This window comes from Nipponia nippon, unplaced genomic scaffold (assembly GCF_047370975.1).
Source record: "Nipponia nippon isolate SJK-2023a ecotype South Korea unplaced genomic scaffold, ASM4737097v1 scaffold_1, whole genome shotgun sequence".
NCBI classification, from domain to species: Eukaryota; Metazoa; Chordata; class Aves; order Pelecaniformes; family Threskiornithidae; genus Nipponia; species Nipponia nippon.
This window is the reverse complement of record NW_028262290.1, coordinates 161284826-161346522: the sequence shown is the minus strand read 5'-3', so window position 1 is coordinate 161346522 and position 61697 is coordinate 161284826. Positions and strand designations below refer to the sequence as shown.

The following is a 61697-nucleotide window of genomic DNA, read 5'->3' as shown; positions in this document are numbered from 1 at the left end:
AGTTAGGAAACACTGTGCATGTAAAGCTACCAGTGAATTCCTGAGGACCAGCTATATAATGCACAGCGTCGTTGCCTCCTTAGTGGTGGTGCAGAACTCCGTTATTACATTTCCATTATCACTTTCCTGTGTAGAAATAGTTGGCAACTGACCACTGGTAATTAAGAGTTTTCTCCTACTTTTGTGATAGCCCTGTATCCCTGAGAACAGGCTCCATAAAGGTTTTGTGGAAACTGTCCTTTTACTTTCTGGAGCTCTTCAGTTCCTGCTAACCTTGCAATGTTTGCACTATCCATAGTGTTTCTTTAGGACTCAAGGAGGCCCCGTATGTAGTGAAGTTATTTGAAAAGAAATGTACCAGAAAGAGCATCTCATCACGGCATCTTTTCCCTGAACCTGCCAGAGGTTATTGTGCTTGACAGGTGTGTCCTCTGCAGTGTCACTTTCCAAAGCCATTAGTGAGGTAAATGTTTTGTCTCAACTTGAAAAATCCCTGCAATTTACGTTATGCAAGAAGACATGCCAAAATAAGCTTTTCTAACTCATATTTAGAGTGAATGTTCCCCTAAGAATAGCCAGCCCAACAACAGTAGCAGCTTTAGGCAGAGGTCAGGATTATTACTAGAAGTGCAGAAGAGAAGAGGTCTATCATATTATGCTGAAACTGAGTAGAACAAATTTTTCAATATTTATGAAAAAAGTTATGAAGATGGACGAATCGTGTTTAAATACTATTGTTAACTACCGCCAGCTAATAGCAAGTCTGACTTAGACTTGCTTCAGCAGACTTTACAGGCTTACTTTATGAAGTTTCTCTGTCTCACCTGCCAAGGAAAGGTTCTGCCGATTGCTTCACAGAGATGAACAATAAAATGGGCCTGGCACATGCAGAGCTGTCCATCTCTTCTGCTCCTCAGAACATGGACTGCTTTCAGTATGAACACCCTAGACCCAATCCCAGAGCATCTGCTGATCAGATTCCAGCTATCAAGTCCCCTTCTGCTTTGGAGTTACCTTGGAGATACCTCAGAGAACTGAACAGATATATTGTAGTTACTGAGACCTAATTCAGCAAGCATATTGCTGTCCTGGCAGGTAGGATCACCATGTTTTGGACAGGTCTCACTCCAGTGAGCCTTCTCTGTAGTTTCCCAGTCTTCTTCCTTTTTACTGTTTAACATTAGCTTAATGTACTGTCTGCTAAGTCGGTGTGGTGGAAGTCCGTGCAACAACTGCCTTTGCAAGCCAAAACTTACATGCATCTTAACTAACTTGGCTCTCACATGTAGATAATAGTGTGGAAGGAAGAACTATTCGAGTTTCTGCCATCTCTCTCTTCTCTTTTCTTCTCATATCTGAATGAATCAGATGGTTTCTTCAGTTATTCCTAGGTTTGGATAACTCTTTTCAGAAGTTTTAGTAGCTTAACAGTTGCTGAGTTCACAAATTCATAGTTATTAATATTTTTAGTAGCACTATAAAAAAGTCATTGCCCAGCTTGCATTTCATCAACACCAAGAATGATACAGAAACATAACAGGAAATTAAGAATGGAGTATCAGTAATCCCATTAGCCAATTCACTTATCACAGTATCTCATCACAGATGCAAGATAAAGGTAAGAAAACGCCACAGATTGTGATGACTAACCAAATAACAGCATAACAATCCTTCCCCTTTGGTATCCCTAAGTGTCATCAATTTCTAGCAAGAGAAGGATAGCCTGAAATGAGAGATCAGAAGAACAAGAAATGGAACAATTAAAAGGTAAGACTGATAATTTGGAAGCAGCTGGTACAAAAGAAACCTTGAACAGGAGACAGTAGTTCAGGAAAAGAGAATGGAAATGGAGGAGGAGAAGAGATGAGCTTTGGATGAGAAAGGACTATCTGGTATGTCGAACACACACTTCAGGAATCACTGGCAATCACATATTGTCTGCTAAATCTAGGAAGGTTGAAAAGACCATCCATTATGCTTTCCCTCCCCACATAACAAACAGAAGATTTTTAGTTCCAGAAGTGAAAACTATATCATAAAAAAAGACTCCACCAGTATCTGAGAGGTCTATATTCCTAAGAAATACATAAGCAGTTCCCAGCAAATTGTTTGATTTGATCTGCACTGGAAGGTGAAATGTCCAATATTTCTGATACTTTGAACAGAAGGAAAATTGCTACTTCATCCTCAATCTGGCAACAAAATAGTCTCAGTTTTGGTTTAAACAGGCACATACTGTCCCAGTTTCTCTCAGGTTTTACTAAGTAAACCACAGCTTTCCAGTGCTCTGCTACCAAGTGGCAGTCGAAAATGATTAAGAATCAAATTCCACGTCTGTTGCAAATTAATGCAACGGGAGTATTGTCTGGTTTTGGGCTCCTCAAAACAAGAGACATATTGGAGGAAGGCCAGTGGAGAGCCATCAAGATGCTGGAGCATGTGACATATGAGGAAAAGCTGAAAGATTGGTTTGTTCAGTCTTAAGAAGAAAAGGTGAAAGTGTGGATCTTACTTTTGACTTCAACTTTGCAATGGGTGGTTGTAGAGAACTGAGATCCAAACTCAGATATACACAGTGATATGGATAGGAGTCAACAGGTACAAGTTCCAACAAGGGAAATTCTGATTAGACATTAGGAAAAAAATCCACAGTGAGGGTGGATAATCTTTGGAACAAATCGCCAAGAGATGTTGTGGTGTCTCCGTCCTTGGAGAAATTCAGAACTTGACTGGACAAGACACTGACCAGCCTGATCTAGCTCCAAACTTGAATCTGCCTTTGAAGATGGATCTGCCTTGAGTTGGGTGAGTTGGACTTCAGAGGTCCCTTCCAATCTAAATTACTCTATGATTACATGACAGTAGCCATACACTTTTCAAACACAATATTATGGCTAAACAGGACTTACCCACATTAATCAACAGGGAGTCTGAGTCTATACCAATCAGTATTATTTCAGGTATGCTATTCTAGTCTCTCTATACGATAGGGTGATAAATTAGCGCAAATTAACAAGAGATTTCTTATCTGTCCACCCCGGAAACCAAATGATGAGTCCTCTGTAACTTCTACAACATCATGTCAGATTTCTTTCTGAGAGTTTCTTCAGTACCCCCATCCATTATAAATATTTGGATAAAGATATTGAGTGGTTTCAGAGCTGAATGTGGCAGCACAAGTTTAGGCTCTTTGCCCTGCCAGTTCCAGAGAAAATAAGTGAAGGCACCAACTTAGTAAGTGGTTTTATTGATCTACAGAGACTTTTGAAAGAGCAGTAGAGATGTTTTGGCAACCCCTCAGGAAAATATAGCTGTTTAGGCAAATCTGTTGCAGTTATCTGCTTCATGGTTCTATGGAGCTAAGGCAAGACAGGCCAAGCTGGTTTTAATAACAGTCATTACCTTAATGCGGAGCCACTAGAGTTCTGGGTAGATTGAGGGCAATGCAGTTTCCTCCTCTCCAGGTTCCAGGGAAGATGGGCTTACGCAGGAGCAGTCAAAGGTTAGCGATTCATAGGTTAGACTTAAGACACCAGCCACCCTACCTTGCTGCCCAAACATTGGGTAGAATTTGTCCCCAAAGATAAATCAAAGTAGTCACTGGAAACATCAACTCTTATGTAAATTTTCTTTGATATAGTCATACCTTTCTTGAAATGAAGAGAGTAGAACTGGAGATAGTATTTTAATAGTGGTCCTACTATGCATTCTCTAAAGAATTTATCAGCAAATATTTCATATCACTACTTCAATTATCTATTTTTTGTGTGGCTATGGCTGGAGCAATAGCACAGACATAATGAGGCAAATAGAAAGTCATCCTTTTGTTCTTTACTTGATATGTTGTTTGCTGCTGCTACTAGTGAAGCTTGTAATGCTGCAGCCAGAAATCCATGTTTGTGTAAGAAGACAGATTCTTCAATATCTGTATACAGAAATTCACCAAAATACTTCTAGCTGCCGCTTCCTTCCCCACCCTTCTGAACAACATCTGTAGAAAATTTCTTCCCCTTTTCAATGAAACAACAGAAAGTTTTAATCCAAATATGACCAACAAGACCCCACCACAGCACCTTCAGAGAACAGCACTCAGTTCCTCCCCACATATAGGTAGTGCCCATCACTCATTTCTCAGGCTCTCTGACATCCCATTCAATATAAAACTTGTGCTTACGTCCATTACGTCCACCCTACTCGTCTTCAGCGTCATCCTATAAATTGTTTTGTCTGCCAGCTGTGCAAAAGGCAGAATATCTGATGGCTGCGAGAACATCAAATATAGTGGGTAACAGTTAAGGTCTCCTACTTCCCCTTGAGTAGGGGGCTCATCCCTTAACAAACAGCCAATAATCCTGATGGCAAACACCCAAAAAAATCCAGATAGGAAAGAGAGAGTATTAATGTACAAGCATGGATAAAGTCAGTGCAAGCTGCACTTTCTTACACACCTGGGAATCCACCAACAAAATACAAAGTCATAGGAAAAACTAGGGTTTTGTTAATTCTGCTGCTCATGTGACTAATTGGTATTTCTTTGAGAATACTATATCTAGAAGTATGTTTACATTATATGTTCTGACCAGTTTACGGCCTGGACTTTCAGCCTGAAACACACTTAAACTGATAAATGCTTAAAATGCTTAAACGGATATTCTACTTCAGCTGAATACCATCTCAAATTAAATAGAAGTTGTTTTTTAAAATCAAAATTTATCTCAGTGTTGTTTTGTTTCGTTATGTCGTATTGTTTCATTATGTGCATGGTGACATGTGTAGATATACCTGGCTGCCAAAAGAGAATCTTGTTGTTTGTTAAACTGGTATCGCCCAACTCAATTTTCTACATTTGCCCCACTTTGAGTCTGGGGCAAAGGTATTTTCTTCCTGTATGACTGCCCAATAAAACCCTACAATGGAGAAAGGCTCAGAGGAGATGGGCAAGGGTAATGTGCCCAAGAAGCTCAGGGAATAACGTAGGGTGTGACTGACCACAAACTGTTGCAAAGAAAGCCGACTTTATCTCAACACAAAGGGGACTGGGGTGTGGCATTTGTTTTAGATAAACAGCTATCAACAGTTAAGTGGATAAACAGACTATATAGAATCATAGAATCGTTAAGGTTGGAAAAGACCCTTAAGATCATCAAGTCCAACCGTTAATCTATCACTGCCAAGTCCATCACTAAACCATGTCCCTAAGCAGCACATTTGCCCATCTTTTAAATACCTCCGGGGATGGGGACTCAACTGCTTCCCTGGGCAGCCTGTGCCAGTGCTTGACAACCCTTTCCGTGAAGAAATTTGTCCCAATATCCAACCTAAACCTCCCCTGGCGCAGCTTGAGGCCATTTCCTCTCGTCCAAAACAACAGTCCTAATAACAGCTGAGTGGATCAGCTGGTGGTGTAAATGTTTCTCCCTGAGTTCATTAAAAGGGAATGTCTCCAAGTTAGTGAGAACAGCATGGGAGGAGTGTATACGTGGTTCAGCCCAACAGAGAGTGTAAAAACTGAACAACTAACAAAAGAATTTCAAAAAGAACAATGGGCTTGAGCTGCTTCAACCCACGTACTTCTTCCCAGTGACTGGGGGACGCCCAGCTTCATGATGGTGAACATATTATAGAGAGGGTAATGGAGATCACACTGGTATTGATTAAACTGTATATTGCAATTGCTATATTTTGCTAAGTGTAACCTTACATCTGCATTGTGATTTCATCATATTATTTATCATTCTGCTAAATCAAAAATCCCACATAACATCAAACATCTTCAAATAAGTAAACTTGATATTAAACATCACACCCTCCACACATGGAATATCTAAAAGAATCTGGACAGAGAGTATTGGACTCTGCCAACCAAGCATGGATCTTCTTTCTGCAATTACCCAGAGTCAAGAATACAAATGAGCAAACATTTAGAAAAAGGCTTTTCTATTTGTTAAAGACGGGGCAATGGTAAAGGACGAAATTATGATTTTAGAACCTTAATGATTATAGAGACAGTGACAACAGCCATCTTCATTTAAGGTCATAAATTTTGTATGTTTATCTATGTATACAGAAGCAGGTATTTTAATTGCAGTGCAATTAAATTAACTTCATAATGTTTCATAGCATGCCATGAATAATATATAAGAAGTAAAGTGAAATCTATCTCCATATTTCCTGGTTTGATGATGCTGATTAGTGGATTTGAATACTACATCCAGCTGTCATAAGGGAGAAAACAATGGCCTTGATTGGCAGAGGTTTTCATTTCCAAGTGCCACATCATCGCCCCACTCATGTCATAACAGTACACACTGTCCAACGAGCCATTTCTCACTGGAAAATGCAATGGTTTAAATCTGGCTTTGTGGCCACTGCTTAAACAGTGCCCATATTTCATAGATTAAAGCAAAATGGATCATTGTAAATGTCTGTGGAGTAATAAGCCATTTCCTCACAAGGCACTTCCTGGCTTTCTGAAGGTGATTCAGTAAACCTGCTCTACATTACCAAATGTCATAGAACCATAGAATCATAGAATCGTTAAGGTTGGAAAAGACCCTTAAGGTGATCAAGTCCAAATCTTAACCTATCGCTGCCAAGTCCACCAGTAAACTATGTCCCTAAGCACCACATCTACCCGTCTTTTAAATACCTCCAGGGATGGGGACTCAACCACTTCCCTGGGCAGCCTCTTCCAGTGCCTGACTGCCCTTTTGGTGAATAAATTTTTCCCAATATCCAACCTAAACCTCCCCTGGCACAACTTGAGGTCGTTTCCTCTGGTCCTATCACTTGTTACTCGGGAGAAGAGACCGACCCCCACCTCGCTACAGCCTCCTTTCAGGTAGTTGTAGAGAGCAATAAGGTCTCCCCTCAGCCTCCTCTTCTCCAGGCTGAACAACCCCATTCTGTCCTTCTTATAAGGCTTTTGTCTTATTCCATCTTTCTATGGTGTTGAAGAGCATAAAGATATTTACTGTTTATAATGCTGCTGGCCTTTTGCTGGTGCCAGTCCTACTAAACGCAAAGTTGAATTCCCAAGTCCTTTACCGCAGTAGAGAGAAAAGTCTCTGGCTGGCCTCAGACATCAGGAAGAGAAGTAGATCTCCAGAAATCTTATAAGATCTGCCCTTCCCAAACACTTAGCAACTGGATGATACGTGGTATATGTACCCCAATTAATAAACAAAGACAGTCGTACGGTTGCCCAGTGTTGTAAGTGAAGAGTGGAAACATGCTTGCGTGTTCCCATAAATTCCATTAGTTTTAAGATTTTTGGATGTAACCAAATCCAGCTATTAACGCTACCCCTTTAGTTTTTTCTTGAATTTTAGGCCAAAGAGTGTTTATGGGCCAAACACCTCACAAATAAAAGCTCTTAACATACCAAAGTAATGGTTGCTATAAAGCCTTTTTTGTGTGTGAAAAATGTTGGATTTTGCTACCTTAAAAAGTAATCTCTACTCGATGCACCAGTTCTGGTATTATGAACTGATGATTCTGTTTGCAAAGGAAAAGATCCTTTATGTCAAAAGTCAACCTCCCTCACTGAAAAAAGAAATTGAATCCAGTTTCAATAACTGAATAAGATGATGTATGAAACTTGTAGATAAATACAAGCCCTTCCTGCCTTTTCCCTCTTGCCTTTTCTCTTCCCACCTTTTTTTCATTTATGTGTTACAAGAAACTGCATGACAAAAACGTTATGGTTAAGATATGAGAATCAAACCAGCCTCTAAATATCTTGTGCTGTATGTGTTTTATGTATGTCTGGTACCCAGAAAATATTTGTATTCTTGTAAGTAAATAAGAATGAAAGTGCTTATAAAATAACATAAAAGTGTGGCCCCAGTTACAGGACATTTGATTTACTTGGAAAAAAACCCCCAAATTTATGCATTTATATGTGCAAACACTCTTGTGTGTTTATGATATGTTACAACAAGTGCCAGCCGCAGCAGAGATTGCTTGAATTTTCTCTTTTGGAGGATAATGAAGCTCATGTGTTGCAAGAAATATTTGGATGACTAACACAGGTGAGACATTGATGTTATTTCAGATTATTACTTCCTCTGGTCTTTATATTAATTTGACACAAAAATACTTGTAGCTGACAAAGTGCAGATGCTTAGAACACAACACATTTCAATAGCAGGAGAAGATCCCTTTGACCTTCCATCGCACGTTCCTATTTCCACAAATTCAAAGCTCTAGTTTGAGCTTTAAAAGATGAGGGTGAGATGAGTGATGAAACAAATCCTAGATTTTTTTCTATTCTGTTTGTTGAATTTGATAGACTTTTAAAGCATGTCTTCTGAGAGGCAATTTAGACACTTCTCTTAGCATCATCCAATTATGCATTGGCTGCAGCTCACTGTATCTATCAAAGTGTCACAGATGCTTTCATGTAGGCAATATATTGCTTTTTCAGACCCAAGAGAGGGGAAAAAATCAGGCACCCCAGCGTCTTCTCCTTAAGTAGGTGTTGAGCAAATTAGCCTCATTACAATTCAGCATGCATTAGTCCATTAAAGAGCTGGAGGAAGATTCCTTTGTGTAAATGACCAAATGGTTTCATTGTATATTTGCATTAGTCATTTCCTGTTGTTCTTGAAAGAAAGTTCTTGATACCTGATATATAAAAGATCTTAATTTCCACATGAGCATAATTTAAAAAAAAAAAAAGTAACCATTCCCATACATTTAAAAAGGTAATTAATTATTTTTTAATATCATCAAATTAAATTACTTTTTGGCTCAAAGAACACAGCAATTTATCCATTTGCAAATACCCACATAGTTATCCTATGATTAATGTGGCTCCTTGTATACAAAACTTCTCTTCCTTCCCCAAATCATTTCTGCTGCTGTTCCCAGATTTAATGGCAGACCATGCAAAAGAACGGGTATTTGGGCTGGCAATCTGAGGATTTAGACATCTCACCTGGAATGAACATGCTCAGTTCAAATCAGCAGAATTAGAGCTCTTCAACTGTCTTGAGATACCAGGTTTAAAAGCCTTGTGGTAGTGAACTGGTGCCTTGGCTAAGAAGTTTGCCTGTTCTCACACTCCTTCTGTTGTGTAAAAGAAGTTTAAAGATCGAGTGAAAGTGTCTAAAAATTGGGAAAAAAATACTGTATGCTCAGTTCTTTTCTACCACACATTACAAGAGCCAGAGAGACCAACATCAGACAGCAAACTGCAAAATAAGAGGCAGAGATGCTGAAGAAAGACCTCACAGAAACATGTAATAGATGCAGAATTATGTTATCAAGATTACAAAGGAAAAAGTGAAAATTCCTGCAGAAAACTGTTGAAGCTAGTAGGCATTGACAAATTCCCCTGTTCCAGATAAGTGGAAAGAGTAAAGGATGTAGGTCGAAGTGCAGAGCTGGCCTAATGATCCGTTAGGGATTGTTCGGCTTAGATCTTTCAACTATTTTGCACACAGAAGAGGACCTCATTTTCTAAGGAGTATTTGACACTCTTTTTTTTCAGCTATTGCAATCTGATGAATAATACAGTCTCTAAATCACCATCCTCTGCCAAACAGAATCTTTAGTCAATCATCTTATTATGTATTAAATAGCTTATCCACTTGTACTCTGTGTGTAGGTCCTTAAAACTGGCTGCTTCGGAAGGCTATAGTTCATTCTTTCCAGCCTGGACCTTCATTCCAGGGCATAATATCTTCAACTAACTAAAGTTGCCTCTGATTTACATCAGACAATCAGGTTTTTGTGTTTTGCTTCTTCATAAAAAATAGAAATATAATGCATAAAAAACGTTTCTCAAGGAGTAAATATCCAGTGTCTGATACAGCTAGGGAAATCTCTGGATATACTTAATGCTGCTTGATGAAATAGTATTAGGAATATTAATTTTCTAACTTGATTTACTTCACTACCCTAATTCTCTTAGTATTATTTTGATAGACCACTGAGGAGAGAGAAAAGAGCAATCCATATTTTTCCATTTGAGTAGATGATAAGCAAATTTTCCTGATTGAAATGTGCATTGGACCATTTAGAAAGCCGAAGATTACTGTATGTAACAGAATGATTTTAATACACAGTTACAAAGAAAGCAATTTCCTGTTACTCTGTAATACCAATTATCCATTCAAAAGAGTCTGAATTTTACATCATCATGATTTTTTTTTTTATAATTTCATTCTCTGATAAAAGGAAATGAGATTCCTTTATACTAGGTCTTTATTTTGACAAAGATGCCAATTAACTACTTTATACCATTTAGACTTCACTATTATGTGGATCAGAAAATGGCTTCAGCTATTCTTTTAAAATAAAGCAGCAATGTAATATATTATAAAAGCTATTCTAATCTCCGTGCAGTAAAAGGCCTTCATAAATCACTAAAAGCTCTCTGCAGCATCATTTCCTCAGTTTCAGACTGGGCTACGAATCCCACGTATCTTAATACTCGTCCCATAAACAGCAATTTATGAGGGTTTCCCCTCTTGACCAGAAGCTCTCAGTCTCCATTGTATTATAAAAGTGTTATTAAAAAAACACTGAAAAGGTTCTAGTTTTGTAAAGTCACAGGAACATTGTACAGATGAACATAGCTCCTGAGCTAACAAACAGTTACGTGTTTTGGAGGTGTTTCCATACCATAATTTCATTGACAGAATAAAGCCAACAACACATCCCCAAAAAATGGAAATTTTATGATATAAATCTCATCACGGTGATTTCTTTATAGGAAAGAGAAAACATAAGATGGCTGATATGGTTCTTAATTTATCTGTTTAAAGCCGTATCAGTTAAGTAATTCTAAATTAACTGAAACTGTTATACTGAAATAGTACATACACAGCAGTTGCAAAATTATTTTTTTCCAGTCTGTGTTGGTTGGCATTAGAAACCACAGTACTTGCAGTTGAAAAGCTATCATTTATTATTTTAGTTTTAGGTATGCTGCTCAGAGTATGCAGGGTTTCTCTTGATGAATGGCTATATAATTCTGCACTGAATATCTGAAATCTGTCAAAGAATTTTAACATGAAATATTGTTAGCAACAGTGAAGAAAAGGTATCACAACACTGACATTTTTCCCTTCCCAGATGAAGAATTCAGGTCTATTTTACACATCGGATATTAACACTTTCTATTCAGTTTTTGTCTCCTCTATCCCACATTCTGCAGTTGAAATGGGTCTGACTGGCGCATCTTTATGAAATGGAAAACTAGGATCAGTTGCAAAATGAAAACCCGCACTGTATCCTTAAAAGAAGATGATTGTGAAATGCAAAAGGAATTTACAGTTAAGATTTCCAAATCACATCTAACTTCTCAGAAAGGACCAGAAATTAGTCCTTATTAAATCTGGTGATGTTGTGAGATTCCAGAAATATATGCAAAAACCATTGCACTTGTGCAACTCATCTCCTTTCTCCCAATTAAAGCTGCCATTTTATTCGCTATTGTGTCCCTGTTACTATAGCAATGAAATCTGTGTAAAAACCTGGATAGATACTCACTGTTTGCTGCACCTGATATATAATTTTTCACAATCTACCTTCCATTCATTATTTCTTGAATTGCTATAGAATAGCATAATTTATCATAACAGGTAGGTATGTACACACATACCAATTACAGCATCGTCAGGAAACATGCAGAAATAAGTTGGTGGCTATTTTTAAAAGAACTAAGAAATGAAATTATTTTGTACTATTTTTAAGTAACCATTCCCTACCCCAAAGTTATTGCTACAATGTGAGGGTAAAACGGAAAGGCAATTTGAATCTCACTTTAAGCTGACTGTTCAGCTTTATTGTAGATTAAAGTAATATACATTTAATGAATATTCTTTTCTAGTAGCAAACATACATCACATGAATATGTTACACTTGTCTTATAGTATTAATTTTTCTTAAGTTCAAAGATCCATTAACATCAAATATTTGCCCACTTGCATTAAGCCATTTCTGTATCATTTGCAAAAGCAGATATCACTCAGCTTTTTAAATAGCTCTATACATTTTCCCTCTAAACACCTAGATCTTTTATAGACTGTTTCCATATGTTTTCTTTACAAATGGGGAATGTTTTTTGGCTCTTCTTTATTTAGCAAGGTTCAGATTTTTGTCACGGCAGCATTTACATTTCTACTTTTTCAAATTTCTTTTAGCTTGAGGTTTATTTCCCTCCAGCTGCTTTTATTGACTTGAATTTGCTGAGGTTGGAGGTTCTTCACTTTTCCTGCTGATGGAGGAGAGGGGACTCAAACAGCCTTGCTGTGAGTACAATGGGCGAAATGAGGATTTAGTTTTGGACAGGGAAGCAAAAGGCACTGCCAAAGGTGCCTCAGCCTTCCCTGTCCAGCAAGGAATCTCTGTTTTCTCCCCATGCATTTAAAAGGAGGTGGGACATGTCTAAATTCATGTTTACGCTCGGGGGATATTTCATCAGCCCAGTCAATGGAGCCTAGACAGCTGCTTCTCTCACCTTCAACTAAACGTGCATTTTGTTTGGCTACTGCAATTCAACATTTCTGCATTTTTCATGTCTTTGCTGCCCTTTGCAGGCTGCACGGGGAGCTGTGACCAAAGCCATTTCACAGCACAGATGATGCGAGACACCTGCTTTCCCATCATTGAGATGAGAATGATTTCTCAGCCATTGGGGTAAAACTGGTTGACTGCTAGAACTGATTTAATTATCTCTTTGCCATGAGCAGTCAGTGGGCTTGGATAACTCAGTACACACAAGGAATATACCTTGAATGCAACCCGTAAAAGAAAGTGCCCTGTGAAAACACCCTGGAATATTTTTAATTACTGAGAGCTAAGCTTACCTCTGATTCAGTCTGGGCCAGAGCTGACAAGTAACTTGTGCACCTCAAGGTTAGCACAAGAACCCGGGAAAGTCTGAGATAAACATGAGATTCTATTTCTGCTTTCTTCACCCATAGATGACAATAATTTCTTCTTGCCTCTATAAACTGCAGGTTATCTTTCCCCCAAAGCAAAGGAGAATAGCTGATAGGCAGGAAGCCAAGCCTAGCTGTTGTTTCAAGGCTGCTTTTCATCTACAACTTTGGGTGAAATGCAAGTAAATTAGCACGGGAGATGGATATGAAAGCTGTGTACGTAACTGATGTTAGAGATACTTTATAGGGGCATTCTTAAAAGTGCTTTGAAGCTTGAGTCACATTGATTGCAATGTCATTCAGACACTGGAGATGCTATTGGGCATCCATATGTTTCTTTGGGGGGCATAGATATCTTTTAAAATCTACCCTTATTATTTTTCTATTCCTTCCATATGAATGCAAGTTGCAGATATTTATACAAAGGAGATGAACTTTACCCATCTTCATGGATACTTAAGTGAAGCTTCAAACACCTCAACTTCATAAAACTATCAGATGATTTTAAAGCTATATAAGGCCTATGACAGACAGGGAGCTTACAGGGAAGAAGAGATAATATGAATTGAATTTGTGTCATGAAGTCTAAGATTCATGTGACTGATCGGAACATGCTACTTTCTGTAAGCGATGTTACTTTAAAGTGTGACAGTGGTGACAATTGTGAAGCCAGATGGATTAATAAATCTTTTATCTGTTTTAACCTGCTGTGAGATTTCCTAATTTCATTTGCGGATAGTCATCTTGATCATTACAGGTGTGCTTCTTCCCATGAAATTAAACCTTCTGTGCAGTGCCCTGTCCAAAGCATCCAAGACAGAGTTTAACAAGCAACGCTCTCATTAAATTTGAGCCTAACCAACCAAAGCTTTTGCCAAAAGACAGCAATGTTCCACCAACACATCCAAATTAGGGACCTGGTTTGTACCATCATGACTTCTTTCCCCCATTTCTCGGAGTCCTACATACTTTGAAAGAAAATAACTTTAAAGACAGAAAGAAATCGGCAACCAATTCAAATTCAACAGAAACTAAAAGAGCATTTGTCTCAGTATATTGCAAGACTACTTTCCTTGAAAGTTTCTCTTCCACTTCAACCAAAGCTGGCAAGGACAAAATACAGATGGGGTAAAAAATTGTTTTATTGATCCTGATTGTATTTAGTATAGGGAAGGATCCGGCATCCAGATCTTCTGGGTCAAAACAGTGCTCACATTTTTAATGCATTCTCATGCTGCGGAGGTACCATCTCATATTCCATCCAGAGGTCAGCTGGCTTTCCTTCCTTTGATTCATCCCATTTTAACTAGGTGAAATATTAGATGTCCTGAAAGTGAAATATAATCTGAAATGAATGTATATTGGCCTTAACTTCTCTCTTTAGTGTCTGATGATGAAATTTTTTTGTTATACAGGCAATACTTAATGCAAGGAAGACTTATTTTTAAGTTCAGCAGCCCGGCTAATTCAGAAATATAACACTCAGAATACTTTGGATCAGACTGATTATAAATGAGATCACACACTCTGTCCCTAAGCAAGACCACATGGAGACATGAGTACACTCAGTAAGAGAAATCTTGGTTCTTGGGCAGGAGAGGCAGGATCCTCTAAAATTGTGCGGGTACCTCCTTGGAGAGGAGGACTCCTGTTTTCTCTCCCTGTTTTTGATGTATAAGAAAATTTAGTTTTATGGACAGAAATTTACCATGCCATTTAGCTTCAGAGCCAGAGAATGAGCCCTGTCCCATTTCTCTAGTAGTGCAGACATAGCTGCAAAGATGGAGTCTCTTTCCCATCCTGTCCAACAGTGGCTTCAGCCATGGAGGAGCTGCAGGTTTCAGGAGTGAGTGAACTCTTCCAGGCTCCTCATCTACTCCTTGTGTATATCATCACATATATATAATTAATCTGAATCATATATATGCACTGGCATTTTATTTATATACATGTGCATATACATACACATATATATACATGTATACGCACGCAGATACAGAGAGGTAACAGTCATCAGTTTTCCTGCCTTCTACCCAGCTTCAGTCATAGTCTTTCAGTATAATTTATAGCTTCAGCATCATACATTTTCTGATTTTACTAAAGCAGAGAACTGAAACTGAAACATTCAAATAAAATATAAAGGCCAATACCTTTTATAAAAAACTGTTATAGTACAGACAGCTCTCACTGTGAGACTGACAAACATTTGCCCCCATGTTTTCCCTCCACTTTGTTGTGCTGTGAAAGACACTCAGAAATCCAGGGATGGAACAATATCTTAAAGAAATGCACAGCTTGGAGCCTCCCCAGCTTTGCTTACTGAGGTTACAGCCTTTCCCAGGAGACCTTGTATAATCACATCAGTTACTTTGATGGCTAAATAGACGCCTCCCTCAACACCCTCCATGTACAAATAACACAGTCCCTGAAGGAAGAGTATTGCCAGAGTGGTGAGGGATTGCTGAAAGGGGAAATAGAGATGATAAAGGCAGTGAGGAGGTTTTTCCAGCTATTTCTTGGGAGATAACTGGGCTGAGATACTCTTCTCTTGCACAGAAATAAGTGACTCCTTGAACCTTCACTCAGACGGGATGGAAAATCATGTAAGTCCTGTGGTTTATTGCACTTTCTCATCTTAGAAAAAAGGTAGCTTGTGGGAGGGTCTTCTATAGGATTCAGTGACCTTTTATTTGCCTAAAAACATTAAAGAACCTGAGCAGAAACTTTTTTTCTAGGTGAGTGGCATGTAGAAGAAAATGACAGTGAGAAGGAGGAGTGAATATTTATTCCCTCCAGTGCAATGTGTTTGCACAGGAGTTTCGCCTATGATTTTGACTTGTTATTTTGCTGAAGTGAGTTTACTAGGGTCAAAAATAACAAACAGAAGAGTGAATAGGTATATAAGGAAGTTTTTCTTCTGTGCATAAAAATGGCAGAGATATATATTTTATACACAAAGTTCAGATTCTTTAGTTATAATTTTTATTTCAAAGACAGAAAAATTTCAATAACCTTACGTTTTATAACATTACTCTCTTACATAAGTTTATGCTTAACAATATTGTTCTAACATTCTTTTTTGAGACTTAAGAAGAACGGATCTTATTTTAAATGCATTTTTTTTTTTAAACAAAGGCTTAATTAAATCTGTTTTATTTGTGGAATATGTTGAACTGTGGTGAATGTTTTTATCAAGATAAACTGTGGGGCAGATAAACTAGTAAGTGAACATTGGTGGGGAAGTAAATTAATGAATGATGCAATAGAGAGGAGTACATAAATTTGGGTGTTTGGTGGTGAATTGGCAATAGAAAAGAAGACAATCTTTTGAAACTCAGAGAAACTGATCTCTTTGTTTTGATAAAGCAGAAGAGATTAAACACTTCAGGTTTGCATTTGAAGCAGCTGCAATAGCTTTTATCTGCTAGGAGTGGCATATGTGTGTTCAGTGCACCACAGAGACAACAGGTAAACCTCTAGAGAAATGATTTTAAGTGGAATAGAGCTGTGCATTATACAAAGTTGTTTTATTAGGATGATAAGGATGATGTACTGTGGAGCTAACCAGTACAGAGACCTAGCAGAACCAGTTGCTCAGGAGGTTCTTGCCATGGTACTGGTAGTTTCTTTACCATTTTTCATAGGTTTTGATTTTTTGTTGCATTACATTTTGATTTTCTTTTTAATTGACTTGACCAGAGATGATTTTCCTTTTCACTGGAGAAAAGTTCTTTGAAATTTGGATTTCTTTCTCTAGGATGAAAAGGGCAAATGTTGAAGTTAATCATGAAAAGTGAGGAGGAACCTAATACTGACATTAGGTATGTCATTATTAAATAACATTATTAAATGACATACCTAATGCAAATGGGTCATTCAGAACTGACTTTTGATTAGATACATTTTAATGTATTTAGAAAAATATCTCTGGGAAGAAAACTGTGGCAGACAAAAGACCATGCAATTTGAAAATTTCATACAACTTGTGGAATCAACAGACTTCTGGCAATCAAAGTTAAAATTTATAGAATCATAGAATCATAGAATCGTCAAGGTTGGAAAAGACCCTTAAGATCATCAAGTCCACCCGTCAACCTGTCACTGCCAAGTTCATCTATACCATGTCTTCAAGCACCGTATCTATCCGTTCTATAAATACCTCCAGGGATGGAGACTCAACCCCTTCCCTGGGCAGCCTGTTCCAATGCTTGACCACTCTCTCCATGAAGAAGTTTTTCATAATATCTAACCTAAACCTCCCCTGGCGCAGCTTGAGATCGTTTCCTCTCGTTCTATTACTCGTTACTAGGGAGAAGAGACCGACCTCCACCTCGCTACAGCCTCCTTTCAGGCAGCTGTAGAGAGCAATAAGGCTTCCCCTCATCCTCTTTTTCTCCAGGCTAAACAACCCCAGCTCCCTCAGCTGCTCCTCATAAGACTTGTGCTCCAGACCCTTCACCAGCTTCGTTGACCTCCTCTGGACGCGCTCCAGCACCTCGATGACCTTCTTGTAGTGAGGGGCCCAAAACTGAACACAGCACTTGAGGTGCGGCTTCACCAGTGCCGAGTACAGGGGCACTATTACCTTCCTGGTCCTGCTGGCCACACTATTCTTGATACAGGCCAGGATGCCATTGGCCCTCTTGTCCACCTGAGCACACTGCTGGCTCATGTTCAGGAGGCTGTCAACCAACACCCCCAGGTCCTTTTCTGCCAGGCAGCTCTCCAGCCACTCCTCCCCCAGCCTGTAGCGTTGCATGGGGTTGTTGTGACCCAAGTGCAGGACCCGGTCCTGAGCCTTGTTGAATCTCATGCAGTTGGCCCTGGCCCATCGGTCCAGCCTGTCCAGGTCCCTCTATAGGGCCTTCCTACCCTCCAGCAGATCGACACTTCCACCCAACTTGGTGTCATCTGCAAACTTACTGAGGGTGCACTCGATCCCCTCATCCAGATCATCAATGAAGATATTGAACAGGACTGGCCCCAGTACTGAGCCCTGGGGAACACCACTCGTGACCGGCCGCCAACTGGATTTGACTCCATTCACCACTACTCTCTGGGCTCGGCTGTCCAGCCAGTTTTTAACCCAGCGTAGAGTTCACCCATCCAAGCTGTGTGCAGCCAGCTTCTCCAGGAGAATGCTGTGGGAGACAGTGTCAAAGGACTTACTAAAGTCCAAGTAGACAACATCCACAGCCTTCCCCTCATCCACTAAGTGGGTCACCTTGTCATAGAAGGAGACCAGGTTAGTGAAACAGGATCTCCCTTTCATAAACCCATGCTGGCTGGGCCTGATCCCTCGGTTGTCCCGCACTTGCTGCATAATGGCACTCAAGATGACCTGCTCCATGACCTTTCCCAGCACCGAGGTCAGGCTGACAGGCCTGTAGTTCCCGGGATCCTCCTTCCGACCCTTCTTGCAGAGGGGCGTCACGTTTGCTAGCTTCCAGTCATCCGGGACCTCCCTGGTTGACGAGGACTGCTGATAAATAATGGAGAGTGGCTTGGCCAGCTCCTCTGCCAGCTCCCTCATTATCCTCGGGTGGATCCCATCTGGGCCCATGGACTTGTGCGCATCCAGGTGGAGGAGCAGGTCAGTGACTGCCACCTCTTCGACAACTGGGACTTCACTCTGCGTCCTATCTCCATCTCCCAGCTCAGGGGCCTGAAAAACCCGAGGATGACTAGCTTGACTATTAAAGACTGAGGCAAAGAAGGCATTAAGTACCTCTGCCTTCTCCTCATCCTTCATAGCGAGGTTACCTTCTGTATCCAACAAAGGAGGGAGATTCTCCCTGGCCCTCCTTTTGCCCTTGTATACTTGAGATAAGTTTTTTTTTAAAACTTACATGTTAAATGTTTTCTCACTGTATTTTATTAACAACGGGGTTTTTTCATATCTTATTCAATGGACTATTTGACTTTTGTTATGATCTTGGGGAAAAATATTTCTCCTATGTTGTATCTATGTTATGTTTTGTCCTCCAAAGCTTATATTCAGCTGCTAAGAGATATTTCTGTATCAAAATTTACATGATAAAACCAATTTTCAGAACTACAAAATGGCAAATCTGTGATACTTTCAGTGCATTTAGTACTTTCTGTTAATGGTAACAGTCCAAAATCCAGTCCATGTATTTCACCGAGTTTCCATAGCTTTTGCTCATTGTAATCAAGTCATATTAATAGGAGATAAAAGTTTACAGAACCATTAATCACGTTAACTGCATTTCAAACACTGCTTACATGAGGCAAGAAAAAAATCTGGCATATTGGCAGTCTGGCCTTCACAGCCCGAAATTTCAAATGCAAAACCCCAAGTTACCGTTTAGTAATGCCATCTAAATACAATTGCAGCAACTCTTACACGGGTGTCCTTAGCCTCTTGCAAATTTGAGGTAGTGAGAGCTTAGTTCTCGTTCCTTAAGGGTGAAGAGAATTCAAAGTCCATCTGTTTGCTGCAAAGCTTGAATATCCATAGAATCTGCAGATGTTTCTGTCCAGCACTATAGAAAATATGTGGTTAAAAATCACACTGTTGTCCCTTTGGCAGGACCCAACCTGCCAAGCTTGGTGAAATTAATGAATTTCCCTTCCTCCTTTTCCTCCTCCTCTTCCCCACTTCATGGGGCTGAAAAATGAGAAACTCACACTCTCTTGCCATGTTTCTTAAATCTGCCCCCAGAGCAGCTGATATTTCTTGGTATGGCACTTCTAAATCAAGATATATTCCATTTCACTCAGGGTTTCCAAGCACACATAGTATTAAAGTTAGGAGAGGGCTGAGTCCTAATCTGTCTCATCTATTTGTTTTTTAAGACTCCCCACCTAAGCTTTATTGCCCTGTCATCTGTGTCTAGCAACTGGTCAATCTTCCTGGTAAAAGCACAGGAAGGAGAATTTTATCTCAGGTCTCTGTGCAATTGTCACCATATACGACCATAATGTGGAATGTCAACAGACTTGGATACCAACGCTTTAATCACAGATACATGCAAATTTATCAGTTACATGACTTTCCTGTACCGCAGCTCCGGTCATGCCATGCATAGTCCTGGGCTCTGGGGTCCCCTGGGGTCTTCTGCACTCCCTGGATTCCTTATAGGTTGGAGAGATGGTTCTGAATTCCGGTGTTGGGTCATGGAGTTTTCCACCAGAGTCTGTCTTTGTCCTCTGGTTACCCCCACTATCCTTAGTTACAGGGCCGAGTAGGGAATTCCTTGTTGATGATTACTTAGTTCAAACTGCACTGTCATTGTCAGATTTGCTGTTGACACTCACAATCTTGTTCTGGTCACTTCTGAACACTTTTGCACTTCTTGGTGACCAACAGGTTGTTTCCATGGTTTGGCTATTTCCCTGGGCACACCAAAGCTACCAGTTAAAGTTCATGGGCTTATGCTAGTAATTCTGCTGGTTATATCTAACTCATCCTAACTCCTACAGCAATGGACTAGTCTATGGTCATTAAAAGCTTTTCAGCTCTTCTCTCTCAGATCCCTGTGCTGCCACAGAGTTTCTTATCTTCCTCAGTGCTTGCAACTGGCCATTTGACAACTTGTCAATTGACTGCTCAAGCACTTACAAAAACTGATGTCTGCAAAGATTTAAATTATTTATGATAGCAAAGTAGGTGAAAATTAGTCCACCCTTACCATGCAAAAGAAAATGTGACTTAATGCTTCACTAATTCCTAAGAAGGCTTGTCCTGTAAGTAGTTATTAAGGAAGCAATGTAATATAAGGCAATCCTAGAATTTTTATGTGTTCACAGTCTGCTGATGACTAATGATGTTTGTCCGGTCCTATCACTGACTGTAGAATTACTAATTTTTGGAAGTTTAGTAGTTGTCCATTAGTTGAGGCGGTAAGAAGAATAGGCCTAATGGATGCAAAAGACGAATTTGTCTCATCGCACGTGAGACATCTCAGGTCATCAATTGTAGTCAACTGGCACTCTGAGATGTGATTCATTTAATCCTGAAAGAAATGTGAAAAGGCGTCTAACTCTGAGATGTCTGAAGTGAGGTGAGAGCAATCCCACCCAAAGGAGCTTTCTGGATGAATGCTAGAAGACTTTACCAGGTCTTTGTAAATTGCTTTGTGAATCTCCACACTGTCTACTACCTTCATTCCCCAGTGCTGGGAACTGTAAGGTGTAAATCCCAGATTGAAAGAGTGGAATTTATCTCATGCCAAGTTTTCTTTTATAGGCAATGAAAATAATCAGTTGCATTTTTCAGCACCCTTCACGTGTCTTAATCTATATGTCTACTTATCATTAGCTGGTCTGTGTCCTCAGTTTTGTTGATTGCAAAGAGGGTATAGGGTAGCCAGATCAGCTGTTCCATCTCCTTTCGTTCAGGTGCCATGCTGGGAGACTCAGAGGACTGGAGCTCTTGTCCAGGTTATCTAGGGAAGGTAAACAAATTTTGGGATTGAACCTGGAATATTCAAAGGATAGTGCCACAGCTCAGTTCAGGTAAGGTGTGGTGTTCTCATGGTGGGAAACTAATGAACAAATATGCTGATCATTGTCTCCCTTGGCAATTTCAGTGGAGCTGTGCTGGGTGGTGTTATTCAGACCTGTGAGATGTTTCTTGTAGGCTGCTCTAAAGAGGTAGACTAAATGGGCTGAAGTAGGTATAGTACTTATTTTCCTTATATAAAGGCATTTTGTGTGGGGGTGCCTTTTACCTTTCAACTTAATGCAATATTTTATTTCTTTTTTATTATTACAGTGGTGCATGGTGGGAAGACAAGAGACAATGGGCATAAACTGAAACAACAAGGGGTCCAAATGGATTGAGAGGGCCAAGTATTGGCACAGGTGGCTCAAAGAGCTTGTGCAGTCTCTGTCCTTGGAGATTTGCCTGGATAAAGCCCTGACCTCATGACTGACCCATTTTGAGGAGCAGGTTAAACTAGAGACCTCCTGAGTTCTCTTCCAAGCTGAATTATTCTATGATAAAAAATTGCATGTGTTAATACACAAAATTTATTTTCATACATGTTTTAAAGATCATTAAGATAATGACAGTTTGGTTTGATTAAATCATCTGCCTCAAAATATAGAAAAGTTTTTGAGGAAAGAATAGAACAGTTCTATGGAAGCTTTGAACTGCTGTTAACTAAATCTTTCCTTACTCAGTTCTAGAAAGGCTTGTCTTATCTGCTGGAAATTCAGATGTAGAAAGATGCAACACAGCCCAAGTCTACTATAGTAACTTTGGGTGGTGCAGCTGGCATGTCTTTCCAAGGTCCATATTGATGTTCTTGGCTCCTGAAATAATTACTGGAGATTAAACTAGCTGGATAAGTCTAGAGTCCCTCTTTTCTCCTCCAGGCGTTGGATATTATCACTGAATAAGATGCAAAAGTATACAAAAATCAACTATACTGAAGACAATAATAACATTTCAGTTCCACTAGGACAAGGCTTTTCACATACAGTCTTCAAACAACTGTTATTTCAGTTACTTAAAAGATAATTTCTGTGCATATTATGAAAGCCCTTTTAAACCAAAGGCACAGTTTTAACAGACAAGAACTGGGGGGAAAAAAAAAAAAGTAATAAGGTAATCCTGTCCACTCTTATCATACTAATTACCTTGGTCATGCTGATCACAGTAATTGTCAACATGTTTTCACCTCTTTCCATGGTAGATCATGAAGCCAGAAAATCAAATAATTGAGGACAACTTTTATTCATTAACTGAGGATTGAATTGGGGTGATTGTAATAGCAAGAAAGTGAGAGAAAACATCTTTGACAAGAACCTTGTTTCTTAGTCTGTCTCAATGAATATTCCTAAAGAGGAAAACACATTTGGAAGAAAGCAGCCCTACTTCAGAAAGCTATCTAGCTACACGTTTTGGTATTTGAGAAATAATTCATAGAAAATACATTTGCCAACCAAAAGAACAAATCAGAAATGTTTTGTTGTTTTGTTTTCTTATTATTATTCTTCAATCATGTTGATTTCATTCAGCATTCTCTGGTCTTCAGTAAGTCAAAGGATAAGAAAACTTTCCATTTTAAAGAGATACTAAACGTCACACTATTCTGTAGGTATTTCAAGTCTTGAGAAAAGGCCAAAATGGTACTTTGTTGCTTCTGTGACATCAAGGGCAAAAATGGTTTTGCATTAACGCTTTTCACTTCTTTTGACCAAATTGCTAAATCTAGCCCTGGTCACATAAAAAAACCTAAATACAACTCAGCTGTACTTTGTATGCTATCCTCCCTGAGACTATGAGTAAAGAAATTATTTTGGTGATATTTTTAAAGATGCTTGAACAAATCAGGAACATCTTTTCTGGATTACTCAATTTTTAATAACATTAGATTTTATTCAGAACTAGGCTGAGCAGCTCACAATTGCCCATGAATGAAAAGAGTAGTTTAGCCTTCTACTCCATGGCTTGCAGCTGTTATCAATAGAAATTTTGCTGCTGACATGTCAGACAGCAAGCACAAGACTTTATTTCCTTTCCTTAATGTTTGTTCACCTGTGGAGCAATTTATAAAACCACCTGTAACAGGAAACGCTCCCCTGCCTGGTTTCCAGCTCTGGCCAAGGAGCTGCAGATTCTACGTGCCCTCATGCTTCCTCCTACTTCCCCACCCTTAGATTTAGCCAGCAACACCTTATCTTCCTAGATTTGTCTCTGCCTTCTAATAGTCTTGAGGGAGAACTATGTGACAATCAGTTTCTTTTCTGGGATTTGAAAGATGGTTTCGTGGAAGAGAGGAGAGAACACCGCAAAGAAATCTGCGACAAACCCAGAATTTTAATGGTGCACTTCTGAGATCAGGTAGCCTTTTATGGAAGTGCTGTGTGGAGGGATGGGTATGCTTGGATGATTTGGCACAAAGCAGAATAAAGTAATTATTTTATTCCCTCCGTGCATTGCACAGAAATTGTGTCATTTCATGCATCATTCACGGCTCTCATTACTGGTACCACAACATCTAAATTACTCTGAGCATCAACAAAACAAATACCATTTTGGCTAGCTGAAGACTTGAAAACTTGGGATTGGAGGTTATCGTTTTCATTTTTGCTATAATACTATGCACAGCTTCCAGACTATTAGCTTGATCTTGAAAAGTGTAAAATCACGAGTATTCTTGCCTAAATGTCCTATTTCTCTTCCAGCAACATCGCTATTTTGTGCTGGAAGCACGGGTTACTTTTCATATTTATAATTTTGTGTGTTTATTTAATGGGAGAGGCAGGCTGACTGCAAAAATGAAGAGATCTCACTGCAGCTAGTTTGTCACTGGCCTCCAGCTGTTCTCACAGCAATGGTTTCCTACAGTTCAGCAATGTGAGGACAACTGAAATCATGTTGTATCTGGGGAGAACTGAAATGGCGCTGCATGGCAGGGGAAGATACAGGGACTCAGCACACAGGTGGTAAAATTATCTGTTTTCAGTAAAACAAAGCCTCTTGATTCAGACCTTGTGTTTTCCTGGGATGTCGCATATAGTGCCTGGAAAGGAAAGGTGCAAGAGCGGGTCATCTGGCAGCTGTCCTGCGAGGACAGCTTAAACTTTGCAAGATAAGCTCTGACTGCTAGTTGTGGAGTCAGCTTTGAAGGACACATTGAAATGGTGGTGGCAGCTTCTGGATGGAAACACCTGGCTGTGTGCCTCTAACGTGATCTTCTTCCATGCAGACTCAGCAGTGATCCATCCTGGGTAAAGTCCTCGACCAGATGGGATCATTTCACAGTCTGCAGATGGGACTGCACTGGCTCAGTAGTTCCGTGACTCTGTACTGAATCAACAGTGTCTTCCTAGAGGTCATAATCAAAGAAAATATTTTAAAGAAATCTCCTTATAGAGCTTTTGTGTGAGTTTAGTACAAGGATGCAAGCCTGGATCATCTTACTCTGTATGCCGTTTTCAGTTTTTCCACTGTCAATATATGTGCAGTTCATGGCCTTGCTTGGAAGCTTTTCACAGTGTTAAGGTAGAAGGCTGGATTCACTGTACTGCCAAAGTATGGACTCAGGTAGCATTTAGTTGAATGGATTCTATCCAATACCTGACCAAAAATCTCCATTAAATAATGCAAGGTATTTTTCTAGTATAATCTCACTTTTGTTGTTCTGACAAGTGGGCATAAAATATAAACTTTGTGCTTCATACTTGTCAGATCAAGCATTTTTGTCCACCGTGTCGGTCAGTACTGACTCTACGGGTCATGATTTAAATCTTCTGGTGCTTGGATGCTGCTCGTTCCTGTGCTGACACCACCAGGATGGGTTATCCATCTGAGTATTTACATCTGCACTAGTTAATTTAATACTTGGTCCTTCTGTTGCAGACACAGCTTCCACATATTTGATGTAGTTGCAGTTTGATGGGTTTTACTCTCCCATTTCCAAATACTGGGTTAAACCAGTGCCTTAGGTTTTTTCTGAACAGCAGCTCAAGAGCATTTAGGATAATAGGTGTCTTAAATGAGCTGCTCCAAATAATACACTCTTAGGTTTATAGAGGTCTGCTCACTCCTCATCAGATACGCATAATTTAAAAAAAAAATACTGAACAGACATCTCACCGAAAAAGGTATTGATTATATCTTTTTTTTTTTTTTCTTTTTAGAAGCTGATGGCTCAGCTTAGCCATGCATGGGCAACCAGTTGTTTAATTTTCATAATTTACTTGTTTTGGAGTTACTTGACTTCCTTTCTACTTATTTCTATTATTTGGGCAGAATTAGTGACAGGAAGAGAAGAATGAAAAATGGCTGAGTTCTTACTACCTGGTACCAATAACTTCCGTAAGTTCACTTACGAATCCTTGGCTGCTATCGAAAAGAGAATTGCTGCCAAGAAGAATTGTCAAAGAAATACTATAGACCAGAAACCTGAGGAGAAACCACGTCCTCAACTTGACCTACAAGCTTTCCAGAAGTTACCAGCTCTCTATGGAAATCCTCCTCCAGAGCTTATTGGGGAACTGCTGGAGGATCTCGACCCGTACTACAAAGATCATAAGGTTGGAGCCAGCCAAGATGCTTGGATTTTAATTTGTTTTATTGTGTTGCTAAGAAGTGTTTATGTGAATGATCTATCAAACAGTTTTGCTTACATCCCTTTGGAAAAAACTATCATCCCTTTCTAGGTTATAATAATGCAGGCAGTCGGCACAGCTGAATGACATGCTGTAATCTTCTTTAAAAAATCTTCATTTTGAATTACAGGAATTAAGTAGTATGATCTTAATTAACATTTGAATCAGAATGGAAGCAGAAAAAAATAAAACAGATAAAGGAAGAAAATGGGGGTTTGAGTCAGATCTACAAGAAATGATAATAATTTTATAAATTTTCTTAAATCCTATGGTTTGAAATAACGTGTTCCTCTTTATCTCAATGCTTATGCTCCACTTACATGTACAATAAATGATCACCTTAGTATAAAAATTATTTTAAAACATTTGCTGATGAATCCTTAAAACCTACTTATTCAAGCTCCATATTTTAGTCATGAAGTATTGAAGAGTATGATATTCAATAAAGAACAGAGAAATGTGAACTAATCCATTGGAAATTATACTTATTGCTTGAGAAATGGTTAATGCTTTGAACTAATTTCTGTGGCCTTAGAGCTAGAGGATCACTATCAACAATAGCAAATAATGACAGAGGCTGCAATTCTTCCTTCTACCTCTGTATATCTTGACTCAATGAGATGTTCAATTTATTTTAAAAGAATAGTCATAAACAAGATTTGTTCTGTGTACAACTCTTTGCAAGTCCTAAGGTTTAAAAAAAGAAGTTCATGCTGAGGATTTTTTTTCAGCTTGACAGTTAATGGGTATTAACTCTTTCATCAGTTTATGATGAAAGGATAGCAAAATATTATACAGAGTCTTCCCATTTAAACAAACAGACTAAAGTTAAAATCAAGCTCTTGCTCATCACTGGTACAACAGGATATAGTACAAAAATATGTTCTCCGTTCAACCTCCTGAAAACTTTACTTCATGTTTCTTTTTTTTTTTTTTAAAGGTTTTCATAGTGCTAAACAAACAGAAAACAATCTTCAGATTTACTGCTACACGTGCCTTATGGATCCTCAGTCCTTTCCATCCAATCCGAAGAACAGCAATTAAAATTTTAGTACATTTATATCCTTTTGTTGGTTTTATTTGCTTTTTTTGATTATGAAACCCTGTGCTTATGTATTTTAGAGCATTGAATGAATCTAGTCTTTTCCTCGCTCCAGATTCTGATTATGAATTATCTTAGGAATTATTATTGTTTTGGTGCTCTTGTGCTACTTAGAAATAAATAGTTTTGTGAGTACTGGGGATAATGAAGCCTGATTTTCTACAGATTTGTGTTTTGAGAATGAACTGTGTTGATTTCCTGATGTCTCATGAACAAGTATCTCATGCTGAAGGCTTTCTCAGTGAGAAGACTAATAAGATCTCTATCCTCTTTCTCATCTTCTGTTTACCCAAACTATAAGAATTAAATTCAACTCATGTGCCAAAGCTGATCAACCATTGGCCAATTTTAAGAAAAAAAGGCTGAGATAGTCAGGCGCACATATGAAAACACATAGAAAGAAAAATTATGCAAACTCAGTTTCTTTAGGAAATCAGATTAAAAAACGTATGTTTGGTATATGAAAGCAAAAATTTCCAGGGATGCTGTTACAGGGCATGCCTTTGGAATATAAAGGTACTATAGATCCCACCTCATACATCAAATTTAGGGGACAGGAATCACTAGTATATTGCTCCAGTTTGGCACTGGGGAATGAGACCAGAGCAATAACGTTATTGCTCAGGTCTGAATCAGGCCCAGTGCAGAGTCTGCGGTATCCATGTGTGGATTTTAGGTTTCCAGCCATTTCCTGGCTGTGTGGTGCTGAGTTAGCTGCAGTGGGTCCAAAGTTGTCATCGTAGCAGGGTACAGACATCCCTGGAGGAGTGATGCCTCTTATCTGAGGCTTTTCCCAGGCAGCAAGTTGGCTGATATTGGCATTTCAACACTACTGGTCCAGCTCCTGGGTTTGTGACAGTTTGATCATGCCTAGAGCTAAAGCCAGGAGATCTTTTGTAGGGATGGAGAGGATGGATGATGGAAAGGCTAGATGTCTTTCCCATGGACATCTGCCTCCTGCATTGCCAAAACCTGTGGTGTGACACAAGGCAGGAGATTCAGCTCCAGAGCCAAGTGCTTAAGCTTAGGTGTCTACACGTGAGCTAGATGCCCAAGTTCCCATTCATCCCCTACAGTCAGCAGGTCCCAGAGAGCAGCTGGGCAGTCCCAAGAGTTGGCTAAACATGGGCATCTAGAGTCCTTTGAGACACCTGCAAGTATCCTGGCAGACTTCATGCTGTCCCTTCAGAAGAGTGCAGCTCTGCCAATTTAGTCAGTTTTTGGCTTCATGTCTGTGACCTTGGGCAAGTTTTTGACTTTTATGCTATAAATTGAAACTAAAAATGCATCCCTCCTCCCACTCGTTGAGTGGCTGAAGGTCCATTTACCAAGTTTGCAATGCTTACAGCAGCAGATCACTAGCCCATACAGAAGTCCAGATGCCATGAATAACAACGGTAGTGTGTTGTCGTCTAATATGACTCAAAATCAGCAAATACATGTGCATGCTGTTCTTACATGTGCTTTAAACTCAAAACCAGATACTACATCTATGACTGACAGAATATCTAGTTACATTTCTGAATCAATGTCATATTCTTTGCCTTCACTCCTGTGACTTACTTTATTCACTTTGTTTATCATGTGCACTATTATAACTAATTGTGTATTCATGGCTCTCACTGAGTCCTTTAAGGCTTCTGCATCTCCTTCATGGAATAAGTATGTTGAGTAAGTATCTGTGGGTATGTATATTTTTTAATTCTGTAGTTATATTGAATTATTGACACATATCTTGCCACCTTCACTCAAGATAGTTTATGGGGGATTTAGAAGGAAAGTTGCTTGTGTTAGGACTTTGTCATTTTTTTTTTTTTTTTTTGCTTTGAGGGAGTATTTTTGTCTTTAAACTCAATATCTACAAAAAATGTGGTGTTATAAGACAGAGTGAGTATAGATTAAGTTCCGCAGTTTATTATCCCACTTTCTGAAGTAATTATTGGCTCTTTATCCAGACACATTTCCCATTGTTGCTTATGCTGATGAAGCACACCAAGAGCTGCTGTCTTTTAAAATCCTTTCTAATAATATTGAAATGCTGAGTTTTGCTCTAATAAAATGTTCTGTCAGAAGCTCTTGGCCTTCAGGATGCTGTTAGAAAGTAAAGCTTTTATCTTCAGAGCTGCCAACACTTGCAATGTTAAATCACAATAAATCCATGCCTTTGTAGTCACACTTAAACTGGATAATCCCATGTTTTAATTTTTTTTAAAAGAATATTTCAGCTCTCACATTTTCAGTTTGGCATAAAAATGTTAGAATACAAACCCTGATAGTTCTAGCGCCTAACGCAAAGGAAAAGATTCCAAAATATTTAGTTTTAAAAAACAGCTCTAAAATTGTTTCTGACTATCTCATGTTACACGACACTGAAACAGCTGGGAATGGCAAATCTTCATGCAAGCAGGAACAAGACTCTGCCTGCTATTAATATACATTTCTCCAGAAGATGCTGGGATACTTCCCTACTTATGAAAGCATAAAGGTTAGATAAGAGTTGTATCTGCTGTTGGCATCAAAACTACTGTTCAAATGCATTTCAATAATAATTTCAGAATACTTCTTTCCAAATGAAAAGGGAAGCACTGCATCCATATAATTTCTTAGTGCATTTGCTGACTACCAAATGAATGCCTTTTGAATTCCATAGGGAGATCACTCTCTTGTTGAAATGATAAGTGCACTCAAGAAGTCCAGAAGAGCTTTTACTGATAATTTTCCATTAATAAGAATAATTGCCATCTTAAACTGAAAATCCTGTACTCTTGTATTTTTCTAAGTGTTTTAAACATTCTGCACAGAAACGAATGCTGTGTGCCCAAAGTAAATAATATACAGCATATCACGCATTCACTTGGTCATTGAAACCGGAGGAAGATACAAATTTTGATCTTTATTTTAGCAAGTAGCTAGGAGTTTTGTGTTTCTAGAACTATGGGGACACACATGAAAGTGTTTGAAAAAAATTGTTGAATGCCAAAGAAACATGTTACAGGCGTGCATGCTAACAGCCATGTCCAGATTGCAGTCAACTACTGTCTCAAACTCCATGAGTCAGTAGAGTCATACCAATAGCAATACACTGAAATCAACAGCAGTCTTTCCATTACTTCTCTGCAGCATTGCCTTGGTTTGTTGGCCTAGACAGTAAATAGTCTGACTGTGTCTCTTCCGTTAATTGCTAATATTGCTGTTTTCCTTTGGCGCTTTTCTCCTTTCCTTAGATTTACTTTCACTGGCATTTACACTTTTGAATCATTGATAAAAATATTGGCAAGAGGATTCTGTCTAAATGAATTCACTTTCCTTCGAGATCCCTGGAATTGGTTGGACTTCAGTGTTATCGTTATGGCGTAAGTGGGAACATATAAAATATGGATTACCTGTGCTCGCTGTCTGTATTTGAAGTTCTTGTTGCTGTGGTGCAAAAGGCTGTCTGCAACACAAAAAAAATCCCTGTGGGTCCTAACTGCATCTGAAATTATCTAGGACATTGACTCTTCCCCTTGTTTTATTGCTCATTGTATGACAACAATGTATGAGTCTTTCAAGAAGGGAATAGAGCTGTGCAGAGCAAGGTGTACCCTGTGGTGAGTATACGTGAACGGATGCATTTCAATCACTGAAATGTAATAGCTGGGCTGTCAAATACAGACATACTGATCCTGTGAATCATAGTGTAAGTTTGAAAAAAAGAGTGATGTGTAGAGACACCAGGACAGTGGATTACATTTGAGCTCTTTATTTCCAAAAATCATAGTTTGAGGTGCAGCTACAGAAGGGAGATCAAACCAGTTCTGCCAGTATTTCAGCCTGAAATGAATAATTTTGAGTGTTGTCTTTGTTTATATTTTAAATGCATGATATTTTAAGATGCTGACACAAAAGCAGCTGTGCACAAGCCAAGAGCTACCTCATAAGGAAATCGGTTTCTATTTTATAATCTTCAGACAAATCTTTGATATGTAGTTTATTAATACTTAAAATATGCTCGGAAAGATTGACAGTTAAGAATGACCACTGTAAAATAACTGCCCTGTTTACTCCGTTCAACTACTTGACATATCACGTCCTGACTTTACAGGTATGTGGGATCATTTAGTAACTTGGGGAGCGTGTCAGTCCTTCGGACTTTCAGGGTTCTGAGAGCTTTAAAAACCATTTCAGTAGTCCCAGGTAAGAAACCCTATTTGCTGAATATTTTCTGCTACTTACAACTGATTCTTGCTCCAATCAAAATGTTGGCTTTTGCCTTTTTTTTTTTCTTCTCCTTTTTCTGTATCTTTTATTGATACAGCTGAATTTGTGGACACAAATAGTGCCTCAGTTCACCTGGCCCAACCAGAGTAAATAAAGCATTAGAAACAATCTTGTATTTAATTTATTTTCATCATGCTTTTAAAGATTTTGTTAACACTTTATAATATCAGTTTTACAGAATGTTCTTCTAGCTGGTCTATGTGTTATGGGTTCAATCAAAACCCCTCTGGTGAATGAACAGAGTTTACTATTAATCATCTTCCATCATCCCTGGGAAAACAGTTTCCTTTTCACTTTTTCCTTAGTTGTAAAGCCAGTGGATTCTTTCTTATGACAAAATACAAATTAAGAACCAGTAGGCTGGCTCTGTCTTCTCATTCTGGTCTTTTTGATCATAGTCACTATTGTTTCCAGTGTTCCCTGTTTCTTCACAGATTACCAGTGTTGGAAATTTCATTTGAATTATGCATATTACTCTTCCTGGATAAGAAAGACTAGACTATCTCTGGTTCTTCATCCTTGCCTAAATATTTTACAGGGATTAAAGGAACATCTGGAAACTGTAGGGTCAATCAAATGAGGAAAAAAAAAATATTCTCATATTAATTACTCTCTCATCCAAACTATACTTGATTGCAAATGTATTTGCCACATATTATCTAGTAATTTTGGTACTTTGGTTGTTATACATTATTTTAACTCTAATCAAGTATGACATATGAATCTCAGTTTTTCATCCTGTTTTTCCTTTGTATATTGTCTTCCTAGGACTCAAGATCATTGTAGGGGCACTTATCCAATCTGTTAAGAAACTTGCTAATGTGATGATCCTGACCGTTTTCTGCCTGAGCATCTTTGCCCTCATAGGCCTCCAGCTTTTTAAGGGCAATCTGAGACATAAGTGCGTCAGGAACTCTACAGAGTCTTATTTACTTAACAAAACATGGGAATCCTATGAAATGTTTGCTAATGATACAGGTAATTTTTCTCCTTAATTCCTTTTAAGATGATAATATAGACACCTATGCATGCATGTATAATCACTGCTGTAAATGATATTGATGTTTTGATGAGCAACTACCTGATAATGGCCTTCAGATTGCCAGAGCAGCTTGCAGGCATCCAGGAATGCACCCCTTCCATTCATTATAACAAACAGCACTCCCAAATTTTCCAGTAATGTCCAGCTCTGTTTCCCAGAATGATATGACAATAACTGAAACATGCATTAGCTCATTCTCTGCTCTAATTCCCCAAAGTTCACCTTTTATTACATGCTGAAGAGTCCATACATCTTCATTTTGCTACCCAGTGAAGTACTCTTCAGCGTGAAACAGAGGAATTAGTTTAAAAGTCAAAGTTTCTTTCTTCTTCGCATCATATGTATCCGATATATGTGATATATATTTTATGTCTTATATAAGATATATATAATATACATCTTTCGTGTATACGTCTTGACTGAGGCTGGTGATGGAAGCATAGAGCAGAGATCTGAAAACACACCAAAGCATTCTCAGAGGAACAGCAACTGTAAGATGCAATTCAGAAAGGAAAAGCCTCAATGTGCATGAAAAAAATACACTCAAAATAAACAATATCTATGCCAGAAATAAAAAGAAATCTTCATCACTGAAGAAAATCTTCACCAGCAGGTTGAAACATAGCAGTTATATAGGGAGAAAAGCATTCTCCCAAGGGAAATGTTGAAATACATAAAAAAGCCACAAAGGATTGCTGTTTGTTTGTATGCAGTTCGTGTGGGAGATTTGTTCAGACAGGATTTCTTTAATAACTTCATAGTCCAGGGGGAGAAAGTCTTTATATAAAAGATTTTTGAGAAAAACTTTTTGCAAGAAACTCTTGTTCCTACTGAAAAAAAAAACACACAAAAGAACAAAGTCATTACAGATACAGAATGTTATAAAAATCATAATTGCAACCAAACTTCAAAAGAAACCAGGCAGTGACTAGAGTAGCACAGCAGAGACTATGGATGTGATAAACTTTGGTTAAAAATACTAATTTTCTGTGCTGAAGAAACAGGAAAGAAAAACATCTAATGTTTTGGGTTTTTTTATGCAGAACATTGCAGCTGCATAAAGGCAATAGTCTAGAGAAAGTAAGGCTCAAGAAATTAAAAATCTGTGTTTCTTCACAAGCTTTGTCTTGTTCACATCACAGACAGGTTCAGTGAAAGCTAGATGACTTTCCTACAGGATTTAGAACTTATAGCACTGTAAGCCCAGTTTTCTATTACATGATTTTTTGGTATATGTTTTTATGGGCTGCTTTGTATATTTTTTATGGTCCTGACTTTGTGTGACATTCCCATCCCCAACATGAAGAACTATGTGTTGTTATGATTCTCTGAAGCTCAATCACTGAATCTTCTTAAAAAAAATTGGGTGAAAAGATAGTGACTCTTTCCTTTGTGGTGTCTTTACATGGTACAGTGGAGCTGATACTAAAGATTCCTGCTAGCTCTGAATCATGCTGATTTACCTGATGAGCACAGCTGAGGTCTGAGAACCACCAGGAAGGCATGAGAACTCCCTTGCGTCTGAGATAATAAACCCACATCTTAATAGGGCTAATTAGCTATTAGCACTAAAGCTATTACTTTCAGTCTGCTGCTAGCTCAGGCATCAGAGTAACTCGTGCTAAGAGAAATAGGAGAAGAGGTCAAAAAGGCCACAGCTCCAGCATCCTAATGGACAAATCTGTATTTCTCAGTGAAGCAGGGTTAGGACCTGCTGTCTGGCTCAGCAGAGTAGTGACATGGCATGGTGTATATCCACTCTGCCAAATATTTTTTCTTCCTCCTCAGTGAGGTTCTGGTTTTATTGTTTATTGGAAACAGAACTGGTCTATGCTACCCCAAATGACGTTTGTACACTGTCCTGGAGAGGTCTAATTGCTACGGGCTCTTCTTCCTGGAGAAGAGGAGGATGAGGGGAGACCTTATCACTCTCTACAGCTGCCTGAAAGGAGGTTGTAGGGAGGTGGGGGTCGGTCTCTTCTCCCAAGTAACAAGCGATAGGATGAGAGGAAATGGCCTCAAGCTGCGCCAGGGGAGGTTTAGGTTGGATATTAGGAAAAACTTCTTCACCGCAAGGGTGGTCAAGCATTGGAACAGGCTGCCCAGGGCAGTGGTTGAGTCTCCATCCCTGGAGGTATTTAAAGAACGGATAGATACGGTGCTTGAAGACATGGTATAGATGGACTTGGCAGTGATAGGTTGATGGTTGGACTTGATGATCTTAAGGGTCTTTTCCAACCTTGACGATTCTATGATTCTGTGATTCTATGAAAACTGTGCCAGAGTTTGTGCTAATGATTACCAAACCAGGGACTGTGCATGAGCCTGTGCCCTCCAACTCCTTATTTCCTTTACGCAGATGTGGCCGAAGTGATAACATTTTTAAAAATTCTGTTTTAAGGACTGCCTTCAGTCTGAAAAATGTGTATACACATATGCATGTTTATAAATGAGGACAAGACATCTTGCAATCTGGTGCAGTTATTGTGAGTGTGGGAAACCTGTCTGTGTGTCCACATACACTTACAGGTCACTGATTACCCATCACGACTTATATTAAAGGACAGAGAATTTGGGCTAAAAAGTGCTTTGTTTTTGAATTTTCTTCCCCTTTTTTTATAGCATACTTTGCTAAGAAAAGAGGCACCTCAGATATTTTGCTGTGTGGTCCTGGTGCTGGGTAAGTGCACTTAAGAAAATTTCTTCTTTGGAAGCTTTCTCTGCCTCAGCGCTTCTGTATTCGTTCAGTCATATGAGACAAAAGCAGAAATTCCAGGCTTCCCTTGAATGAGGAAACAGGAACACAGACAACAAAACATAGTAAACAGTCAGATAATTTAATACTGGTAGGGAATGAAGCATGAACCTGCAGGTGGCTTATTCAGGTCTAAATTCCTTTGAGCCTTTCCAGAAGTGCCGCCTTTCTCTTCCCCATGGATGTATGAGAGAACTGAAAACATGAAGAATCTCAGATATAGCACAGGACAGACACAATCCTCTCTGTAAAGGTTAATGAGTGTTAAACTGGGAAAACAAAACATGGATTTTGGAGGGCAGGTTTGGGTAAGGAGGGAGATGTGGCTGCTTTGCACTGAGGGATAAGGGATGAGGACTGGTGATGTGGGAGTTGCCCTGGGCTGGTGGTCTACTCCAGCCTGTCTTCTTCCTTTGTTGCTGTGTTGTGGGTGTTGCTTTTTCCATCCCACTTTCCAGCCAATACTACATGGAGTAGAAAATTGGCTTGCAATGTAATAAAACACAGAGCTGAATAATAATCAGAACTCTCACATAAGCTGAAGTTTTCCTTGAAATCTGCACAGTTAAAAGAGCTCCACTTTTTATTATTACTTCTAGGATCTGTCCTCCAGGCTATACATGCTTGAAAATTGGGCCAAATCCTGATTACGGTTTCACTAGTTTTGATACGTTTGGCTGGGCTTTTCTTTCCTTATTCCGCCTGATGACCCAGGACTACTGGGAGCGTCTGTACCAGCAGGTACCAGCTCTGTTCATAGTTCAGAACTGATCTTCCAGGGAGAGCAGTAGCTGAAGCAGAAAATGTGTAGAGAGGAAAAGAAACCTCAAATAAAAGCAATAGCTGCAAGTCATTGAGCCCAGATCCTCCCTTCTCCCTTCCAGCAAGCTGTGACTCCTTGAAAAGGGATGATGAAGCACTTCCCAGCAATACCCCTATTACTCTACTGGTTTATGGACTTAAAAAAAAAATAAAAAGTACTAAAAGGGACCTATATTGTCCTTCACAAATACAAGAATGCCTCCTCCGTCGTCCTCATGGGGTGTATGATCAGTGATTCATAGGCAATGGTATAGGAAGAGGGAGAAAGAGGGGGAAGAAGGGCCAAGGATATATTTTCATTCAAGCTTCCTAAAGCATTGCATCTAGGAAGCTGAATGCTTCTAAAGATTTCAGAGACACATTGAATGCCTATTTGATGTTTTTTATGGTAATTTTTATCTCTGGGGTGTGTTGCTTACAGACCCTCAGAGCTTCTGGGAAGGTGTACATACTCTTCTTCATGCTGGTCATCTTTCTGGGCTCATTTTATCTAGTCAACTTGATTCTGGCTGTAGTAACAATGGCATACGAAGACCAGAACAAGGCCACCATTGCTGAAACAGAGGCAAAGGAAAGGAAATTTCGAGAAGCCATGGAATTATTACAGAAGGAGCAGGAGGTACATAAATTATTCCGTTGCAAACATTAGTCTCGGTGCTCTATTGTCAGTCACATAAGAAAAAGCATCACTCCTTGTATACAGCTGTTTGTAGTAGTCACTCATGGGAACAGGAGCAAGTGATAACTTATTGAAAGTAGTGGTTCCTAGAGCTACAGGAGCAATTCTTGTTCAGCTGTGTATTTCTCCTGTGAAACAATGAATTTTGTTGTGTATAATGAGCATTAAATGCTGTTGTTACTGTAAGAAAAATAGTATTTTAAATTCTGGAAAATGTAAAGTTCGATCAGCTAGCAGTTTCCAAAAGAAAATGTAGTTGTTTTTTAATTTTTCTTCTATTTTATCGTTGTAGACTGCTGAGCAGAGAAATATACAGTAGTTTCATTGATCAACTGCATTAACAACTGAGCCAAAACCTATTGTAGTTGAATGAAAAGTCTCTTGGTAACTTAAACAGCTTAGAAGCTTCTGGAACAAAATACTCCTGTGTTTTGAAAATGTTGTCCTAAATTCAGAATGGGAAGGAAAGTCAGCCACAGTGTGAATACAGTCCCAAGGATCCCCAATGAAAAGACAGAATTTTAATCCTATTTGAGCATTTATTTGGGGAAACGGATATATTCTACAGTATTAGTTTCAAACTGAGTATTTTTATTGTCAGCAAATCTGCCATATGGAGGAATAGGAGCTATAATGTGATTATTTTGCCCCTGGCAGGCCCAATACATGCGATCATGTAACATACTGCAAATAGCAAATTGTTCAGTGCTCCATATGTTGGGGAAATTCTCTCCTCTTTCTTTTAGTGTTATCACATATTGGCAGATTTTTAATGAGTTTTGTAAAATGCAAATTGTTAAGAGGAAATAATATAGAGGACAGAAGGTTATTGTTGGTTTTTTTTTCTGCTTATATTCAAAGTACCCAGCAAAAATATCATCCATGTTTCTGTTTTAATTTCAGTCATTGGCTCTTAAAGGAATTGATATCCTGTCAATTAGCTCCTTTGAAGCGTCTTCTCTGTCTACCAAAGAAATCAAAGAAAGAAGCAATAGGAAAAAGAGAAATAAGTCCTTGGGGATAGAAGATAATGAAGAACAATTCCCCAAGTCACAGTCCACAGACAGTCAACGAAAGTTGGTAATCTATTGTCTGAATCTGAGATCCTTACAGCTTTTCTGATTTTAATAATTGAAAGCACGAACCAAATCCTATTACAAACACTGATCACTCTTAAGTCTTTATTTTAAAAACCTTTTGGGATGAGGAAGAATTATATGTAAAATTTCATTTGAAAAGGAAATATAAACAAAGGATGGAAGGAAAGTTATAATAACAATTAAAATACATTTTCTGTAACACCGAGGAATAGAAAAAAAGTGAATGACTATCAGAATTTAACTTTCGTGCCATCATTCTCTGTTAAAAAAATCTTACTTAAAATATAAATATAAAGCTTATCAGAAACAGAGCTGCTACAGTTGCTAGGATTTTATTATCTGCCTTTTAAACTCTGAGCAACATCCTTCCTGAAAAATCTAAATTAAATAAGAGTTTTGGACTTGGTATGGTTGATGGGAAATGTTATGAAACTCTAAACATTTGTGGCTTCCCAAAATCATCTCTGTGATATTATGCCATTCTCTTTTTATTCGCTTTCCTGGGCTTTTAGTCTTTCCTTGGCCTGGTGTACGGTCCCAACGCAAATCAGATGAAACGCAGACTTAGTCATGGAAGCGTGTTCAATTTCCAAATACCTGCTTTGGAAGTTGATTCCAGAACGGATTTTGGTGATGAGGAGACCCGCAGTGCCGGGGAACACGAAAACCAGTCTCGGTCGCTGTTGGTTACACAGATGGGAAGACGCTCCAGTGTGCAAAGTCAAATGAGCCACAGCTCTCGCCCCACTACCCCGAACTGCATTCAGAGCAGCAAGTGGGCTAATGCGGATGACTGCAATGGGGTGATTTCAGTGATGGGAGGAGGAAGCAGCAGGGTGCACAGTCTAGATCCAGTGTCTTCTGAAGGAGTAATGCTTCCACCGGTAATGGAAAACCCAGGAAAGGATGACCTGGTAAGTAAAAGATATTAAGTATATAGTTCATATTATGGTTTCTCTGTAAGTGGCAGGTTTTTCTTGTCTTAAGTGTTTCAGTGAAATGGCAAACAGTGATGTGAAATGAAGTCTACTAAGGTGGGGAGTTCTTAAGTTGTCAGTACAAAGTGGGTTTTAATACTCTGATGAGTTCCCAAAAACTAGAGTTCACTGCTTCAGCATTTTTATTATAAACCCTATTTTTCTGCTATGCACAACTTGTACTAACATACTTTTGAAGGTTCCTAGTGCTGGAATTACAAGTCACCAAAGAGTCTTTTTATCCCATGTCCTGTCCAGGGGGGTAATTTTGAGCAGTACCTGTAACTTCTTTCTCCTTCACAGCGCCTTTAGCATCATGCAGAAGCTTTGTCTGTACGTTCCCCAAGTGGGTAGAGATGCTTTTCTACCAGTTTGTCCCTCATCTCTCTCCTTTTCTATTAGTCTCTGGAATATTTCCTAGGCCTATTTCCCCTAATATACTTATTTCCAAGGTTTGTGCTTGCCCTGTTGCTATTACATGCTTGCAGGATCCATTTACTGCAACATTATTACTGAAAAGTAGGACCTTTGTTCTCCACGTCTATTATATCTTGTAAAAAGGTACATTTATTTGGCTGTGTGTCATTGTTCGTATTAACTTTCGTAGTTACCCATCATCACATCCTACTTCATTTTATTCCTGTGGTATCTCCCTAATTGTGTTTGCTTCTTTAAGCAGCTAGCTGTAAATGATGAGAGCAGCATGATGCATTTGCCTCCTCATCTGTCAGTGGAGTACTTTAACGAGGCACTTCAGAGACAAAGGGCAGCAAGTGTAGTCAGCATAATTACCAGTGTCTTGGAGGGTAAGCGGTTCCTCATTATGCTTATTTCAATCCTAAGGTAATGCTAGTATGAAAGATCAAATCGTCAATACATTTCTTAAAGGTTAACAGAGATTTGTAGGTGTGTAGTTAGGAATTTCATTGTTAATTTGGCTCTTTTTTTCAAAAAAAATATATTATCACACAGTCTTTGTGTACTGGAATAAATCCTTTGCCTATTGTAAGATATTGTTTTGTAGGACAGACAATGAAAGCGATTGGAGTGAGGGTGGGTGGAAGGAGTTTTTCTAACATCTGAGGTGCAGGACTGGGATACTGTGTCCTCGTCCTGACCCTGTGATTGCTGATGTGTCACTGGCAGAGACATAGGCATGTACAATCTAACAGTAAGATTATGCAAGCAAGATCAGTTGTGGCAATTTCTGGGTTTTGAATACTTAACCTCACTATTTTATTCCTTTAACTTACCTTTCCATGTGAATTTTTTAGTGGGTTTATCACTGACTGTTATTATGCTGACTGATAGTTTTGTTGCAATTTCTGAAAAATTTCAGCCCAAATTGTTTAGTTGTTTTCTGGACCAGGAGACCAGGATGAGGAAGACTTTTGTTTTCTTTTTTTTTTTCATCAGCTCATCTGATCTTTGCAAATTTTCCAGGTCCCTGAAAACTAGATTATTAATAATTCTAAGTGTGCTTTTATTCAGCTTTAAGTAACCTCCAGTTTGTCAACGAATTTGCACAGGACTTCAGCAGGGTCAAAAGTATTTTGGAGGACTCATTAATATTGATGGTGAAGAACGAAAGGCTATGAGATTTATATTTGACCAACAGGATGTAAATGACAAAGCCAGAACACCTTCTACCCATGTGCTTCTAGCATGAGAGGCTGTGTTGTGGCCTCTGTGTCATAAACGTCTGTATTTAGTCAAATGATTGTAGTACAAGTCTGGTTCTAAAACAAATAAAACCTAATGCAAAGGCTTTTGAAGTAAATTCACATGAATGAATTTTGAATCCAATTTTCTCTAAATTTTATTGTCATGTTTGTTAGCTGATGTAGGGTCTACATTAACGGTAGAAAGTGCAGGAAAGCTTTTGTGCTCCATATGAGATGTGAGGTTTCCTTTTTCTTCTTTGGTCTTTTGAATACTTGAAGTTGTTATTTCACCATCTTGCTCAGTGATAACTATTTAATCATAGTGGGGTTTTCTTTTGCATTTAGAACTGGAAGAATCTCAGCGGAGATGCCCGCCATGCCTGAATGATTTTGCTTTAAAGTATCTAATTTGGGACTGTTGTCCGCTTTGGTTGAGGATCAAGAAAAAAGTGGCTGCTTTCATAAAGGATCCTTTTATTGATCTCACCATCACTGTTTGCATTGTGATGAACACTTTGTTCATGGCACTGGAGCACAATAATATGTCAGATAATTTTAAATTGATGCTTAATGTAGGCAACTTGGTAAGCAAATTCTCATCTATGTGACATTTTATGCCAAGGATTGATTGATGAGTGTTTGCACTTGAGACATAAAGAGTAACTGTAAAAATTAAAGATTAGCAAACTCGGCATTTATAAACTCTAAATTTCTAATATAGACAATTCCCAGATTTTATTGATACACTTCTAACACACTCCTGAGAATACAGAAAACAATATTCCCATTTTGATTGAAAGTGCGTTAGAAGTTCATAAAATTGGGTTTTGTTGACCTGTACATGAACGTTATTTGTGGGAACATGATCTAAAGATAAGATAAAATCATGTCTACTTTTAGGCTGATGCTACTGTTTCTTTGTCACAGGTTTTTACAGGAATCTTCACTGCAGAAATGATCTTAAAAATCATCGCTCTAGATCCCTATTATTATTTTCAGCAACACTGGAATATTTTTGACAGTATAATTGTAACATTGAGTTTAATTGAACTGAGTTTACCCAAACACAAAAGCAAGAAAGAAAGGCGAAAAGGAGGAACCCTGTCAGTTTTACGATCCTTCAGACTGGTAATGCCTCACGTTTACTCAGTTGTATAAAACATTATGTTGTGAATATAATAGCGAATACTTCTGTTGTCTGCAGTTAAGATGCAGGAAAAGATTTTTTTTTTTTTTTTATTTTTTTCCTCCTCTTGTCACTAAGACTAAGAAACACACCCTTAAACCCCTTGTGATGTTCAAGTCAGGGTTTAATAACATATATATTTCTTTTGAATATAGTAAAAACTATTTAAAGGAAAAGATATTCCAGAATAGACATGTTATAAAACTGGTGTCAAAAATTAAAAGCTAGCACAGGAAACTTAGGAAAAAAGTGTCAGAGTACAAATACAGAAAAAACAATACTTAAAAATAGACACAAAATGATATTAAGGTATTCATATCATATACCATGGAATGATTTAAGTTGCTTTACCAAAAGATAGACTGTTTTTATAGTAATATAGCAGCAGTCTCCCAACTTTGGTTCTTTGTGTTACATGTAAGTTAACCATCGTAATCTACATCAAGTGCATTGTATGGATACCTCCCTGTGTCAGCCAAACACTTACCAGGGACTCGTTAGCCTGGTCCTCTACAAGGCAGTTAGTTTATGTTTGCAATATTGCCCAGGTAAAAAAAAAAAAAAAAATCTATAAATACTTTTTAAAAAGTATTATTGTCACAGCACTGCAAATATTACATTGCTGGAATAGTTTAGAATATCTGTAAAATGTTTTTTGCAGGATTTGAACGATGCAAAGATGGGTTCTCTCTATTGATATCTAACACTAAGTTTTATGTTTCTACACAGCTGAGGGTCTTCAAACTGGCAAAGTCCTGGCCAACCTTAAACACTCTAATTAAAATAATTGGTAACTCACTGGGTGCACTGAGTAATCTGACCCTCGTCCTGGCAATCATCGTTTTCATTTTTGCTATAGTAGGGGTGCAACTTTTTGGGAGAAGCTATGCGGAGAACAGCCATAAAATAAATAAAAATGGCAACCCACGCTGGCACATGATGGACTTTTTCCATTCGTTCCTTGTTGTTTTCCGAATTCTGTGTGGAGAGTGGATTGAGACCATGTGGGACTGCATGGTGGTCGCTGAACAACCACTGTGCCTTCTTGTCTTTCTGCTGGTCATGGTGATAGGAAATCTAGTGGTGAGTTTTCCAACATTTTCTTCTCTTTATCCTGTGAATGGTAGAATCTACTTAATTGCCATTTTGCCAACAAATGGTAGTTTCCCTAAACACAGGTGGAAGAGTTACCAGTGTGTGTTATAGTCTGCAAAAGCCTCTTTTGCCTTTCACCTTTGAGCCGTTATCCATATTTTCACATTTTGTGTCCTTTGCACACAGCATCACTTGACCTTTTCATGTGGCAATGTGACAAGGAATATCTTTACAGTAAATATAATACAGACAACTATGTTTCTTCACGCCTTGGGATTTGGATGTAAATAATCAGTAAGGCTTATGGTTTACCTGCTTGAATTAATGGAGCTGAGTGCTTAAGTCCCTCTGTAAATCAATTTCTTTTTAATTTTTTTTTTAAGTTCTCATGCAAGTATTGAATTCTTTATCAGTGAATGGCACTACACTCTTCTCACTGAAACCAGGATTTTCTTTAATCGTGTCTAAGTACGGTTATACCCAAGACCTAGATCCTGCTATTGCATACCCTACACAGCCTCACACACCCATGCCGGGGTGTAAGGGGGCAGGCTGCCTTCCTGGTCCTGTTCCATCATTTCTCCCCAAATCTCAAAAGTCTTTTTTTAGTAGCTTCGTTTCTCATGTTGTTCTTAGTATCATTCGTATACCAGTCTTCCCTTAATTTAAGAAACTGCTGAAAAGAATTAAGTTTAGGCAGTCCTTCACGGGAAATATCTGTTCTGTGGCTGAATCCCAAATCCCTGGGTTTAAAGTCCCGCCTGTTCTACATCACAGTGATTGTTTTCAGTGATGAAATGCTGTGAGTGATATTCATATCACATAATGTTAAGTGTCAAACAATTAAGCACTTAGCCTACACTCCTTGTTTAGGCTTTCTTATTGTCAAAGGAAACAGACAGGTATCCGAGAGTGAGATTTGTTCCAACCTCAGATCAGTAACTAAGACAGATGGGATGAATTGGTCTCTGGAGGGCTAATGTTCTCCACTGACTGTGGTCCCTGGATGACTCAGGGGTACTATCTGCCCAGTTCTGACATGATAAAAATCAAGATACATAGATTCTATCCCAAACTGAAAATGTCATGAAACAAAAAAATTCTCCCATTCCCTTAAAAAAAATAAAGTGGGGTTTATAAATTCTTCTATTTAAATGTACTCAAAAGCAGGGAGTAAACCTCACTTTGAGCTTCACTTGATTTTGATTTTTGTGACAGTGTTGCAGATTTGATGGAATTGCTGGGCCTGAATCTGATTCTCACAGGGTTTCGGATGTAGCACCACAGAGGCCTGATTTAATTCTAGTTTGAAGAAGGAAGAGGCATTATTAAACTGACAAGCCATAACCATAGCCTTTGCTACTACTATAACCTTTGAAAAGTGGTTTTGGCCAAATAATGCATTTGGCATGCACAGATCTGTTTTAGCTACTATTTTAAATAACTTGTTGGGGGAAGAAGGTTACGGGAACATTGGACTTTCTGAGAGAGAAGTTCACTCTATCAATCATAATGTGATAGTCATAGTCATTTCATTATTACCTTGTTTTGGTTTGCTCAGTAAGACTGAACTTTGGTAGTATCTGTGTTCTTCAAAGTTAGAATTTAGATTTCTGAATGTTACTCTCCTGACTTTTAATTTTATTATTATTTCAATGACTTCCAGGTTCTCAACCTTTTTATTGCACTACTGCTGAATTCCTTCAGTACCGACTGTCTCCAGACAGCAGAGGATGACGGAGAGATGAACAATCTTCGGATTGCCTTTGCTCGGATTCGTAAGGGATTTCACTTTGTGAAGAGTGTTACATGGGATACCTGTTGTGGAAAGCTCAGGCATATAAAGAAAGCAGACAGGAAGAAAATCAAATTGACTGCACAGAACTCACTCAGGTTCAAGCGTGAAGAAATAAAAAATTGTAAAGAGAATTACAATAATGAATGGGCTGAGAAAAATGGGGACAAATGTTCAGGTCTTGAAGATTTTATTACCAATCCCAATGTATTTGTTTGTGTCCCTATTGCTGAGGCAGAGAATACAAGTGAGGGTTTTGAAGATGATGATAAACTGAGCACATATACAGACGTAGAATACAGCAAACAGGTAATAAATTTCTTTATTTGTGTTGGAAGACTAGAATCACATATGTATATAGAGGGATGCATATATGGTAGAAGACTCTCTGTAACAGAACAGGGTGGCATATGTTGATCCATTTCCAGAGAGTTACCAAATTTTAAACTAGAAACAAAAGTATGAATGTTTGGAATGAAGTTAAATTATCACTTGGAGCCTTTTAAAAATCAGGAGTCTTTCATGGTCTTAAAAGAAAGACCATAAATTGTTGGGTTTGTTACAGGAATTCCTAGCTGACACATTGTGTTATACACAGGTAATTACATAGCCCATAGATTGTCCATAGATAATTGTGGCAGTCCTTTGTGAACTTCAGTTTATTATGTGAAAATTTATGTAAATAATGCCAACTATTTTGGCATTATTTACATGAGAGAGGAAAAAAAAAATATATGTTCTGCCTAAAGAACATTATCATGGACTCATAATATGAATTTATAGCTCTAGTCCATTCTTTATATTTGCCCTTGTTGTGTGTTTTGTATACTAATAATTAGAGCAAGGTAAGAGTAGCTCTATTAAGGTCATGTTTCTTCTACGGTAGCATATATTATCTTATTTTCTTGTTTTCTCTGAATTTTTCCGTTCTATTTTGACCATAGAAGACTGCTGTTTTGGTCTCAACGTTTCCCACCTTAAGTTTCCATCTTAACTCCTACGCAAATATTTTCACTTAACTTTCGCCTAGTTCATTGAAATACTAATTCCTTAGTTTGCTGCATATCCGCTGGGGAAAATTTCCCTTTCTGTATCCTTAGGTAAAATCAGAGACTCAAAATGATCACATCTTATGACTTTTCTCTGGAGAGTCCCACTTTAAATGAAATGCATATCTTATCTTTCTTTCCCTTCCAACTCGTCCACCCCCTAAAAGGGAAAAGAAACCCCCTCTAACCCACAGATTATTTTCAGGATGAAAATCACCTGAGGCAAAGGGGAGAAAGAGGGAAAAAATCAGGCAGCTGGAGTAAAGGATCGGGATTTTCCTCTGAAGAATTCAGTGTGCTAAACCTAGGAAAGGATAGGAAGCTTGAACTGTCATCACCAGAACAAAAAGAGGTAATGATTTTTTTCTATGGCATTGACTTTCCAATACCAGTCAAGCACGGGTACATTTCTGTTCAAGGATTTGCTGGAGTGAAGTTTAGTGGCAGCAGCAGCAGCTCTGAGCTTGCAGTAGCCAGTCTGGCTGGTTAATAACGGAGCCAGAATTATGTGAATGAAATTGAAGTCATGCTTTCTAGGTATTGATTTTTAAGAAAAATGTATGTAAAGGAAAGAGAGTGTTTAGAAATGGAAAAACTACAAAATAATTTGATTCAAATACATAATTTATAAAATTCTCTCTGCTACTTTCCATTTATTGAAATCTGAGTCCACAAAAAAAAGGAGAGGAGGAAAAAAAAGTCATTAGAAGAGAGAGATGCTTCCAAGTGGGAAATTCCAGCAAGTCTGCCCATGTCCTAAGTATCTCAGTTTCAAGAAACATAATAATTTAAATGAGTTTCTCACTATGACGTTAAAGACAGTAGTTATTCATAAAAATATTTTTAGAATGATTTTGAATAAAGAATACACTAAAAAAGTAACAAAGCACTGTGCAAACATAAAAGAACAAAAACATAGAGTAAGTAATTTGTAATAAACTGCTGACTCACCATACATTATATATGGTGTGATGGGATAGAGAAAAGCTTTGTAACTGGAGAATATATGATACGATTCCAATTTCTACTTCGTAAGTACTGTCATGGGTGTTTCAGTTCCTGCTACAATACCAGATATATTCATCTGGTTCTCCTGCCTTAATGCATTTTCCTATGATTTCATGGTTTTAACACAAACAGTTTATCCTGCTTTGAGGACTACATATACTGATAAGCAATTTAAAAGCTCTTCAATTTACCAGCTTATTAGGCAGTTAAATCTGGTTCATATAGATAGATATTGTAATTATATAGCTTTGGTCCCTATTTGAATGCACCTATTGGTACTTCTAAACTCATACTTTTAAAATCACAAAGTTTGTTCCATTAACACAGTACTTGAAATATTAGTACATAGCCAAGTGTTAATTTTGAATATTACTTGTTCATGGATGAACTTATTCATTTGGAGCTGAATGTAGAAAGAATCAATACCTGATCTTATTTTGCTTGGTAGTTTGACAGTGTCAGCTCTTCTGAAGGCAGCACAGTGGATCTGACAAATCCTGAAGATCTTTTGAGGCAAATTCCAGAGTTTGCTGAAGACTTCAAGACTCCGGAAAAATGTTTTCCAGAAGGTAAGGCTTTCAGGGTTTCACTACTGGGAAGTGAGAAGAGTCAAAACCAGACTTGTTTCTCTAGTGATGCTGAGCCAATAGGATGAGATTATTTTCAGTTAATTTTAGTTACCTGGAAATCAGATAAATAGTCCAAATCATTGTCTCTGTCTAGTCAACACCTGAGAAATAAACCCTCTTTCCTTTAAAGTTAATTTTTTCTAACTGGGACCTGGGCAATGGTATAGACCCAATCCCAAAAAATGAGATGATTATAGTGAAGTGAGATGAATTTCAGTCTGTTGGACAACATCAAAGTCACTTTTGGAGTTTAACATAAGAGAATTGTATGTGATCAGATCTCACCTGACAATGGTCACTGGAACAAAGCACTTGGCACATCAGATTTGTTAATATTTTGCAACAGCATAAATGTTCATTCCTTGAATAACATTTCATGAACAATCTCTGTAACAAACAAAGGAGGGAAATAAGCAAAGAGAAGCTGCTAGGATGAAGTTCAGTTTCTATAGGGTGATAATCTGGGAATTCCTTCTCAAATCATTGTACAACATCTAGCTTTTCAGGTAGTTATGGGATGTGTTGAGTACTTTTATGAATTCTTCCTACCCTAACATGTGTAACAACCTGTGCTTTTCATAAGATGCAAAGAAAGAGCTCTTGAGATTTTTCTCAAATAAGTGTCACTACTGAAAGCCAGGGGTAATCACTGTACTTTCAGTGTTAGTTGTGAGAGAACAAACTACATCAAGTCAGTTTATAGGCTCATTTCTTCCAAGTGTGTTATATTAAATGAATTATAACTGTGGCAAAATTCTTCCTGGTGCTCCAACTTGCTCTTTGCTCACACAGTCAGCCTGCTCAACCACCACCATTCCCACTCATTCCGCAAATTTTCTTTGATGCTGTTGTTTTCTGCCCATTGAAGCTTCCCTGCACCACAAAATGATCAGGAGGGACTTCTCCAGCCTTGCATACGTGGAGCCCAGCAGCAGGTCCCACAGCTCTGTGAGCTTGCTTTCCTCCTCTGCTTCCAAAGTCAGAGCCTTTCTCTCATCACTGCCTTCCCATTCAAGCACCACTTCCTTGTTTAGTTTGGAGAAGAGGAGGCCAAGGGGAGACCTTATCACTCTCTACAGCTGCCTGAAAGGAGGCTGTAGCGAGGTGGGGGTCGGTCTCTTCTCCCCAGTAACAAGTGATAGGATGAGAGGAAATGGCCTCAAGCTGCGCCAGGGGAGGTTTAGGTTGGATATTAGGAAAAAATTCTTCACCGAAAGAGTACTTGGGCACTGGAAGAGGCTGCCCAGGGAAGTGGTTGAGTCCCCATGCCTGGAGGTATTTAAAAGACGGGTAGATGTGGTGCTTAGGAACATGGTTTCGTGGTGGGCTTGGCAGTGTCAGGTTAACGGTTGGACTCAATGATCTTAAGGGTCTTTTCCAACCTTAACGATTCTATGATTCTATGATATTTTATCTGATGAGACCACAGATAAATCAAATCTGGCTGTAATTACTCCCATCCCCTCATTGCCCTGTTCTGCAGAGGTGGCCTTTTTTTTTTTTTTTTCTTCTGTGTCCTTTTTGGGCCAATGAAACTTCTAATGCACAGTTTTAGGATTGAATCAATAACAGTGAAGCACGTAGAAATTATTCGAAACTACAGAGGTGTTGTACCTGAATGCAAAGTATTCTCTGTGTAGTAATAATATATATTTTACTATTATGATATACATCACAAATCCTGAGAGAGATCCACTGTACCTACATTGCAGTTTGCTTTCTCCAGAAAAAAAACCACAAATATTGCATTAATAATACATATGTCAGATTTTTGAGCTATGTTTTTTTTTTTTTTTTTCAAAACTACTTTATCAATGGCATTTTTTGCCAGTTAGAACAAAAGAAATAAAGGATTTTCTTTCCCTGCTCTAAAGAAGAAATGTGAAATGTCTTTTTTTGTGCTCTGTAGTCCCAGACTGGAGTGTGCCTGCTGTGGCCAAACCATCAGAGAACTCAACTGAAGGTACAGCAAATCTGTACCTAACACAGGTTTCTGAATAAAAAACAGTCTCTGTCTTGTGCAAGTGCCATTCCCTGCTTCATCTCAAATCCCAGATCCACATTACTGGGGAAACTGGGATTATTGAAAGAAAGATGATCAGAAATTTGTGCGTATATTATATCCTATTATATATATGAGTGTTATATATGATACTATATGTGTATAAAATATCATATATATATGACATATATAAGTTGGAGGGGTTTTATGCTTGGAAATGACAAAAGCCTTCTGACTGACATTTTTCACAATAATGAAAACATGAATTAGCTTAGAATCCACAACAAAGAAAATGTTAGCCTAAGTCAGTTAATTCTTGGCAAAATTAATAAGTAATCAAATTCAGGATTTTGTAATGGTGGTCAGGAAACATTAGGTGGCCCTGACATCATTGTCTGTTATAAGATGTAATCTGGTGAGATTGAAAGGAGATGTCTCCTTTTAGAGAGTCTATATGTCAGCTAGAATATGACATATTCTTGCAGGTTATGTGATATAAAATTAGTCACTCCATACATTCAGAAGCAAATAAATACATCAATAGACCTTGCAAGGCAGAGTATAATGCTGCAATATTGAAGACAACTGCTTACCTTCTCTGTCTCCCAGCCTTTCTGTTCCAGGGTATCTCATCTCTGATTTCCAAACAGTGCGCAGAAACCAAGAAAGGCTTTTGTAACATAAAGACTCTTCCCATGGCCCTGAAGTTTTGTGTGCCCAAACAGCATTGCCAGCAACTCAGAAATATCTTGAAACAATGGAAAATTGTCCAAAGGCACTCCACCTTCTTTATGCGTATGTAAAGAGGAGTTAAAAGGCACACAGAATTAGATATTTCCATTTTTTTTTTCCCCCCTCATGGCAAAACATGAAAAAACCCCAACAATGATGCAGTTAATGTGACCATGGATTTTCCCCTGCTACCAGAAGTTTCTTGAGCAACCCTGCACATGCATGTACATCCATTACATACATTCATTGCTGTCTCTCGCTTTCAGGTTGTGTTCAGTACTTTCGTTGTTATGTGGGTAGTGCCATAAAGTTTGGAGGAGAAACATGGTGGAACCTGAGAAAAACTTGCTACCAGATTGTTGAACACTCCTGGTTTGAATCCTTTATCATATTTATGATTCTTCTGAGCAGTGGAGCCCTGGTTAGTGTAGCACAATTTCATGTATTTATTTAGAAGCATTTTTAGTTTTACTTTGCACCCAGAGAAGTTGTTTTTAGCAGAAAACACAGCTAATACCTTTGAACTCATCAGGAGAAAAAAGAAGAGGCTTCACATAGCAGCCATTTATTCACTATTGCAATTACTGCAAATTTATTATTTATATTATTACAAATTATGAGATAGAGTGAGCAATGCTAAAAATATATAGCTCTCAGAAGCTGTTTCTATTCTGGCTGTATACTGGATATTTCTAGCTTTCCATGGAAGTTATTTCACAGTTATGAAATACTTTTTTATGTCATTAAAACAAATAAATTACTCTTAATATTTGAAAAAAAAATAGTACTTGGTTCTCTTGAAAGTATATTTTTAGAAATTCATTTCAGGAAGTTTAGACTTTCCTCATAGGATCCCAGTGTGCGTGATGCGTGCGTCCACAAGGTGTACTACTTCGAGAAAAATAAAGAGAAAGGATAGGGAGAATTACAAGTTTATCAGTTGACATAGATTTGAGTAAAAGATGGGGTTTAGATCCATGTAAAACACGTATTGAATGACGAAGGGGTGTTAATGATTCCAGACTTTCACTTTATAAAGTTCATCTCGGACTTTTGCCATTTACCTATATATTATGATTTCAGGCGTTTGAAGACATCCATATACATGAGAGACAAAGCATTAAAATTATGTTGGCGTTTCTTGACAAAATGTTCACTTTCATCTTTGTTCTGGAGATGCTCCTGAAATGGGTGGCTTACGGCTTCAAGAGGTATTTCACCAATGCCTGGTGCTGGCTGGACTTCCTTATTGTAGACGTAAGTTCTGCCTTTAGTATTTCTACGTGCGTCCTGACGCAGGATGCAGTAGCAGAATCACTGACCCTTTTCTGGATGAGAAGCTAAGGCAGTAATCTTACCTCCTTTAATGACGGTTTCAGGATACTGCACTCTGGGCACTGAAAATATGGGGAGATTTTTTGCTTTTTTTGGTTTTTGTTTTTTTTTTTTTTTTTTTAAACAGGAATAAAGGAAACAGATCCCAGCACATTGCTAATACTTTCTTCTGTCTTCCCATTCAGGTCTCTTTAGTAAACCTCTTAGGCAGTTCATTTGGCCCCATGAAATCTCTTCGGACTCTCCGAGCTCTGAGACCCTTAAGAGCATTGTCACGATTTGAGGGAATGAGGGTAAGACTGAATATAAATTAAACCCTGTCAGTACTAATTAGCACATAATAGGTTTGTGACTCATGACTGTGTCTTTATGAAGTTCACATATCTACCCTAAGTTCAGTTAAGGAGCTATAAAATGAGTTTTTAAAAGGCACCTTTGCTGCCCTCCTCTGTACTTGGCTGCTCCTTATGGACTTTCCTTGAGTGATTAATCCTAAGTGCCATTGAAAATAAAACTAGACTAGGCAGAACTTTGTTCCATTGCTGCTCAGTCATTCTTGTGTTCCTGTCTTACTGAGACAGCCAAAAATAAAATAGATGATTAGAACTGTGAGCACCGTTCTCATTTTTTGAAGTCTGATGGCAAGCTAATTCAGAGGAAAGAATCACCTCTGTTCTGCAAGTTTTTACTGGATTGATTTAAAAAAACTTCAGACTGTTAAGAGGTACTTTGCTCAAATTATTGTTCCAAAGAGACTTATTCTTTCAAAAAGCAGGAGTGTTTGTCTCTAGAATATTTGCTGCTTTTTTCCATCAAAGGAGCACCTGGAACAATGTGAAGGTGCTGGAAATTAATTACATTTAATTACAAATCTACCATTCTGCAAATGCAGAGAAAGATTCCCTCAGCCATATTCAAAACACATCCGTATACTGCAATGTGAAACAACGTGATAACCACAGTGGTATTTGGGCAAAAGTCTGGTCTATGGAATATGCTCTGGCCTGTGAAAACAAATGATAGAAATACGTATGGCATCACTGCCACATCTTGACACAGGAATGCAGTGTCAATGCAGAGATATAGATTGCTTTTGGGTATCTTCTGGAAATGAGACTGAAAGCTGTCTGATTGCAATCGTGTCACTGTGAAGACAGAGAGAAATTGCATTAAATTAATTAACGGAACGTATCAAAATTTTCATGTCTGGAGTCAATTTTGGAATGGGTACCATCATACTTTCTCTCTTGCTATGCAGAATGTGTGTGACATAGTTTCCAAAAATCTTCACAAAGCTTTTTCACTTTTCTTCTGGTCCATCAAGTTCTTCTTTGCTACCTGACTGCTGAGTTCATTGCCTTCACTGTGAAACTCAAAGATATATTGTCATTGTTTCTTACGCTGCCCCATTTTATGAAGCAATCTATTATGTCTTAGCATGCACTTAAAACCTACTTGGACATTTTCTGTGATTATACAGCACCTAGCACAAAAATACTACCTAGCTCATGGTTATAGACCCCAAACACAATCATAATCCACTAAAAATCTAGCAAAATACTAGTGGAGAGTTATTATTGGTCCTTTTAAAAACTACTTTCTACAGTCTTAATAACACAGTCCTCTCCACTAGTGCTTATGGATGAATACTTTAGAAATTTTACCTTATAAAAGTTTAAAACAAAAAAAACATCCCCCACTCCAAAGCCAAGGGAAAGTTGTCAAAAGAGGATGGATTTACATTGTAGTATACTTATGTGGTAGTGGCTGACAGCAGCCCCAAAACTATCAACTATTCCTTTGAAAGCCTAGGAGATACTATGGACCTTTGAATCTTTGTTCAAGGTACCCATGCCAGCTGTGACTAGTATCTACATGGAAAACATTAGGTTTCTGCTTGCTGAGATGACTAAGTGACTGCTTATTGCACTGAGCAAATACTGGCGACCATCTTTGTTTAAGTGTATTTTTCCTCTCCGATTTCATCCAAGGTGGTTGTCAATGCCCTTCTGGGAGCCATCCCTTCCATCATGAATGTTCTGCTCGTCTGCCTCATCTTCTGGCTCATCTTTAGTATCATGGGAGTGAACCTCTTCGCTGGGAAGTTTGGGAAATGTGTCAATCTGACAGAAGAAAATGCAGAATTAAATAAATCGATCAATGACATAACAGACTGTAGAATGTATAATAACACAGGAAAAATATTCTGGGTCAATGTTAAAGTCAATTTTGATAATGTTGGCTCTGGCTACCTGGCTCTTCTTCAGGTGGTAAGTGCTTCTTGCCTTCACTAGCCAACATCGTGTCAGATGGGCTTGGCCTCCTGTCAACTCCTAACTCATTTCTGTGGGTGATGGATAAGAGTGGTATCATACAGCCTGCTCTTCCCTTGTAGCTGGCGGTTCAAACACCCGTGCTGTTCATCCACACAAATGGAAAAAGGGGGACAAATTAGACTCTGCTGTGATTTCCCAGGTGATAAAGTAAGGACCTGGTGGACAAGTGCTGTTTCAGCCTCCAGCAGGTTCCTGAGCCTGATAGCTGGAGTCAATCTCAGAAGGAAATCTGGGGCAAACACTGACCTAATCTGCCAAAATACAGATTCGTTCAGCCATGAGGGTTGTAAGGCCTTTAGTAGACCATGCTAATGAAGGTTTGCTCTGTCAGCATCCTAGGACAACATGTTCTGTCCCACCCTAGCAAGCTGTCATATCCTGATAAGGCTGAGAATGCCACACATACAGCAGGGGCAAGTTTCCCTTAAGTCAGAGCTTGGTGCTTTGTGTGTGTGACCATACCAAAGGCTCTTGCCCCAGTCAGTGTCATTTGGATATTGCAAATGATGTGAAGACTTTTACCCTGAATGTTCAACAAGTTTTCCATAATCTCTCATTCTAGGCAACATTTAAAGGTTGGATGGACATCATGTATGCGGCAGTAGATTCACGAGAGGTCAGTCACTATATTCAAACTATATTTTTTGTTAATGCTACCGCTTTCTGCAAAAGCGTTATGATTTTTGCACTGTGCTAAATCTTTCCAGTAATTATTCTTATCAGCTGATGCAAACATTTCATCTGTGAATGACTCATAGTATCCTAAAGCTAATCCGTTGTAAGGGGAGTGGGATTCAACTCCACGTTCACCCACCTAAATGCAGTTTTCTACAGTATGAGGTCTCCATGTGAGTTTACCTCCAAGCGCCCTCTATGGTTAATGGAGACCTAGTCAATATGCTCAGAGGGATCTAGGGAGCATTTCAGCTCACCCTGGGTATCTATATTGTTCACCAGAGCACCTCTTTATACTACATTGACTCCACTAATAACTGGTTGTCCACCAGCTAGCAGGGAAGTTGAGAGTTCCCACTCACATGAAGGCACCTACCTTCACATATCTTCTTTTACGAAACTCAAGCTTGGAGTAAACCTGAATGTTTTACAGCAACGTAGTTTAAGGTCCACTTCAAAACATAAAACCAAACTTCATTAAGAATCGAGCTATTGTGGCTAAGCAACCATTTAAAATACATTGTCAGGCATCCCTTGTACTATTTTGCCTACTGTTTATATTGCCAGTCGTGTTTGCTCTCGTATCGGAAGTATCATCCGATCAATGTTATACAGAACAAAGTAATATGCCTTTGGAGGCAAAGAATTTGAAATGAAGAGGCTATCTTAATTTGCTCATGAGTTCAAAAGAATCAAATAATTTTAAAAGTAAGCATATATGAAAATGTTTTTTTTTTTGGTGTTTCAATGTTTTTTTGTGTGTTTCAATTTGAAAAACTTTTTTTCTTGTTCTGGTTTTGTTTTTATCCATAATAGCCATAGAAGAAGTTTTTTACTTCTAGCAAGATTTTTAATGGCAAGAGCTTGGGATTAGACTTCTAGATAGTTGGCTTGATTTTTCAAGTACCGAGCAATTTACAGCTCCCGTTCTTATTGGAAGAAGCTGAACTGATGCTTCTGAAATGCTTGTGAAAATCATGTCAAGAATGTCCAATTCAGTAACTGTTTCTCTTGACTTTAGTAGAGCCTCAATCAATTGCAAATGGTCTGTATTGCAAATTGCAAATGGTCTCACAGTATCCTTCTGGACAAAATGTCCAGCATACAGCTGGATAAACACGTAATGCGATGGGTGAGCAATTGGCTGATGGGTCAAGCTCAAAGGGTTATAGTAAATGGGGTTACATTGGGCTGGCAGCCAGTCACTAGCGGGTTTCCGCAGGGATCCATCTTAGGGCCGGTGCTCTTTAATGTCTTCATAAATGACTTGGATGCAGGACTTGAAGGTTTGCTATCTAAGTTTGCCAATGACACAAAATTGGGAAGAGCTGTTGACCCTCTCGAGGGCAGACAGGCCCTGCAGAGCGATCCAGACAAATTAGAGAGCTGGGCAATCACCAACCGTATGAAGTTTAACAAGGGCAGGTGCTGGATTTTGCACCTGGGACATGGCAGCCCTGGATGTACATACAGAGTGAGGAACAAGAGGCTGGAGAGCAGCCCCGCAGAGAGGGATCTGGGGGTTCTGGTCGATGGCAACTTGAACATGAGCCAACAGTTTACCCTGGCAGCCAAGAGGGCCAACCGTTTCCTGGGGTGCATCAAGTACTGTATTGCTAGCCAGTCAAGGGAGGTGATTGTCCCGCTCTACTCTGCACTGGTGCAGCCTCACCTTGAGTACTGTGTGCAGTTTTGGGCACCACAGTGCAAAAAGGATACGAAGCTACGAGAGAGTGTCCAGAGGAGAGCCACAAAGATGGTTGAAGGGTTTCGAGGGGAAGCCATACAAGGAGCGGATGAAGTCGCTTGGTCTGTTCAGCCTGGAGAAGAGGAGACCGAGAGGAGACCTCATCACGGTCTACAGCTTCCTCAAAAGGGGAAGAGGAGGGGCAGGTGCTGATCTCTTCTCCCTGATGCCCAATGATAGAACCCGAGGGAATGGCAGGAAGCTATGCCAGGGGAGGTTTAGGTTGGACATTAGGAAATGGTTCTTCACCCAGAGAGTGGTGGAGACTGGAACAGGCTCCCCAGGGAGGTAGTCATGGCACCAAGCCTGACAATATTGAAGAAGCATTTAGACAACGCCCTCAGACATAGGGTGTGAATCTGGGGGTTGTCCTATGCAGGGACAGGAGTTGGACTCGATGATCCTGTGAGTCCCTTCCAACTCAGGACATTCTGTGATTCTATGGTAGGATTTTAAGCCAGGTTTGAAAAGAAAAAAAAACAACACAACAATCAATTTTTGTGAAAAAAAGAAATTTAAAATAAAAGTAAACCTCATTCACCATTAGTCAAAGACTAAGTTTTGGTCTACAAGTTTTTCAGTGCAAATATATTCAATATCAGTATGAATTAAATTATCCTGTTCTGCAATGATTTAGCCAGAAACTACTTAAACAAACATTGTAAAAAAAAAAGACATCAAATTAACAAGTTTTCATGGTATAAACATCTTGCAGTACTATTATTTTGAGCTGTATTTTCTGGTTAGTTATCTCTCAGGTGTCGTGCTTGGTGTATCATTTCATAAGGTTCTTGTTTTAATTTCAAAAGCTATAGTAGTCAGCATCTGAGCAATAACATCACTACAAGGTGCTAGAATTCTGATGCATCTCGTGGTCACAGTATGAATGTTACTTTCTTCCACCATTTCGTTCCGCTTCCAAAAATGTCATGTATGTATACAATATTTTGTGTTATGCACTATTGGTAGTTTTAAACTATACCAATTTTTTTTTCCAGAATTAGCTGTAGGGCTGTAAATCTTAGTTCCTCCTGGAATCAATTTGTGAGAGGATCTGCAATATGAAGATTATTCTGAATTGAGCCCATGTTGTTATTGGCCATTTTTCATGTTGCTTCTCATTCTTGCAGAAAAATGAGCAGCCGCAAATGGAGCACAGTCTATTTATGTATCTCTACTTTGTGAATTTCATCATCTTTGGATCTTTCTTTACCCTGAATCTCTTTGTTGGTGTTATTATTGACAACTTCAACCAACAAAAGAAAAAGATAAGTATATTGGTTGTGCTCCCAGGCACCTACTCTAACTTGAGCAGTGTTATTTTTAGAGATCAAGGGTCTTGCTATACATAGAATTTAAAACTTCTATTGGCATTTACAAGACCATTAGTAATTAAGTTGGCAGAATTAACACCCAGGGTGAGTTTCTTCCTCCTTTCTTTTCCCCTGTAACCTGAACACCCAGCTCTTTCCCCACATGCTGAAGAAAATGGCATCTTCTCTGCAGCCCCTTAAAATTTTCTCCTTTTTGGGAACTGAGCATGACGGGAGACTCATTATTTAGAAAGTGGTCTGGTACAGACGCTCTGAGAAGTATTTTGGATATTCAACAAGACCAGAATGTGGGAAGCCTGGGAAAGATAAGTTCTTGTCCAGATTTTCAGTAGGTCCTTTGTTTTCATGCTTTCTGAGCTAGCTGGGTTTCTGCTCTGTGAATGTATGGTTTGTGCAACTCTGTTTTTTGGACACAGTTATGCATTATGAAAAGGGCTAGTACCAGCAAGATGTGAAAAAGGAAGGAATGTTAGTTTCCAGCATTTTAGACTTTGTAACTACAATAGTGCTGCTTTCTCACCAAATAACAGTGACATTTCTTTATATACTTAGGTGGGGAAGATATCTTTATGACAGAAGAACAGAAAAAATATTACAATGCAATGAAAAAGTTGGGATCTAAGAAACCTCAAAAACCCATTCCAAGACCACTGGTAAGTTTGTCTGAATTCTTCAAAAGGAAAATGCATTGCAAAAGTGCAATTTAATTCACTGAAAAGTGCGTATGTTTATATATTGCATATAAATTATTTATACTGTTTTTACATTGATACTCAGACAGTGCCCTGAAGTCAATTCCATACCAAAAAGTTGCATTGAAAGATTTTACAGGTTAAATATTTATTAAGTTCTCTGCATAAATGTTGTTGGGTTTTACATTCACCTTGGAATTGATTAAACTTCAGGATTGGAAGGGATTTCTAATGTCATTTTTACATTCTGCCTTTCTCAAGTTTCTCTGACTTCACTATAGTTGACTGAGTGCAACATAAAAATTGGAGCTGTTGGAAATGTGTATGGATAAGTACTCCCTACTTTCATAACTGATGCCAGATGTATTTTTTTTCTTCTAGAACAGATACCAAGGGTTCCTTTTTGACACTGTAACATGCCAGGCCTTTGACATTGTAGTCATGATTCTCATCTGCCTTAACATGATCACCATGATGGTGGAAACCTATGAGCAAAGTAACACGAAGACTAACATCCTTAACAAAATCAATATACTATTTGTTGCCATCTTTACTGCAGAATGTGCACTGAAATTGGTGGCTCTGAGGCAGTACTATTTCTCAAATGCCTGGAACATATTTGATTTAGTTGTTGTGATCATGTCACTTACTGGTAAGTAAAATTAGTTTGGCAAATTCTTTACTAAATCAATTATTATTTTTTTTCAGAAAAAAAAAAAAGTTAAAATTTCTCAACTGAAAATGGATGTTGAAATGGAAATCATAATACTGTTAAGTCTTCGGGAAAAAGAACTAAAAAAAACCCACCATGATTTTATTAAAATAATATGAAATAAGATTTTTTTTAAATTTCTGCTACTTTCTTTTAATACAAGTATTAAAAAAAAAAAAAGTGGCTGTGTTATGTAAAATCTTTCGTAATGGTTAGATTGTTTTTTCCTAGTCTGAAAGACAGAATGAATAACCCATCATACCAGTACCCCATTATGTGATGATGTGAAAATTTCCATTGTTACAGATTTAATGCCAACTAAGAAATCTTTGATCAGATAAAAATTGTTGGGTTTTGTCATCTGAGTTTGTAACAGAGAATTGAAATATATAAAGAATATGAATACTGGAATTAGATTACAGACTGTAGAATTCAGTTTCTGGAAACTCGGGCATAGCCGAATGAGAATAAGAGTTCACACTGTGTAACAGGATAAAGAAGAACAACACAAATGTATTAGCTTTTATTTGAAGGGATTGCAATGGAAGAATGGGGTAAAGAGCCCTTCTGCCAATTTGAGCTTTCTGTCAATTTAACTATTCCTAGGGCCAGTACTGCCAAAATAGCAGAAGGCTTTCAGGGGAAGAAAAATACTTCGTTTCTTTAGTATGACTTATGTTTTGGGTAATTAAGATTCCAGTAAGAATATGGATCTTCCTTGAGAAATTAGGTTCCTGGAGTGGAAATTCAGAAAAATGTATCCAAAACATCTAAACCTAGAAAAGCCAAACCTTTTCTAGTGCTACCAGATCTGTCATTTTTTCATGCAAACTAAAGATAAAATAACATCCCTGTGTAGCTATGTCCCTGAATGAACTAAAAGCCATTGTAGACCACAACTTCTATGTTCATCACTGGGTTTGCTTGTATATATCTTGACTATATGATCTAAATGATGACTATGACATAGTTATTATATCTTGTTTTCTTACTTTAGCTTTGTAGTGTCAGTATTTGAAGTCAAATTTAGAAGGTAAATACATAACCTGCACCTGATGAAGTATTCATGCAACCAGTGTCAAAGAAAACCATCAGTCAACAAGTGTCGACTGATATGGGTATTTGAAGTTGTGCATAGAAAGGTTCTTGCCATCCTTAGTGCAACAGGTACTATCTTCTGGTGGCTGAAGAATGTAGTTCATTATTTCTGATTTCTACAGCTATTTCTTCAACTCTAACTTCTGTTAAAGGTTGTTCTGATAGAGTTTTAGCACACACATCAGATATTTTTCAACTGTACAGGTATTATCATTTCATCCTACTTACTGGTTAAGCAGAAATGTGATATTCTAACCAGTTGTTATCTTTTCCATTTTAGCCTCACTGCTTTCTGGCATTGGTAAAGCATTTGAACAGTTCTTACCACCTACACTCTTCAGGGTCATTCGCTTGGCTCGGATTGGACGAATACTGAGACTCATCCGGGCTGCCAAAGGAATTCGAACACTACTTTTTGCATTAATGATGTCCCTACCTGCTCTGTTCAACATTGGCCTCTTGCTTTTTCTGGTCATGTTCATTTATGCTATTTTTGGCATGGCTAACTTTGCCTATGTGAAGATGGAAGATGGCATTGACGATATATTCAACTTTCAAACCTTTGCTAACAGCATGCTCTGTCTCTTCCAAATCACCACATCAGCTGGCTGGGATGGTCTTCTCAGTCCTATTTTAAACACTGGGCCACCGTACTGTGATCCAAACATAAATGGTACTATAGGTGAATGCGGTAAACCTGCCATAGGTATTATTTATTTTGTAAGTTACATCATTATATCATTTCTCATTGTTGTAAACATGTATATAGCTGTTATTCTGGAGAACTTCAATGCTGCTACAGAGGAAAGTACAGAGCCTTTAGGGGAAGATGACTTTGACATCTTTTATGAAATCTGGGAGAAGTTTGATCCTGAGGCAACTCAGTTTATAACTTTCTCTGCACTTTCAGACTTTGCAGATGCTCTGGCTGAACCTTTACGTGTACCAAAACCAAACAAAGTTGAACTCATAGCAATGGACCTGCCTATGGTCAGTGGAGATAGGATCCACTGCTTAGATATCTTGTTTGCTTTTACCAAAAGAGTGTTAGGAGATTCTGGGGTGCTGGATACTCTTAAAGTACAAATGGAGGAGAAGTTCATGGCTGCCAATCCATCCAAAAAATCCTATGAGCCAATTTCCACTACTCTCAGACACAGACAAGAGGAAGCTTCTGCCACTGTCATCCAGCGTGCTTACAGGAGTCATTTGCTCCTGCGCTCCATAAAGCAGGCTTCTTACCTGTACCACCAAAGAACTTGCAGTGGTGATGCTCTTGGAGGTGCTGCTCCAGAAAAAGAAGGACTTATTGCATCTATGATGGGTGAAAACTATGGTAGGAGTCCTGAGAAGTCTGAAACTTTGTCCTCAGCATCCTTTCCTCCATCATATGACAGTGTCACGAGAGCCAGTAGTGGCAATCTCATGGTTGAGAATGGAGAAATTATAGGTAATCAACAGTCTCCAAACATTAAATAGTTCATCAATGACAATGTTGTTAAGCATATTTTAAAATGTTCACAGAAGCTGATACTGTAAATACACGTCAGCTGAGGCAGCCTCCTTATTAAACAAAGTCTGTTGATCATGATCAGTTAACCAGTTAGGTATGATCACTTAACTATGGTATCTGCTAAATCGTAGCCTTTGGCTCTGCTATGTTCAGCTGTGTTCAGTACTTACATATGCAGAGACAAAAGCTGTGAAAGGTTTTGGATATGTTTGATCAAGGGCACCCCACTGCAAAGCAGGTCCCACAGTACCCGAGTGCTGCGGCGTATTTACAGCAGTGATAGGTAACATCTGCTGATGTTACCCCTGATGCAAGAAGCAGACAGAAGCCCAAACAGCAACGTAACTACTGGAGAACAGGAAAAGAATGTCAG

At 38.6% G+C, this 61697-nt stretch overlaps 1 protein-coding gene across 1 annotated transcript; it reads left to right on the top strand.

Moving 5' to 3' along the window:
- The first annotated feature begins 25655 nt into the window (after nt 1-25655).
- Nucleotides 25656-61290, top strand: LOC104014898 (sodium channel protein type 5 subunit alpha-like). The gene is made up of 27 exons (XM_087763934.1): nt 25656-25910; nt 26926-27048; nt 28646-28758; nt 30312-30440; nt 31172-31263; nt 32116-32325; nt 35012-35069; nt 35744-35885; nt 36388-36585; nt 37549-37725; nt 38258-38659; nt 39402-39528; nt 40732-40970; nt 41314-41514; nt 42302-42655; nt 44334-44771; nt 45717-45863; nt 46968-47088; nt 50149-50303; nt 50966-51139; nt 51403-51510; nt 53209-53487; nt 54116-54169; nt 57106-57247; nt 57862-57962; nt 58383-58653; nt 60092-61290. The coding sequence occupies exons 1-27, from the start codon at nt 25656-25658 to the stop codon at nt 61288-61290; spliced, it is 6009 nt and encodes a 2002-aa protein (XP_087620060.1).
- Nucleotides 61291-61697: the final 407 nt, after the last annotated feature.

Excerpts from the sequence above, each read along its gene's own strand:
- LOC104014898 (XM_087763934.1), top strand. The coding sequence starts at position 25,656 with ATGGCTGAGTTCTTACTACCTGGTACCAATAACTTCCGTAAGTTCACT. Across the intron at positions 51,140-51,402 it reads TGGACTTCCTTATTGTAGAC|GTCTCTTTAGTAAACCTCTT; the intron begins GTAAGTTCTGCC and ends CTTCCCATTCAG. Across the intron at positions 57,963-58,382 it reads AACCCATTCCAAGACCACTG|AACAGATACCAAGGGTTCCT; the intron begins GTAAGTTTGTCT and ends TTTTTCTTCTAG.